Raw genomic sequence first — 71834 nt, 5'->3', positions numbered from 1 at the left:
AAAGGACGCATGCAATCTAGTGTTAAAACTCGATTAGCTTTTAGGACCAAACCCCTAAAAACTAGTTTTCGAAAATTTGCCTTGAAGAGTTGTTTACTCAAACAACAATATAGCATGTCAAACTCCATATGATTAACTCCATATCTTTCTTGAGAAGCTCTTCATGGCGACTTTAGGAAAAAAGTTTTCACTATTCAGTGTATGCCTACATACATTGATGGAATCGTGTGTGTGAATGCACACACACAAACCAATATATAGTTATAAGCGTATGTTTCCCTAGCATTATAATGTAGCCATATATATACTACCTACATCCTTAAGATGCCAGAGTAAGAGACCTGATTGGCGAATGTGTTCAAACACAGTGCCTTTTTCCATCTCCTTGTGTTGTACTTTTCTGGTTGGCTTTTCTACAAATTTGGGGATGAAGCCAGAGCACTGAACTTGTCAGTCATTAAACACAAGAACCAAGTATGTAGGAAAAAGTTCCTTGTTGATGAAGCTAAGGATGAAAGGTGTGAGAGGCAGCCACCCAGATATTTTCAAGGACCCCCGTTTGAGTGCCTTGTTTGGGTTAAATAACTCCAAACTGGTATGACCTACCCGTTTGGCCTATGCGTCTGAATGGACTTCCTTATTCATTGATTCCCAAGTAAATGTGCTTGGGATCTCAGCCTAGAAATGATATGGCTCTGTTATAATTGGGGTGGGTGGGTGCGGGACAACAATAATTACTTCCTAAGGAAAAATAAAATACGCGGATGCATTTAAATCAAGCCAACGGGTACTAGGGACCTAGGCCAGTAAAGAAGATTATCCTCGGCTGCCTGTGTGTTCAGGAAATCCGGGGCCAGAGACAATAGCTACAAGTAGGAAGCCCTTGGAAATATTATTGTCCCCCAATGGCAAAGATAAATTTAATTGGATAAAAGCCAGCCTACTAAAGACGACTTCATAAGCTGCGAACGATTCAAAGCGGGGAAAGGGGGTTTCGGATCTTCCCCAGACCGAGGTTGCAAGTTCAAAATCATGTGGACCTAATAAAGATAGAAGCTGATAGGCTTTATGCTTCCCAGCCACACACAAAGTAAACGCAGGGCGTCCTCTCTGCTCCGAGGGCTACCTGACTCGAGGTCCCACACCGAATTTTCCTCTGGCCATTACTGATGTAATATAAACCGCCATAATTGTGCCAATTGCAAATGACCCTTGGCATATTGCAAGGAATAGTCAATAGTCAATTCTGCCTGGCTCTGTTCCAGGGCGCCTCTGCTTGGACTCGGGTAAGCGAGAATGGCCGCCTGAGCCTGGGCAGGTTTACTTGGAAGTAAATCCCACGGAAATCCCTCGTGCTTGCTGCCATGGAGGCATACACAGCATTGCAGTTTGTCTTCCACAACAGAGAATTCAGGGCTCCTCCGGTTGGGTTCCATTATAGTTTCTATGAACTGTCAAGCTCAAGAGAGGGACAGTCAGTAAAGAATAAGGAAACGTATTACTTATCGATACCTCCCACTATGTATATATATAAGTGTATACTCTGTATCTGTGATTATAGCTCTCCTTGATGATCAAAACAGACAGACAGAAAGGACAGGCCAACCTTAGCATTGTCCACTAGAGTTGTCCAAGTTCACTGGAGTTTACCAATGGACCTATGGCTTATTTTGCTCTGCAAAGGAAAGGCAGCTTCACGATTGGTTTAAGAAGTCAATTTTCAAAGCCCACATCGGAGGTTTTTTTTGTTTAAAAAAATTATAAGCGCTTTGTGTTCTATAAAAAACAAAAAGGGCCGTTCATAATACAATACAACACGCAATACAAGCCTTTGGGGGAAACCCTTTAAAAGCAGAAAACATCCTAAATCATATTTTTTATATATATAAAACACACACTAGACTTGCATATATTCAAAACGCTTTATTTTCCGCTGATGAAGCCTGACGAATACAAGAGAGCATATACAGCCCCGTCTTTCCTCTAGGAAAATGTTGTTTCCCACCCGAGCCTTTATTAGCAAATATCTCGTCATGCACAATATAAACTTTCATGGGAAGGTAGATTGCATGAAGTCGGTTGCCAGTGATCGGCGTTTCTCCGAAAGGTTTATAGAAGACCATTTTCATCTTGGTGGTGTGAGTTGAAGATTCAATTTTTTCCCCCAAGAACAAAACCTCGATACCTGCATATCTTCTATTTCAGTCAGCAGGGAGCTTTACTCCCATCAGGCACACCATGATCAAAGTAAAATCTCGGCGTTTTTACAGGGGGGAGAAAAAAAATCTTCAACAGCTTTCTTCCCCCTTCCCCAATGTAGGCCAGTAATAGTGGATACAGCTCCAGCAGCACCCACGTTTATCAGCCTAAAATGAAAAAAAAAATGCCTGGGATAGTTATATGGCGACATTCTGCAAACACAGAGCCCCCACCCCCCCCATAAAGATTGCACATTACTTTGCTTTAGAGCCCGTTGGGGCGACGCTATGAAATATCAGTCCCTTTGTTTGAATGGGAGAGTGTGCGCCTGCGCACGAGGACGGGGTCTCTGTTTCTTTACCACTGGATGAGTTCCTCAATTATATGCAAACACAGAACTCTGGAAATAATTTAATATGCCTTGCCCCCTGGACGGCATCTTTAGAAATTAAGATTATTGAGATTATTATTATAATATTATTAAGATTATTATTATAGAAATTAAGAAATTCAGAATATGAATAAGATTGAATAAGATTGAATAAGATTCATATTCAGCGATGTCTAATTAAAAAGATACCTAAAGCGCCTTCCTTGTTGGTAATCGCTTATATCAGGGCTACCCCTCATTTTCGTTTCTTTTTTAAAGGTTAGCGGTACATGATTTCAGGTGTTCCCTTCCTCAGGGCACAAACTCTGAGAGATCCAGGACAGTACCGGATCCTGTTTCCCAGCACACACGTGGGTGTGGGTCTCTGCATTTAGCCGCCTTTCGCTTTGTGCCTTAAACTGGCGCCTTGACAACTTAGATTAAAATCTTCAAATGGACTGGATGCGTTGGAAATGGCTGAGAACAAAAGGCGCAGAAGGGAAATTACTTATTGCGAGCCCTGATCCGACCGAAGTTAAGCGCTTTTATGTCCAATTGACGGCCATGGGAAAAATTAAGAACACCCTTAACCCCCTTCCCCCAAATCAACCGGCCTCCAAAGTGGTTATTTTTGACCTCATCAGGCTATTAGCTATTCATTTGTCTTCCAACTGAATATTTTAACTTCTGCTCCCTGTTTTATTAGACGACTAATAACTTTTTCTTTCTTTCTTTCTTTCTTTCTTTCTTTCTTTCTTTCTTTCTTTCTTTCTTTCTTTCTTTCTTTCTTTCTTTCTTTCTTTTTCTCCTCTCCTCTTTCCTCTTCTCTGTCTCTCTTTCTCTCTGTCTATATCCCCCTCCCCAATGTTAAATTTAGTCCCGGAATATTCCCACAGCTCTTGAAATCAGTTTATAAGCATATAGGATTCTAAATGTTTGGAGTAGTTAATTTAGCAAGATGAAAAATGGGAGGGGGAAGATCCGGCTTTGAACTTATTTCAGCGTGAGAAGGCAAGAGCCAGCTTTTAGCAACTACAGCGCAATGGTGTCCCCACCCTCCATCTTTCAGTACTAAACAGTTCGATCTTAAACCTGTTTACTGAGAAGCAACTTCCAGTGTGTCCAAATAAGTGTGCATAGAATAGCGCTCTGTTGACATTTGTATTATTACCTAGTTAACATGACTCGCAGGTGACATCCGAAGGGAAATAAGGCTAAAATTAACAGCAGAGGTAAGACTGAGAAGACGGGAACTCTCGGGGTGTTCTGTGTTGATTTCTTTTTAAAGTGGACCTCTTTCTGCTATGCATGCTGTCCGGCCGGGCAAAGGAGTGGGGACGTCTCCCCTGTTTCCAGCCCCCAATAAACAAAGCTCAAGTTGGAAATTTCCAAAACGAGAAGGGGCCAAGCTAAAAAGGCACATCTGGCATTAGTCTGAGAGGACACACACATAGTCTAGATTAAGTGGCTTTAGAAACTGTCGTGTTGGAAAATCTGTTCATTTATCTAATGGACTAGAGTCTAGATAGATCTCCACCTCCCCCCTCTCCTGCCCACAAAAGCATCATTACCAAAAAAAAAAAAAACAACAACATTCAGTCTCTGGCGCTTTGCAGGCAGCAGAAAAATCGACGTTGCCGTCTTAGAGGCATACTTCGCAGTCAGTCGAGCCCAAAGACCCAGTCATTTCGATCTAGCCCCAGTGATATCTGCTGGGGAACTGCATGTTTTATTTATGTATTAGTAATGGCGTGACTTGGAAAGAAAGTCCGATTCATTTCCATGTAAATTGCTCTCAAGTAAGCGATTGGGGTTTCCCCCCTCCCCTTTGTTTTGTTTTCTGCAGCTTGCGTTTTTCTTCTTTTTTAGAGGATCGCAGCCGCAATTGAGGATGTATACAAAGTTATGGAGGCGACCACGGGTACGACTGAATTGTCATAAATTATATATATATATATATATATATAGAGAGAGAGAGAGAGAGAGAGATTTAAATGTCTCTCTCTGTCCAAACCAGCCATTTTTCTGTTACTGGTTTGCAAGCAAGCGAAACTCAGGTTCTTTTGCGCCCTACAGAAAACAGCTTCTCCACTGGAAAGAAGGGGGGCGCTCTCTTTGGTGCAAGGACCGAGCCTCTCTCTATCCCTCCAGCCAGCCCAGCCTTTACCCCAGTCGCGATATTCCCTTATCGGCTATGCATGGAAACGGCCACCCACCCTCCCCGGCTGTCTCCTTACCCAAATACCAGAAGGAAGGGCAGAGTATGATCAGGCCGCCTTGCCTCCCGCGATTTCCACGTGGTGACGATGTACGTTCGTATGTGCGTGCCTGTGTATGTGAGTGCGCGCATAAGGATTGTGCATGCACACACTATCTTTACACAAGAGCAAGATTCGAATAGAGTAGCACCTTAAGGACCAACACACACACACACACACACACGAGCATAAAGACATCCATTAATTTCTCGTGTCTATTTTTTACTTATAATTTTCCCTCTCTCTCTCTCCTCTTCCACCCGCCTCCCCTGTACTTAAGAACCACGCGTTTAAGACTCTTTTAGGACAAGGAAATCTAAAACCGCCCTCCCCATACCCATCCTCTCCCCCCCGCTCCTTACCGAGAGAACTTCATTGTTTTCTGGAGGAAACAGCAACGTTGAGACATTAAACCCTAATTGGGCTTTTCTTTATGATGTTTAATTTCCTCCACGGCAGACGCGCTTGCATCTCTGAAAGAGGGCTTGTTTGAAGTCTGCAATCCAAAGGGGGGGGGGGGAGAGAAAAGTTTCCAAGGAGCAGTCGTCAAGAGCAGATCTGGTCTCATTCCCACACAGTTGCCCCTTTCTCCCCCACCCCTTTTCCTCTTTATCTCGGTGGCTGCATTCAGATAACCCCCGGCCCCCCAAATAAGAACGGTGTTCTTGGAGGGGGGGGGGAGAAAAGAAAAAGAGAGCGGTATGTTTACGTGAATCAGACAAGCGACGGTCATTTAGCCCCCTTGCGACAAACCCATTGCAAATGGAGGACCTCCGAATACCATATAAGGTAGGATGCTAACTTGACCTTCACTTTGCAATGGCGGCTCCCGCCCACCCAGACAGACAGTTGTAAACAGAAGTCATCCGACCAAAAAAAAAAAAGATTAGCACCGGCCAGGCAAGGTCTCGCAGAAAGCTAAGATCTTGGCTGATTTTTAAGCGGCAGCGAACGAGGTACAATATTCTCGAAACTCCAGCAGAGGACGGGGAATTGGGGGGGGGGGGGAGAAAAGGGGGGATTCATCTCTGGAAATCAACATAGCGCCCCCCCCCCATTTTCCCGCTTACTATATTAAAGGGCTATTGGATGTTGCTGTTGTTGAATGTGGGGGCGGGTGGGGGAGGCTGTGATGGGCGCTTCCTTTAATGAAATTATCTCTCTGGATCTTCTTTTACGTCGTTTGGTGATGGCGACGGTAAACATCTCACCGTCGTTTAAACCCAATAGGTCATTTTTAAAAAATTTTTTAAAAGATCCTTTCTTTTCCTCGGCTGTGTGATCCGTAGGAGGTTTTCGGAGGAGTCAAGCGACCCTCGAAAGTATTCAAAGAAATTTCGGTAGACTTCGGGGTTTTTTTTTCCAAAGGAAAGCGAAGGGATGTCCAAATTCACTTGCCATGTATGCCACAGCCAAACATTTCTGTTTGTTTTCCAAGATATCCGCATCGCGTACGTTTAAAATTCTTCGGAGTTTATTTGGGAACTGATTGTATCGGGGCCTGTCTTCGATAAGGAAACGGTGGAGGGGGGAACTTATTGCTAAAGTGGGGAGTTTAAGCCGCGTGTGTGTGCGTGAGAGGGAGGGGGTGGGGTCGCTGAGGGAGAAAAGGGAAAAAACAGATTGTCTTTTAGCAGTGTATTAGACAATTTAGCATGTATTTTTCTGCTAAGTTTCGGAGGTTTTGGAATAGGGCCTTTGTTAACGGGACCCAATGAACGGGTGAATTAAGCCGAATTACTCGCATGTAAGCCATTCCACTCCCTTGAAACCAAAACATGCAGGGAAATCCTAAATCCAGAACTAAATCTCGCGGGCATCAATGGGAATATTTCTCCCGGTAAGCTAGCTTTGGCTGGCGCTGTTGGGAAACTCCAAGTTTTTACATCTTGCTCAGTGGGTCCAGGAACCCTTAAAAACAATAGTTTCAGAAACGGGGTTTGCGCCATATAGTTTAAATAGAAGCATAACTATGAAAGGCACAATCCGGTCCAAGACAGTAATTTTTTAAAGTCCAATTAATTCCAGCGGGAGAGAATCAAGGACGTGCGTAATTCACCTCTTGGCATGAAGGGGACTTAAAAATGATTCCTGACCTCGGTGTTTCGGGAACATAAAAGCGGAGGTTGGCATACAGATATGGTTGGAATTATATCATTATTTATCTATGTTCTTGGGGGGAGGGTGTGCAGCGAATTGTGTGAGTCTGTGTATGCATGGACAGACAGACATTCAGACAGCACACGTTTATGTGCCTAGACATAAACAGGAAAACTAAGAGCTCCACTTGATGAGACCAAGATAACAATACTAAACAGGTCTACTCAGGGTCTATTCAGTGGAGCTTACTCCCAGGAAAACGTTCTTAGGGTTGCAATGCAAGTCTCCACCTAGAGAAATAGAGATGTGTGCAGGTATACACAGGGGAAGGTATATTTGTGCAGCCAAGTACTGTATGCGTGGGAAGGAAGCGCGACTGTTTAAATCTCGGCTCCCACATCTTGGCAGCCCAAGGGCGACTTTCTTTCCTTTCCCCCACACTCAATGGGAGCGGAGAGAGATATGTAAAAACACACTTAATTGTGTGGTCGGCTATTTGTGTTAGTGTAAGGCTTTGAAATTTGCTTCTCTGTGTCTTTCTACTGCTCTTACTTCGCATGCTAGAGAGCGGCTCGCTGTACCAGGCAACAGATAATATAGGTGTGAAATTCACGGCTTTTTGTTTCTGGTCGGGAATTCTGCCCTGCGGAAGCTTCGAGGCACCCTCCCTGTCGACAGCTTTGTTCATTTTGCCAGCTGTTAAGACGCTTGGATGCGACGCACTGCAAAGCTCACATCGATTTTGATGATAACGTCTGAATGGCACCCAATGCATGTTAGGTGGAACCTGTCACCCCCCCATCCCATGTAATGATACTAATAATACTGATAATAATTGCTTTCCAAAAACCTTTCCTAACCTCATTACAGATTAACAATTCTTCACAATGAAATGAATTTGCACATGCCCTGTAATTATCATATTATCTCCATTAAACATGTGTTTTGGAGAGAGAAGAATCCTGGAAGCAAAAAATGAGCCCCCCCCTCCAGTTTTTCAGGAGATAAATGTTGGCTAAGCTTCTAAAAGATTCCCAGGTGTAGCCTAAGCTGGTTTTATAACAACAACAGAATATCACCATATTTGTGTGCGGGCTGGAGGCTTTGAATAGTATGCATACCAGAGCCCTGTATTATTTTTTCAGGCAAACCGAACGAGCCTGCAATGAAAAACTGGAGGTTTTATTTCGGGCCTAGGAGAAGGATTGTTTTCTGACTTTTGGCCTTGCCATAAAAGGAGAGATTTTGAAGCTGCGCTTTAATTATGAAATGGAACTCTCAAAAATGGAAAGGCTCTTTGGTTTCTAAATATAGGACACAATCCAACCCCGGTTAAGCATCGCCTTGCTCACTTATCTGAGCAAGGGTGGATATGCTGAGTAGCAAATACCACGTATTTGGGGGGGAGAGAGATGTAAACACCTGTTGGAGGCTACAACCCCTATGTATACTTACTTCAAAATAAAGGTCACTGCAATCTTTGTGGAGTAAACTCGCCTAGAAATCGACAAAGCACCTTTACTAGGGCTGCGTGGTGCCCAGAGAGCACACCTTTTCTTCCCGTTTGAGAGGTGTGTATTCATACATAAATAACTTTAGTGGGATAGCGGTTCTTTTAAAAATTGAGCATAATTTTGATTAATAAACTCAGCCAGTTAACATAATCACTCAGAACCAAGAGCTGCGCGCCCTTAGGAAAGTCCAAGTCCTTACTGCTCCTTGAAGGAATACAAACGCACCTATCTTTTAAAAAAAATCTTTCTGATCTTTTTCATCTTTATTATCACTCTTGTTAACAATACCAGCGAGGCTTGATACATATATCTCATTTAGATGCAGTCATCCATGGAGCCGCTGCAGTCGGATGCTAGAGAGAGATTAATTAATTTATTCTCTCCACAGTAAAATATTGCTGTGTCTCCTTGCTGCCTACCAAGTCATATAAAATCAGATTTTTTTTACCGCTTCTGCAGTTCATTAGGCTTTACCTATAAGTTTCCATTTGAAATGATTTGCTTTAAAACTAATTACTCGTATTCTCTTTCAGTCCCCAATTCTAGGGCATGATTCAAAGGTGGTGAGGTAGCATATGTTGGTAAACATTACTAATTATACCCACTCTGTTTGGGTTGTATATTTATGAACCCACCCTTATAAGAGGGGGGCAAGTACTCAAGAAAAATGGGACGCTGGCCTATTGATGCGCAAGGCGCACTTAACTTGAATTCCATCACAAGGGACAGTGGGAGACGATCGTGTATCAATAGACAGGGGATGTTTTGTAGTTACTTCAGTAGGAGATTCGAGAATCAAAGAATGAATTACACTCAGAGAAGGTAAAGACGAGTCTTTTTGCCTTTTTCCTAATGAGGTAGCAACTGAGAGACCCCAAACCTCCCTCCCTGTGCTTAGCTTTTATTCACAAGAATTGTTTTCGGATCAGGGCCAACATACTAAAGAGTTTCAAAGATATACTAATGGCCTTCGCCTAAGCAAACGCACTTGGCTCCAGTTTATGGAATCCTCGTTTCCCAAACAAGAGTGCTTGGAATTAAGGGGCGAGGAGGAAATTTGCCAGGATATGAGAAAGAAGAGCCGGAGAGCACGTTTTCTTGGCTGAGTCAATATATGTGGCGGCAACGCCTTGGCTCTTATATATCCACCTTTTTGTGAGTTTGTTCTCTGGGTGATCTTCAGAAAACATAAGCCTTGTCTCCCAAAACCTAACCCAGTCATTAAAGTCCTAATGATTTTGATAAGCATATTCCGCGGGCAAGTGCGCGCCTTTCTCCGGCAGCAGTCAATGAGACTGACAACAGCTTCATATACATACATATATTTTCCTGCTGCACGTTTTTAATCGATAACCCTCATTCTCCTTCAGGACCCCATCAAAGTTAAGCACTTTTAAATTCCATTGGCTGCAGTTGCAGAGTTTTAAACACCTGCTTAACTCTTCTTTGGGAATCCAGGAGAACCTCACAGAGCTTAATTTGGGAAGCGAGATTGAGCCTGTTTCTACCCAGACGGCTATTCTTCATAATCATTATCACCATTATTGCCGTGTCCTTAAACATCTGTACCTACCGATGCCCACATGACATAGAGCCGCCTATTGATCGCTCCTAGGAATTTGCTGTCCCTGCCGAAGATACATCGGAAACGGGCTGCCTCCCCCCAAAAGAGGCGCAATTTGTGTACAGCGAACGGCCCTTCCTCACAAACGCCTGACCGAACGACCCTGACAGACTGGGATTTCATTTGGACTGCTTTACACGCTGCCATTTATTTTCTCTGATTTTATTTCTGGTTTTCTTTACAGCCTTGCGGGAATTTCCAGAATACCAGAGGAAAAGCATGGGGACGTCTGCGTTGGAGGGAGGGGGGGAATGGGCTACAGGCGCTGAAAGGATGAAGGCCAAGGCAGCCCGAGAGACAGACAGACAGCTATGCCACAGACCCTCCGTGAAGTCCAAGACCAAGGCTCCCTGACCCCCAAGCGAGGCACCATTTGTCACAAAGGAAGACATCCCGTCCGCCCGGGAAGTACCAGCCACAATATTTCAATTGTTTTATCTGCTTTCAAATAGCCCTGATCACGAATTCGCAGGGAGTAGCTATGTGGAATTTATTTCAGAGGCTAAGTTTACCGAAATGTAAGAGGGATACAGGGCTGGGGGGAATCAAAGAGAGACAGATGAGTGACATAGACAGAGCCGCCTAACAGACATAGATAGGTCGAGCAGTGCAACTTCTGTATTTCTCTTTGTTCTTTGCTTTATGTATTCCCCCCTAGCATAGCTTTTTAAAAACACCTGCGATAGCTCTTCACTTTTAGGAGTTACTTCAGCTAATGGTTTCTTCTCCTTCTTTCTGGATCAGGGAAGCGAAGATCCTACTTGAGAGTAAGTGCCACTGGAATCCTTGTAAATCGGTCAAAAGAAAGCTTTTGAAAGCGGAGGTCCTGCGCACACTTACTCGCGAGGCATCCCTGCTGAGTTCAGTGAGATTTACTTTCCAATAAAGTTGCTCGGGACCGGCCTGGAAACCAGTCTCTTTTTTTAAAAAAAAAAACTTTACCTTTGCGATGACAATTGTTCATTCTACCTTGTATTGGTGGGCACACCAAATCTCACTTTAAATATTCAAGGGTGTGGCGGGAAAGCTGCAGTTTCCCTACTGTTCTATGGGCCTTGCAGTATTCTTCGGCGCTGAACAACGGGCATTGAATACACTTGTTCAACTTCCAGGAGAGAATTCCCATTTCCCCCCTACCCCAACAAACGCATAAAACATTTTCTCGCCGTTCTTGCGGTACATGGCATGTCTATACTGAAAACGGTAAGATATGAATTAGCTGTGGTGCGAATGAATAAGCGTTTGCACAGAGGCATATTTCCCGTTAGTTTTGCAATAATTTGCACCGCTGAAATACATCTTAGCAGGGTGGTCTTCGAGAGAGGTTGGGGTGGGCCATATACTTTTCACTTCTTAATGAATTCATTTTAAAGCCATAGCTATGAAATACACCCCAAGAACAATACGCACTTTTACAGCGAGCAACAATTTGTTCGAGCCACTCACTGGCAATAAATAAGTTTTATCTGTTTGGGTGAGTGTGAAGCCTGCTCGGAAGTGCGCATTCCCTCTTCAAGGTGAACCGGTGCACAATTTTCTACACAATTTGTGCCGCTATATACAATTCGGACCGCTTGGCCGAGGTCCAGTGTCCCTCTCATGTCTATGAACCCTTTCGCACCGCTTAACTTACAATCATTTTTCCATGCAACAAGCCCCACGGAAACAAAATAACGTTTGTACGGCTGGCTCTTGTAAATAAACCAAGGCCCTGCACCCACGAATGAAAACCCACAGTCTGTTGAAGTTAAGAGCGATTCTCCAGTTGAGTTTTAAGGGTTGTGGATAACCCCTTTGGCCAGCTCCGAGCCTAACCCAGAGAGCATTCTCCAGTCCTTGATAAATTCAGAGCGCAGCTGATGTATAACTGGGTTGGACACGTGTTTGCTTGGGAAACCCACGATGCTGAGCAAAACCTGTTCCCGAAGAAGTGTACACAGAATGTAGTTTGCCACCATAATACCTGTAACTTTTAGGTGTCCAAAGCATTGAGTGATTCCGCACATGTTGGATAATGCACTTCCAATCCTCTTTATAGATCATTTGGAATGGGTTTTTTTGTGTGCAGAACAAAAAATCCACTTCAAACGATTGATAAAGTGCATTGAAAGTGCATTATCCATCCTGTGCGGAATTAACCATTATCTCAGATACATGCATTAAGTTATCTTTACAACAACCCTGTACAGTAGGCCTCTGGTATCATCCACATTGGGGAGGGAGCTGAGACTGAAGCATCTTAATGCACAGTGCAGTCCCCCCCCACTTTAAAGATCTTTGCACAGGCTGTTTCCACACACGTTGAATAATGCACTTTCAATGTACTTTAGTTATCCTTTAGAAGTGGATTTTGTGTTTCACACACGAAAACCCAGTTCCAAATGATCACTAAAGAGCATTGAAAGTGCATTATCCAACGTGTGTGGAAACAGCAGAATGGCTGAAGTGCATCCAACGCAGATTATCCAAAGGGTGCCGAAGCAGCTCCAGTGGCTTATCTAAGGCGACGGAAGAAGTTAGTGGCAGATGCCAGGGCACTGAACTCTGAGTCCAACTTCCTCTTCTGCAGGGGTCCTAAACACCAGGGAGTAAGACCCCATTCAGCCTTTAACTTAATTCCTAACAGTGCAACTCCAAGCACACCTACTCAGAAGTAAAGGCACTCAGCATTGTACTGTGAGTATCTAAGCCCGAAGGACTGAGAGAAAGTCAGGAAGACCCCTAACTGGGGGGGGGACAGTGCAGTTCTAAGCATAGTCACACCCTTCTATTGACTCCAATGGACTAGTTTAGGATGACACTGAAACCGACCAGCTCTATGTGCCAACATAAAGTCAGACCCTTAGCTTTGGAATCCATAGAAGTTGTTTTCCTTTAACATTTACAGGATCTTGGCCTCCTTATCTGGGCAAGTCAACTGATGCTCATCTTAGACTCCTACACTTAGGAATGAGCCGCAGGATTAAACTATTTTACATGGAAGTAAATTCCCTTGCAATTGATTCCTCCCGCTCCGGATGCTGTTAGGTTTACATTCAATACCGAAGTGGAACCGTATTAAGGCTCAAATACCCCAAAACAGATGTAAGAAATGTAAAGGCGCCTGAACCAAGAGGAGGGGGGAAGTTTGACTTCAAGAACTGACCGAATTCTATTATTGCTCCTTCGCTTCCCCATCGCTGGAGAATTTCCTATGGGTTTCGGTTCTTCTAATTCCTCTTTTTCTTTAGGGCACTTAGAAAGGTGGCGAGTGTAGAATAAATATCTCGGTTTTAAACATGGGTTGTGGGCGGCGAATTCAACGGAGCGCTTCTTGCTGACAAGCACAAGAAAGGATAATGCCTGGAGAATTCTTTTTAATTAATATTCTATACCTGTATTTAAAACACCTTTTTCTTTTTTTAAGCCAGGCAGGGCCTCCATAAGGAGGAGGCTTCGGGCTGTTCGAAATGGTCCGGGAGCTCCATCAAGTTGCTAATGCTGGCAAGATTTGAAGCCACTATGCAAAACATAGCGAAGGGAAACTCTGCGCGTCTTCTACGCGTCAATATGATATTTGTTCAGAAGAGGGCGTTGCGCGGGAGGGGCGGGGGCGGACGAGGGAGAAAAAAAACCTGTGTTAAATCAGCTATAAGGCTTGTACGATGCCTTTCCCCCTGTCCTGTCCGGGTTCAGGGTTTCCATTCAAGGAGGCACCTTTTTCTCACATCCAGGTGAAGAGAAAACGAGGAGGAACAGATATCCAGAGGTAGCTTTCCTTCCCCAATCCAGGCACAGGAATCTATGAAGAATTCTATACCCGGATCTGTCCTTTCTTGGTTTGCCTTTAGGAGGAGTCCCTCCGCCCCTCAGTTATCGATCTTTTAAAAGGTTCTTGGTTGCGGGGGGGGGGGGGGCGGTATTAATGTATTGCTTCAGCCTCCACTAAACTTTATGGTTGATCCGACGACCTGGACGGTGAACAAAGGCCCTGGATCTTCCTTTCGAGAGAGATCTCCAGAAAGATAGAAAGCGGTAGGAAGGGAAAGAAAAGGACGAATCTAATTTATTTACATTCACCCAGGGGGATCTCTTAGAAATTACCTGGCTGAGACTCCGTACGGAATAAGGGGGGTCAAATGCAAGCTATTTAAAGCATTTGTAAGCTTCCTGTGCGCGAGTGTGTTCATCGAAAAAAGAGAGTCCATTACAAGTTATTTCTAAAATAAACACTATAATAATTCTCCTTTTTCGAAGGACGACGAAAAAAAAAATTAGGAGTCAGTTTACAAGCAACTCCACTCCCCCTTTTTGAGTCTCAATTAATGCTACAGTCGCGTCTATTCTCATTAAAAAACTACAATCAGAGATTAATTTACTCTTCTTATTTCCTCGGGATTTTTAAATTATAGGTACCCTGTTTCTCTGGCGATATCGCTCCCCTTTTACAACGTATTTGATACATCCATTTAATTTTTTAAAAAACAGGAAAACGTGATCTATATGCCTCCGAAGGTTTCAATGGCTCATTTTATTTTGTTTCTTTTTCTTTTATTAACCTTGCCGGTTCCTCAACATTCGACATCTTAAGCAGTAAATCACCAACTAGAGGTCTGAACCATTTTATTTATTATCAGAAATCACATAATAGTACATTCAATTTATTATTATTATCATCATCATCATTAGCGTGAAACAACTTTTTACATGACTATATAAAGCCAGGGAAACGTGCTATGACAGACATTTGCATAGGATCTACATATAATAGCTTGAGGTAAGAAACATTACATGTGGACTATACTGAGAACGATGCTTATTTAACAACGGCAGAAAACTAGACTAGGGAATAACAAGCCACAGACATTGAGCGACCTAACACAAGACGAACGGAATTCACACGGAATAATACTTTAAAGCAATTTGAAAGAGAATATTGCATATATTTCATTAAAAAAGGTATCTTTTTTTTCCTCCATGTCCGATCATTGAAGTGGCAGATAAGTACCGTCTCCGTCGCACCCAGGTACGCATACAAGGAGACGATTCTCGAATATGATATAGATTCTTGCTGGTGGTTTGTGTTTGTTTGTTTTTTTATTTCAAAGGGCAGCAATCTCTTTTCCTTCACTGTAGACAGAAATTGCTCTCGGCAGGTAAAATATTAAGAAGGCAATCTCTCTTTTCTCTCCCACCCACCCCTTCCCACTTGACAGGATTTAAATCCGACATTGCGTTATGGCATTGTCCCATAAACGCCCGATAAACCAACCACCACATACTTCAAACTGCAACCTTTTACAAAAAAAGAACAGCCAGTGAGTAACACATCACAGGTTCTTAAGAGGAGGCGACGGAAGAGGGGGTCTGGGGACCGTGACACTAAGTCAGGTACAATACTGATAAGTCTGGTCTGGTGCATTGAACGTTCCCTGCACATCTCCACAATCCTCAAACCCAAGGCTCACACACACACACACACACATTCACAAAAGCGCACACATACTTCAGCGGCTCACGGTCGTAATTTTGTTTGGGGAAAGCCCCTCTCTCTTTTTGCCTATTTACAGTACAAAACTGGGTTATAACAGATGACGACCAAGTGTTGTTCAGGCGATTTCAACCGAAATTCTGTTCCTATGTCACTCTTGAAGAAAGACACTTTTGGGGAATTAAGGGGATTCTCTCCAAGCCCCGCCCACCCTACACCTCTTCGCATCATTGCACATAACTGAAATACACAGGTATACATTTGTATTTATTGCACAGCGTTGTGACTGGCTACCTTTAAAAAAAAAACAGAAAGGAACAGATTGGAGTTGTGATGAACCTATACGGGGTGACGTTTATAGGAAGATCTTTATTTTGAAAGGGGTGGTGGGTTTTCCTTTGGAAGGATGATGTTGGAGAGGGGGCCCCCGAGTTTGGGGAGGGAGAGACGGTGAAGGAATGCTGAGAGTCGCCGGGGAACCAAAGAGGAGGCTGCGGGGAGGGAGGGAAGGCGAGGTTGAGGCAGCTCAGGGGCTAGACCGCATCCTCTGCAGCTCGTAAAGGCGATGCATTCCAGCCACCGGTCATGACCATGAACGCCGGGACTGGGAGCACGTGGTGACGGTCGAGTCCTGCCCAGCAAACGTTGCCTTTGTCATAAAATTAATCCCCTCCGATATAAAACGAATGAAGCAGAGCGTGTAGCAGCGAGAGCTCAGCGCTACACATCTCGACCTCTTTTACCCCACCGAGTCGGTTCTCCTTTCGCAAGACAATCGCTACCACTTTTTCTTTAAAGAGCTGCAATCGTGCGGAAATGGACCAGGATGGGTTCTGGCCCCGATCCCCCCTGCAAAGGCTCTTGAACGTGCAGTGGAGCTGAATCTCCGCTAAAGCATTTACAGCTCCCCCCCCCGCCCAGAAAAAAGTCCCGTGTGCCTTTCACCCCGCCGGCGCCATCATCTTTCTCCCCTGCCCTCCAGGAGCAAGAGGGCGCACCGAAGAGTTCGGGGAGTGCTGGAGGATGACAGCTATTAGGAAACCTAAGGGCTATTTTCTCCTGGAAACAGAACCATGTGTGCAAACAAAACAGATGATCGACGAGGCTACCTTCTCCCCGGCTCCCCCCCACCCTACCCCCGGGCTGTTCTGGCAGAGGAAGTGCCAACAGGGTCTCTGCAAGCAGGGTGGAAATTACCGTATATCCCCAGACGCAGAATGTGGTGCGTATGGGGGAAAATAAGGCGACACACCCCATAAACGTTCACAGCCGGCAGCTGCTGCCGAAGAAGAATCAAGAATGAAAATAAAGTGTGCGTGTGTGAGAGAGAGAGACGCACACAAATACCCACACACATATGGATAATTCTTGATTCTCGTGGCCTATCAGCTGCTGTTTTTAAATTCTTCTGTAATTCAATGTCTAACTAAACAGGAGAAGAGTTAAAAGGGATGCGGGGAGGGGGGGGGAAGCCCTGTTCCTTCATTTCGAAAATAGCTATCATTAAAAAAAAAGGCATTAATGGTAGAAGATCTCTCTCTTCGAAGGGGGAGAGCTATTAATAGCTTAATGGGCTCCAGGGGGCTGCCGCTATAGTTAATGTATAAAAGGGGCATCCCCCTCCCCTTCTCGCCACCATTTAGATCATCAATAAACACAACAGTATAATAAGCAGCACAAATATTCCTTCTGTGGAGCTATTATCAAAACCCAAATTGAAATGGTTGGTAAGCGTTGGAGGGGAGGTTGCAGAGGAAAAGAGCTGTGCAGGCGACCTGCCCGGCTGGGGTTTTGGAATTAATCTTTGACAAGGCTCAGGTTTATCGCACAGGTACGTTTCTTCCTTTCCCCGTGGGGTTTTTTTTTTTTGGTGTCTATCTGGCTCAGTGGCATTATGCAGCCCCATCGCAAGCGTGTTTCCATGAAAGCAAGTCCCTCTGTGTCCAAGAGAGCTTGGCTCGCAAGGAAGGGCACACCGAGATTGCAACCTCGGAGGAGTGCAAGCCATCCTGCGTGCGCGTGTGTGAATGGGGATGCGTGAGAGGAGACATCCCGCCCTCCCATTGACTTTCTGCAAAACACCCCCTCGGTGGCACCATTATCTAAACACAATCATTTCGTAAGCACAACCAGCTCCCTCATTTCACAGTTGATGGATACACTCACCCGCACACACACACACACACATCTATACATACCCAGCGCCACCCTGTTTTGGACCTTCTCTGATATTTATCACCTCGTTTCTATTGGAGTTCGCCTTGGAAAATAAACTCTGGCCAACATAAAACACCGGCTAGCCGTTCTCCGTAAAAATGGCTGCAGCTGATTTAAGAGAAATGCCACATCTACTTAAGCTTCTAGGCCGCAGAAGGAAAAATCCCAACACACTAAGCCCGTCAGGTATTATAGGAGAGTGATTTTCCTTCCAGGGAGCCTGTTTCGCCGGTGTCTCAGGGCTACCTAGCGAAGAACAAAACCAAAACCAGGAGCCCTGACACTTGGAGGGGCTACCGTACCTGTGAATGCTTGCCCACGCGAACACACACACACACACACACAGAGGGAATGGAATTGTCGCCGGACTCAACTTTACGCTCAGAAGATTGATGACAAATCCTTAACAATAGAAACTCAAGCTGATTGATTGGGGGGGGGAGGGTCCTTTTCTGCTATTCACATTGAGTTTTTCCCAACAGGTCCAGGAGTGGAAGAGAAGTATTTTCTCATGCACCCCCCCTCTCTCTCACACACACAAAATGCACACTCACATATATGTCTGCTCTTGGATGTTTTGTAAAGGATACTGATTCTTTTAAAAAGAGAGAGAGAGAAAAAAATCTAAACTGGCTCCTCAGACCAGACCAGGTAAAAGTCCCGGGACCATCAACTGCGACCAAGGCTAGACAGTTCTCTATGGTGGTTGCCCAAGGCGGCCTCATCTGAACTTTAAAAGAAAGAAAGGGCTTGTTCTCTCAGAAGGAGTCTTTTCTTTTTCATTCGCCGGTTCTGGAACCAGATTTTCACCTGCTGGTCGCTCAGGTTTAACCGATCTGAGAGCTCCCTTCTTCTTTGGCGTGTAATGAATTCATTGACCATAAACTCCCCTTCCAGCTCCGCGAGCTGTAGTTTGGAATAGGGTTTTCGCTTTTTCCGGGATCTCGTGTGCATCGGGTACCAGGGAGCACCTAAGAACAACGTGGTTGAAAGGAGATTTTAACAGATGGGGAGAAAGAGAGAGAAAGAGAGAGAAAGAGAGAGAGAGCGCCTGTTTCAAAAATGGGGGTTTCTTTCCCTCCTCCCTCTCCACTGCTAATTCTCCAATAACACCCCGCATATGCAACGGAATGGCAACCTTCATCCCCAAGAGAAAGAAGGGGGGAGAATCCCTACATCTGCATTTTAGATTCCCGGATCAGGAGCTCCTATGTCAAGCACTCCACATAAGACATGCATTGTACAAGTCAGGGGATGGTCCCCCAGCGAAAGTGCTGGAGAGATCCGAGTCACCCGCAAGGATGACTCGGACTGAGGATCGCAGTCCTGGAAAGGAGGGACCAGGTAGCCTCAGGCACGGAGTCCCAGAGTCAGGCTCTCCACACGGAAAGGCAATATCTACTACAGGCGTTGCACAAAAACCGGCTGCTCTTTCATGGAGGTGTTACTCTACAGAAGAGGAGCAGGCACATAGCCGGAGGCTTATCCTGGGGATTTTCTTTTTTGTTTGCATGGCGTCTCCGTATTTTTTCAAATAGAGCTTTCCCGATTTTGTACGGGAAGATCGGGTTTTTTTCCCGGAAGAAAATCGCCACAATGGAAGTTATCTGTGGCACTGGGCATTCTCTTTAGAGAGACATTCTTCCAGATTCCCCCACCCCTCCAGACGGCTATGCTGTTGGGGTCTCTCAAGAACCATCTCTTGAAGTTTCCACCCCCCACCCCAGACTCCTCCAGCCACGCCGCTGCAAATTCTCCAAATCCCACTTGGACAAACCTGGCCTCAGTCATGCAGCCGGAGGTGGGGGGAACAGCCTGGAAGCGCTTGCTAGTTAGAACAGGGGAAAGCCGGGTGGGGAAGGGAGGGGAGAGAGAGAGAAGAACGGGAATCTGTCTATCTGGGCCATGGCGATCTCCTTTTTATGGGATATTTACATGTTTATAGGCTTTTCTTTTAAAAGAAGCGCCACCTAATAAAGCGCGAGGCATTTGAGTGCTACCCCTAGCGGCCTCGGCACAAATAGGCAGGCTTTAGCCCGGGCTGCTAATTTCATGGAATTTATAACAGCAAGAGTCGCGAGCGGGTTTTGCAAGCTGGGGAGAGACACAAGACACAGGGAGAGAAGTCAAGAAGAGGCCGTGCACACGCTGGCTTTTCTTTGCACACACACACGCACACACGCACACACACGTTTCCTGGCCGCGCAGTTCTTACCCCCAGTGGAAAGATTGCTTCCTTGGTTGAGAGGGGAAACCAGTGTGGACGGCTCGCTGGCGGCGCCCTTGTTCCCTTCATTGAGTAAGGAGGAACTGGAGTCTGACTCTAAGGACTGGCAAGAAGGGGGGTCGTGGGACACCGCCTCGGCCGCCGGATAGTCAAATTTGCCGAAATTGCCGCTCATTCCATTGGTGATGCCCGCCTCCAGGGGCATCAAGGCGGCGTCCCTAACCCTCTCTTCCCTTTTGAGGGGCGCGTTCTCGGAGCACGCCTCCCTATAATAGCACTTGCTTTCTTCCACCCTAGCTAGGTCGCAGGCTCTGCCGAAGGAAGGGTTAATGGACACGGGGCTGCTGAGGTAGGGCTGGGGGTATCCGTTGCACGGCTCCGAGGATGCCCAGGGCAAAGAACAGACATTGTCCCTTCTTGGGTAGGAGAGAGACGGTAAGCCGGGCAGCTGTCCTCCGGAGGCTCGGAAATTGGGGAAATAGAAGGTGTCTCCCGTGTGGATGTTCACCAACGGTCCCACAAACCCAGGATTAAGGAGATTATGTTCGCCCATTTCCGCGGGCCTGACCGAGAGCTTCTAGTTTATTGCTATCTGACATTAAACATAGTTAAACCTAAAGGTCCGCCCGATTGGTCCGGAGGGGTCACGTGGGCGCCCACTTGCGTTGGAGAAAAGGGAGCCACCCACCCTCCGCAATTTGAGACAAAACAAAACATTAAGTTCTGCCTTTCGCTTTTTTTTATATGCTTTTTTAAAAAAATCATAAAACATTTTATAAAATAAAACAAGGGGGTTAAGCACTGGCTTGAGCAACCCCAAGTATTGTAAATTCCAACCCCCCCTGCAAGAAATGACACCCTTCTCCCACAGCTGCATTCAGGGTCCCTCCAACAGCTGGCAAAATTAAGCAATTTTCTCATTAATTAGCTCCTTTATTAACTAAAACCGTTGAAAATTTACAATATCTCCCAATAAATTACTATTAGATATTGTGTCATATAAAGTTTACGGGCTCTTTAAGGAGACGAATGAGTCTAACCGCAACAGGCTCATATTTACAGAAGGCTGGGTGGAAGAGTTTTAAAATATCTCTCGCCCTTCCACCTTTAACAAGAGGTTTATTCGCTTTTCCCGACCTCTGATTATTTTTTTTTTTGAAAAAGCAAACAAACAAACAGCCTTCGAGCTCAGGAGATTCAGTGGCTTTTTTTTTCCTCGAGGAAAATTTAAAGGCAATCTTTGCCATATCTTCTGGATGAAAAAGAAAAAGGAGGATTCGCCATCCGAAATGTTTAAACAAAGAAAAATGGGAGGGAGTTTCTCCCTTTTCCTCACCTGTTAGATAACGTTACTGGACATTCAATTAATACTGGTTTCAAGCTATATTAAATTGGTTGTTCATAAGGGTTTGGTCGGCAGGGAAGGGGAAGATAACCCCGAAAGAGTTGGTTCTGTGGGAGAGATAACTGGTGGGGGCGTCCCTCCACTGAAAGTCGATTTTCTTATAGACCAAACACTAGGAAAAGAGCCTTAAAAGGGAATCCGGGTTTAGGGAGAGTTAAAGCTTTGGAGAACAAAGGAAGATGAGGATACAGCCGGGGAAAGAAAACACGGGGCGTAATATATAGTCAGAGAGAGGGAGAGAAATGACATTTGACGATTTTGCTCCGCTATCCACCTCTGACACTGGAGAACTTGGCGGCAGATTACCGTAAATACTCATATATAGGTAAAAACTGATTTGCGGAAAGACTTGGTTTTTTTTTTTAAAAAAAACCCATCAACCCAAACATCCCAGCTCAAATTTTAAAAAGGGAATGACAATTTCTCCCCCTTCTTCTCTTTTTAAAAGCCGCTTTAGCTGCAAAAATTCCGATCCCTCGAAAGTCCCCGAAATATATTAAGCCGGGCTTCCTTTACATTAGTGGCTACCCCCTCAGCTGCCGACGCGCTGGCTAGTTTGGTCCCCCCACCCCAGCCCTGCAGGAAGGGGAAAAAATCACGTGTTAATAAAATAAACACTTTTCTTGCCTACGTCTATTAAAGAGACAGCTCCTTAATATTCCAAAGTCGCTTCCCACGTGCCTTTCCTATACCTATATGTAATTCGGCATCTTTCCTACCTCTGCGTCAAGCTAAACACAGATTAATCCGTGATTATTTAAGGTCCGTAGGTTTTATTAAGGAGACCCTTTCCCAGGTGCGACAGAATAGTTCCTTGGGCTTCACGATTTAAAAGGAGAATAATTTCGGTCTATTTTTTTTAAAAAAAAAGCTTTTCCGCCCAGAAAGACTAAAGAGCATGTGATTGCTGTAGACAGCATGTAAATTGGCATTTTTTTTAAAAAAAAGAAGAAGATTCTAGGTAATATTCTCTAGAAGGTGGTGCTTTGGAGGCATCCAGGCTTTGTTCTGTTTGTAGGTCCTGGAGGAGTAATTGATGCTCAAGGTATTTTACTCCTGGTTATACAGGCTCTACAGTCACAGCAGTAACAAACAGTAGGAAGAAAAATAGCGGTAAACATACTGGACTTACTATGCCAGAACATCTCATAATCCTATGCAGACATACCCCAGTCTAAACTCAGTCCTAGACACCACAACGTTCATTGTCCTCAATGAGATTCAGGCTGCAATTCTAAAGACCCTTTCCTGGGAGTAAGCGCCATTGAAAGACACAGGACTTCTTTCCGAGTAGGCTTGCTCCTTTCAACAGCCGCGTTACATACAGGATCGCAGCTGAAATCAGCTTCATAAATATGCACTGTGAGCCATAAATATATTTCTAGGCATCTTGATAATACCACCAATGTCTATTTGCAAGGGAAGAAAGAACATACATACTGCAAAAATTCCACGAGGAGGAAGGGTGGTGGTGGGGGGGGAACCTTATTGATGTTTAAATATTCCATGTTTCTAGGGGATGTGTTACCAGCACAGATGCCGAGTTTGGTGAAATATCCAATGATTAAGTCTTTTTTTTAAAAAAAATCTATCCCGCTTACTGTTGCAAAGAGAATGTAATTACTTTACTGTAGACCTTAAAATAAAACATTCTAAAGACTGGGCTAAGTCGTCTTCATGAATATTTCATATTCCTCATTAAAAAGAGAGAGAGAGAGAAAAGTGGCTTTGGAGGGTATGTCTGTAGACCAGATTCACAAAAGATTTGGTGAGAATTTTTTCTGAAGGACCCCAGCCGCACATTTGAGTGTACAGACTGAGTGTGTGTGTTTTAATTCTACTAAAGAATCCAACAAAACTGGCACCGTTTGAGACTTTTATGGGGGATGGTTGGGAATCGGGCTGGATTCTCTAACAGCAGGTAGAATGCGGTTTATTAACCAAAAAAAAAAATCTCTGCCGTTCATCACGTGTAATCTTTGGAGGCGTCTGTCTTAGGTTAAAGAAAAGGTTCCTTTTCATATTTCAGCGGAAAGCATCCGAGTCGCACATTCATAAAAGCTGCTCTGAAAAGGGGCAGTCTCATAGGAGCCGAGATGGCGCTACAGCCAGTTCAAGGTCACAGTCTAGTGTATTAAACGGGTTCTACATTTTATGCAAATGACTGTCTTGAAAGAACACCAGCTACTGCCAGAAAAGAAGAAAAAGCCCCTCACTAGGCGACACTTCGCCCTTCCTCTTGTGTTGCGCAAATGTGATCTTCAACACCACGAACTTCCATAAAGTCAGTTTATTTCTCAGGATTCTAGCCTTTTCCCTCTCCAGTATTCATCGAAGGCTTCTGGGTTTAGCAAGAATTACAGCCCTTTACAATTCTTCAACCTTTTCTTCTGTTTTTTTTTTAAAGCAATCCCACAGACTACCAACAACATATTTTAAACAGCGCCACCGTGTAGAATCCCCGCCAAGTTATTAAATTAAAATATCACATTAAAAAATCACTTAGAAAAAACATGTCAGCGAGTCGCAAAAATACAATTGAACTTCAACTTCTGGTGGAAAATTCCTTTCCGCAACATAAAAAGTGTAGTTTTTTTTAAAACACACACACACACACACACCCCGTTGAGGAGGTTTGAAACTGGCTTTTGCAAGTACGCTACTCAGGCAAAACTTTTCCTCCTAATTTAACACAATAAGTTAGTTTTCTTTAAAAGCTGCCACTAACTGTCTTAAAAAGGCACATTTTGTTTCAGTCCTCAGAAATTTCTCTTCGGAGAATAAAAGGAGTGTGTGTGTGTGTGTGTGTGTGTGTGTGTGTGTGTGTGTGTGTGTGTGTGTGTGTGTGTGTGTGTGTGTGTGTGTGTGTGTGTTAAAAGAGGGACTTGAAGCTATAAAAATGGGATATGATTACTAAAAGCCACAAAGGCGATCTTTCCTTTAACTGCTTGGGATGAGAAAATCGAATAACTCTAATTGGATCGTTCTTACGAAGGAGCGATGGAAGGGAGAAGATGGAACGCGTAAAGAAAAAGAAATTGCAGAGACCATCAGCCCTTGGAAGGAGGGAAAGACTATCTAGAATTCATTTTCACTGTTTAGTTTGAAACCGGCGACGTCCTGCCCAGGCTGGGACAAAAGGACCGGACTGGGAGCATCTGCCTAAGTTTCTCCGTGCATCGAAGAGTTAAATGCTCCTGATGTAGCTACATTTTCCCCAACGCTGCCAGCAGAGGTTGTCATTCTCCTGTCGGATTTATGTAAACTGATGCCTGCATCTTCCGTAAAGCAAAGGTATATAGCTAAGAAGGGGAGAAACAATAGCCGCCGAGGAGGTTTGTGAGGCTGTGCTTTCATAGGGGAAGAAATCAGCTAAACATCCTTCAAGGAAAGCGAGGCCATTGAATTCAATGGGGGTTACTTTCTAGTAAGGCGCTTTCGAGCCCATTCTCCTAAAGTTTCCCCCAAATGCGTCTTTGTCCTCACAAAATAAACCCAAGTCAGAAAATAAGGAACTTCGCCTTCGAGCCCCCTAGGGAGTTTGCAGGACAGACCCCCCCACCCAATATCTTCCTCGAACAATTTTTCTTACATGATCAAAACCTTTGTGCCTGTACAGGGGGATATACACATTTGCATGTATGCATGAGGAATACAGTGTAAATCTTCCCCCTTTGATTGTAAAAAAAATCCCCAGTTATTTGGGGGGAATATGGAAGGATGAAGTATGGGGGGGGGGGGAATCAATTTAGCAACTTACCTCTGCATATAACTCTGTGGTGTGAAGTCAGCTCTTCCCCCTCCTCATATAAATAGAAACTTCTTTTTTTAAAAAAAAATCTTCAAGTGCAAGTGATACATAATAACTCGGAAAAAGAAGATGGCGGAAAGAGGAGGCGCCTTTTCCTATAAAAGAGCCTAGTTAAGACCTTATTCAAAGCCCTCGATACAAAAGAAAAGAAAAAAAACTCAACCTGGGAAGCTTCCTTTTCATGCCTTTATTGTTGGCCATTAGGCCGCCTGTCTAGACTGGAAATGACACCTTGTTTATCTGTAAACAGAGGCAAGGGGCACTTGAGGAAGGCTCACTCCAGACTGGTTCCTAGAAGATCAAGGCCTTGTGGGTTTTTATGCAGGAAACTGGTGATGTCAAGGTCAAATAGGCCGCATAGTCATGGTCAAGGCTAGCCCCAGAAGTGACGTCAGGGCGGTCGTTCTGCCCAACTCCAGCATTCCTCAAGCCAAAGGTGGGAGATCCATTGAAAGAAAAGAGGACTTCTGGGCGAATCAGTTTACAAGCTGGGTTGAAAGGGAAGGAAAATCAAGGCCAGGTTGGAAATCAAGGCCAGGTTGGAGATTCCTGCAACTCTAATTGCAAATGGGTTTCAAGACCCACCCACCCCCGCCCCCAGTTTCTGCCATATCCAACTTTTTCACGAGTATGGGGAGTGTGTGTGTGTTCATACAGACTTCGATCTCTCTCTCTCTCTCTGCCTTCTTCCACATCAAGTCCGAGCCCCCCAAAGCTGTAGACACACCAGCGCTTCTTTTAAGATCACAGTTGTTTGTTAAAGTATAAAGTAGAAAGGAGATAGCCGGAGCATGTGCGCTTGATACAGGCGTGAGAAATGTACGGTGGTAGTGAGAAGTGGCCTAAGAAGGTACCCCAAAGTGATAAAGAAATGCTAACGTTTCACTCAGCCGTTGTGTTTTTTAATGAAGGGAAATGGCTAGGTAGCTAGCTAGATATGATACTATTTCCCCATCCATCCAGTTTCTTCTAACTCACTCATTGGACGGCTAGATTCCATTGAAGACAATGGCCAATCTACCATTCATATACATAATTCTAAAATAGCTAGATTTGAGTTCAGTGCATCTTAAAGACCATTTCCATGGTACAAGCTTTCCTGGTTGAAGTATCTGACGAAGTGAGCTTGACTCTCAAATGCTCATACCCTGAATATTTTGTTAGTCTTTAAGGCGCTGCTGGACTCGGAATCTTGCTCTTCTACTCCAGACCAAAAAGGCTATCCACCTGAAACTATAATTCTAAAAAAACCCAAAAAACAACCCACTCTTCTTTCAACAAATGGAGCTCTTTCTGGCTCCATTTCTTAGAGTTGCTTCCTTTAACAAGTGTTCCTTGAAAATTAAGTTCCAGTGAAACCGAAAAGTCCTGCGGCACCTTTAAAATTTACTTTGTGGTGCAAGTTTTCTGTGTGCCAGAGAACAACCAGATAATATCTAGTGATCAATTTTGGTGGGTAAATAACTGTATAGTGGTTATAAAGGGCAAAACGTTTTTACAAAATGGGACCAAAAAGCCAAGAAAAGTTTTTTTTTTAAATGACGCTAGACGTGTTACATATCTATACAAAGTACATAAAAGTGTCATGGAGTAGGCTTACTTCAAAGAAGTATATATATATATATATTGGCAAAGCCTGGTGAAAGTTCAATCAATATTAACGACAGTGACATATTAAGATTTGCAGGCGAATTTCCAGATAGGTGACTCAGTTTACCAAATGCTCTGGAAGATTATCTCGGTAAAGATCTAGGAGCATTAGGAATTCCAGTGGATCAGTGTAAATTGGATCCAACGAATTACAGCCCAGTCTGAGCGGAGAGGAAAGAGCAGAATTCTCACATCTCCACTTGCACCGCTCTGGACCTAGAAATCTGCGTGGCTTTCTGAAGTTCGCCCAAAGCTTAAGACCAGTAAGAAAAGCCCATTCGTGCGCTGAAAGCCTGAGTTTCGGATAAATAGTTCCCGCTGAAACTCATGAGGCGAGCACGGGTGGCAGAAATGCTTTGAAAACTGCAATATAGATCCCCCACAATCCTAAATTGGACGGGGAAAACTGCCCCCCCCACCCCCGATTTTCAACAATAAGTTGGAAGTAAGATGCAATGGGGTGGGCCTTTCTCCCAGCACAACAGAGCCTGACGCTACAAACCTATGCAGGGTGACTTGGGAGTAAGTCCCATTGCATTGACCGGCCTCCAAAATTAACCTGGGTTGCAATTGCTCCTAAAGGCACAGTTGGCCATTCATCGCGATTTGCCAAGTCTACCTCAATAGAATTTTATGCACTGCTTGGAATTGCATGCATAGTTTTGTCGGATTGGGTGCAAAATGTTTCTGGCTTCACCTGACCCAGGGAAGCAACTTAAGTTTTGCTCCTCTGGGGACAGGACAATTACTCAACATTAGGCGGCCTGTGCCCTAGAAGGATCTATTGAACACTGAACAGGGCTCCCCTTTTTAAAACATCCAACATCTTTTAAAAATAATACTGTCCTTTCTCTCTATTTATGATAAGAATCGATTGTCTCCTCCCAGAAGGGAGAAAACTTGGAGAGAATCTAAAACTTTCCGCTGGGAAAAACAGGACTTGCACACTTCTTGCATTTAGGAGGATTTACAGCCAGTTCCAAGACCAAAAGCTTGGATTTAAAGCTGTATTAATCGGCCTGAAGCCAAAATGGCGTAATGTCTCAGTATCCTAGTTTATGTGAATCCGGCTAATATACCTTCTGCGCCGCACACACTTCGCAGATCATAACCGAGCTACGTCCCAAAGCAGCGGGTTTTGGATTGCTGCCTAACATCTGGATCCTAAACGTGGTAGGTGGAAAGATGCTTTAGGGAAATCAACCGGTGTTCTTGCGAGTAAGGATCGGGCGATTAGTCCCACTGGATTGTACAGGCCCGTTCCAAACCAGTATTTTTTGAATTAAGTCTGGAGCCATTCCGATTGTCCCCAACAACATGCTTTTAGTTCCTTTAACCTTGTATTAGTGGAGTCAATATATGTGATTTGGAAGCAAGTCCCGTTAAAAAAATTAATGTGACTTGCTTGTAAATCATGGACCCGATTCAGCCTATATTAATGACAGAGTTTCAACGGCATATCCTCAGCTCTCTCTTACTGAAAAAATATGGGGCTTTTGGATCAATGTGTTCCGGACTCAGCCCTGTTGGAGGGGAGATGGGAGTGCAAATACCTGTCCTCCTTTGCAAGAAGAGACTTTTCTATAAGTAGGCTTCTCCCAGGAAAAAGTTGCTACATTACATCTGGCCAGGATCACCTTTCCTATCTTCAGGGCACTGATTTGGATAGGGCAATATCTTTAGATCTCTCGATGGTTGCCTGGACATATACTCGATATTTCGGCAGAAATTAAGAAATGTGTACTAACATATTTTCGCCTGCGACCTGAATTTCTAAAACTCTCCCGGAGACCTGTTTTCTTCCTACATTGGAGAACAGTGTCTCCTGAATTTTTCTCCCAAGCCATAATTTTAGACCAGGGAACTTGGGGGAGGGGGGCAGCCGGAGGGGAGGAGATGTTTCTCCAGCTGGTCAGCTATATATACCTAGAAAACGAAAAAGCTGGACTTGTTTCACAGTCTAGAAAAAAAAAACCCAGAACAGCAAATTTAATAACACTGAACTCAAGCTCGATCTTGGGAAGGGAGCCCAAGAATTCAACCAAATCTTTGTTTTCTCTTGGCCCGTAGGAAATAATCCATAAAATGGTCGATGGTTTAAGTAATAATCCATACCTTGACTGAGTATTTGAAATGATTTTGTTATAAAATTCTGGTCCTTGCTCGACATCAGCGGCGCTGTGCGTATGCAAGCGCCTCCTTAGGCAAGCCAGCTTAATGCCTTTGTTTTGTAAGCACTTCCATGGAAGTAAACCTCATTGATATCCGCCCGACTTTCTTGCTAGTAAACATGTTTCCTCTGGAGCGCAACAAGTCCAGTTAAGAAGTTCAGTCCCCTTTATTTGATTAGGGCTACAACAACAGACTACTTGCAAGAGAATCCCATTTAAGCCGATAGAGTCACCTTTCCAAGTAAATACCCTTAGGATTGGGGCGAGAGGCGGCAAATTAATCGACTGCGCACAATCAAGGTGCTTGACTGGTATTCTAGACAAGAGGCCACGATCCGGCAGAGAGAGTGCGCTTAACGCCCTATCTGCTGGTCTGCCTAGTGCTGAAGGAACTCAGGGCCAGTTGTGAGGGACCTTAGTGACTTCTTACTCTCACGGTCAAAACCAACATTGCTTTCAGAGCGTTCACCGTTGACAATTTTACGATGCAATTAATTGGAGCAAATATTAAGGAAGATAGGACTTGCCTAAGGAAACGCAACTGGCTACAACGAAGTTTAAGGGCTCTCCCGGTTTTAAAGGAGGCGCCCTTAAACCGGGAACAAACCATGCCTTGCTTATCTTGAGTTTAATGTAATGTAATGTAATGATAATCGGAAGGAGACGCGGTGTGGAAGGAGACATGGTGTGGAAGGAGACACGGTGTGGGGCTTTGCAATCCCATCTATGCGTGTTTACTACAGAAGGAAATCTTACTTAAGTCCAAGGGAGTTTTTTCTAAGAGCGCTGCTGATGCGCCCCAACCGCAGAATGTGGTTTACTGAGGAGTAAGTTTCAGCAAGTTCAACTGGGTTTACTTTGGAGTAAGAGCGCACGGGATTGCAGCACTGGACTAAACAGAGGCGAGTCGAACTTGTTGAGTAAAAAACAGGGCTTTAGAGAAAAAAAAACAAAGATAGGAAAAAGGCCAGGGGCTTACAGGTTTGAGTCAGTAATTTCCCATGAAGAGAGGAAGCCATGCACTGCCTCTTCATTTTCCAGCACGAACAACGCTTCCAAGCATGCTCTACGGTATACCTCTTGCGAACATTGCTCTAGTAGGCACATAGCTTCCACGCTTTCTCTCGTCCTTTCATTGCATTCCATGCCTCCCGCCCCCCATCACATCGGTAGCTCTCCCTTCCCTATAAATGGGAGCACAACCCGACCAGCTCTATCCACAAGCAAAAGCGAGCTGGGTTGAAACCGATCAGTACTGCAACCTTTTACTATTCATTTTGTTCTCCAGTGGTGGAGGGAAAGGCCTTCCAAAGGAAACAGTGCTGCGAACACTTCCTTGGGAGTAAACCCCATAGAATAACACGGGGCTTACTTCTGAGTAGACCTGTTTAGTCTTCCCTCCCCTTAGCACCTATCAAGTGCCAGCAAATTGCGGATCGAAGCTGCTTAAGCTCGATCATTTGCTAACATGGTATTGAAGAGGCCAAAGCAAGCTTTCACTTTCCCTAGGCGCGATCCAGGCCTCCAAGGCGAAAGCAGAACCCAACAAAAGCAAACACCCAGATTTATTTTTAAGAAATGTATTCTGCATTCAGTACATATCATTCGAACACCACATTATATACATATACAAGACATTTTTCCCTTTTTTAAAAAAATGGATCGCATTAACATGGCGAAAGAACAGTCACTGCTCTTAATGAGATAGAAAAAAAAATAAACTGAACAAATATTGCGCGCTTTCCATACTGTCGATGGAGAATAAACATTCCAGTTCTATGGTGGAAAAAAACCCCACAGTAACAACAACAAATCATCTCAAGTGAGAACATATTCCAGAAAACAAAAACAAACAAACAAATAACCTCCAAGACCAATAAAACAAAATACAGGGGCAAGACCCATCCAGAGTTTAGCGTGGTTAAATCCCATTTCTATCAATGGAAGTGTTAAGCACATAGCTTGATTCTCTCCCATCGAAATCCAGTGGTCACGGAAGTGGTTGTCTTTGGTTGGATCCCTGCCTTTGGAATTATATCGCCAGTCAACTGCTTTCAACGGAGGACTGACAACATTTATTGGCCTGTGTGCTTTCAGCGATTAAAATCAAGAAAATGACGACAACGACGACAAACAGTCCACAATAGCAGCCTGATTTCATTTCTTATTCTTTTTGTTCTGTTTTGTTTGTTTAGGTCCACCGTAAAGAAACAAAGGAACTCTAGGGAATCTTTATTGGAACAGCTGTGAATACGTTCTTCATATATATATATATTTATATATATATTTATATATAATTTTTTTTTACAATAGAAACAACCAAAGAAAGGGGGAATCTTTGATCAGTGGCACGGGAAAGGGTGGGGCAGCTCTATAAAATCACCTTCGGAGTCCCAAAGTAACAAATCTACATACTCGTCTCTCTCTCGCTCTTTTCCTCCTCCTTAAATGTGCACAGTAAGTCATATCAAAATGGAAATTTCAGAAGGGCGACCGGGCTCACAGTTAAAGACGGCAGTACATGGACAGAAAGAGTAAACCAAAGATGGCGGTTAATCTTTTTTTTGCTCCCCTCGGTTTATTTTTTTTTAAATAATCAAATTCTCAAAGAGTTCGAATGCACGTTCTTATTTAAACAATTTTCTGAGATAAATATTTGCGTTTCTTTCTTTGCTTTTCCCACCTCTCCCCTTTGTGTGTGTGTGTGTGTGTGGGTTTTTTTTTCCCTTCCCGAGAGATCTCTTTGTCAAGTAGCATGAAGGTGAGGTGTCTTGGATTTGCTAACCACTTTTTTCTCTTTCACCCTGCGGTTCTGAAACCAAATGGTAACCTGGCGCTCGGAAAGGTTAGTGGTCGCTGAAATCCTCCTCCGCTTCTCTTTGGTAATGAACTTGCTGGCGGCGTATTCCTTTTCTAATTCTTTCAGCTGGATTTTCGTGTAGGGGACTCTTTTCTTTCTGCCCCTACGGTAGCTGCTCACTTCTGGCTGAAGAGGTACCACATCTGTAAAGGTGAGGAGAACAGGAAAGGCAAAACAAAACAAAAAAAGAGGAGAAGAGAGAGAAACAAAAAGAACAAAGAAGAACAGAGAAAGAGAGAGAAAAAGAGAGGGTGTCTGTTACATTGTATAGACTCTTGTGAATAACTGGACAAAGTCTCTTCCAGATATTATGGAAAGGAGATCGGGGGGGGGGACAAACAAGAAGGTGGGGAGGCGGGTTAGAAGAAGATGAAAACGCTCAAGAAGGGGCAGGGGAAGGGGAAAGGAAGAAAAACAGCAAGAGACAGAAAAAGGGACAGAAAAGGCGCGGCCTGGCTGGAGGTTGGCTGAGCAGAGCATTAATATGTTAGCATGGGGGAAGTGCTGCTATTCCAGGCGAGATTTGTCCAGGACGGATATAAAGAAGGAGCACCGAGTCATGTCCCAGGCATCTGGCAAGCACAGCCCTCACTATGTCCGCTCCAAAATTAGTCAAAATGGGAGGCCGAATCCAGTCCAGTTTTTCACCCCTTCTAAGCATCCAGATATATTTTCATCTGTCCGCTTTGGCTAAGGAGTCTCGCCTGGTTTGGGAGAGCGGGTGGGCTAGGCTCACCCGAGGGGAATCAGCCCGGGAGATGATTCCCAGCTCCTCGGGAAAGCAACTCTGCGTGCACGCGCCTCTGCGCGCGCGCGCGCGCGCCTGCGCGCGTTCCAGACGCTTAACACCGGGGGATCTCTGCTACATAAAGCCCATCCAGCTTCAGGGATCTTGGACGGCTCTGGCCTCGTCTTGTTGCCAATGATGCTAGGTGCATGCCTAGCTATTTGGGGATTGCTGCTTCGTGAAAGCGCCCATGCTGTTAAGAAATGTGACCCGCCCACCCCCAGTCCAGAAAGGACTCGAGAATCAATTTCTCATCCTCCTTTAATGCATTTTCTCCTTAATAGCCCCTCATGCTAAAGCTGCCCAGGGCTACTCTTTCATGATTTACTGTAACCTCGAACATCACCCCCCCACACACACACACCGTCTCCCGCCTACCACCATTCTGAGCTAAAGATGCCTGCCCACTTCCCCCTCCATAAGAAAGGATATTTTTTTTAAAAAATCATAATACAAACAGGGTGATGGTGGTAGTTATGAAGATGGGGATTACTCCTACAGAAATAAAGAGAACTTATCTTCCAATAGTCTGACTGCCCAAAGCTCATGCCCTAGACATCTACTAAGGTGCTACTGGACCCGAATCTTGCATATCCTCAAATAGTCATTCTAGTCACTCTATTCCCTAAGAGACAAGAAAACAACTTTTCGTGGCTTTTGAAGGCACCCTTCACCAATATTTGGAGCTGGGATATTTCTCCTCCTTGGGATTTTAGAAAGTATCTACAAATCTTTCCTAGGGATTCTATTAAGGCCCAACCCAGGTGTGCAAAGGAAGATTTCCCTGTTGTTTCTGCACAAACACACACACAGTCAAAGTCTTAGAACAGGGAGCAAAAAAACCCCCCTCCATACTGTATCAGGGCTTTACGGAAAGGGAAGCAGAATCGAGGATGGAGTTAAGAGGGTCAGGGAGATGTCGGGGTCGCGGACATCCTCAGGTGCTTCCACCTTTCTTTAGAACAATAGCATCTCGCCTCGTCCTGCTTTCAATCTCGGCTGCCTTTAATCCAAGCGAGTGAAGGCTGTCTAGATGGGAGAAAATTGATCCTCCCGGCCCTAGATCTCAGGGCAGCAAACCCGAGAAGCCGGCTAGGTGCGTCCCCCCACCTTCTTAGAACAGCATTTTCCAAAGAGCTTTCGAATATACCCCCGATTCTAACCACGGGCTGAGCAACAAAACCTAGACAGGCCTCCACCCCCTTTCTCTCTTGGCTAAATCTCTCTTCCTATAGGAAAGGGAAACCCATCATGCAACACTCAGGCATAGTTGGCAAGCGCTGTCCTAGCTAATACGGCATCCCACTCTGGTACTCCCCGGACAAATTTATTATCCCCCCCCCCATCATCCTTGCTGCTTTATCTTAACGTTTCCACTCCGATCATTAAGAAGGCCTTAATAGTACTGGCAAGGTGGGGACCCCAAGAGCAAAGGAGACGTGCCTTGGTCTTCCATCTCAACGCCCCCCCCACCCAAACCTCTAAGACAAGCCCGAAGCGCTCCTGTTCTCTAGGTTACCGGCAGCCTGTCAGTCATTCGAGATTTCTAACCAAAGGCAAAAGCATCACCTTATTTCTCTCTTTCTCCCGCTCCCTTCTTACAAGATCCATTTGTAAGATTCATGTCACTTGACAGCTACTTCTGTAATTGCAATATGATTTACTGTGCCTTCCCGAAACACGCCGCCTTTCTAGCAAAGAGAAGGGGAAGGGAGTCGCTGACTCTCGCTGTGTGCAGAAATGTGAGGGTTTTTTAAAAAAAAAAAATTAAAAAGCAGAAGCGAAGATAGTGATCAAGCGAAGTGAGCCAACACGGGGAGGGAGGAGGGGAAAAAAAAAACAGGTACACACACAGGCATAGCTACTGGCAAACTGGCTGTGAAAGCGCCCTGGATTTCCAAGGTATGTTGCTGGATCCGAAACCTGGTGGCGGCACCTTCTTCCCCATACGTGCCCATGCAAGCGTCCCAAAAGCCAATTTGACTGAGGCGGTTAGGTTGCAGCCTATGCACGCGATCATGCCGGATTTGAGAGGAGAAGCCGACCTCGGAGCAGCCTACCTGGGAAAGGTGATTTCCAGAGATGGGTCGACTGCGACTGCTCTTTCGAGCAGTAGACCTGCCCGTCCCAGCCGTTGGAAAGAGCCCAGTGCTGGTAGCCTTCCATGGGAAGCAGCGCGTCGTGCCTTGGCTCCGGGTGCCCACTGATCCCTGGCACCACGGATACGTCCAAATAACCAGGGACCGCCTGGTAGGAGCTGGCAAAGCTCGGGTAAAAAGCAAACTCTTTGGCCCTTGAGGATAGTTCTTCGCTGGGGAGGGAGCCGCTGGGCTCGGGGTATTTCTCGGCGGGGTGGTAAGAACAAGGCTTCTGTTGTAAGTTCACGTTGTGGGAATGGGACAGCCGGCATCCGTAGTAGCTGCCTCCAAAGGGGTAGCCGTAGCCCAGGGCGGCGTTGGACGAGGCTGGCGGAGCCGGGCACTGCCTGGCGGCGTCTGGAGCAGGTATATCCGTGTAGACAGACCCCTGGTGAGTCCCAATGGAGCTGGAGTGGCGACCCAAGACCGGGTGAGAGATTAGATCCCTGCAGTGGCTCGCTGGGCAGTTGCCACCGAGTCCTTCCATGGCTGGGATTTTATTCTGGTTATTTTCATTCGGGTTCTCCTCATACACGTACATGAAGGTATCCGCCCAGCGTGGATGCAAGATCAGTGAAGTCGTCATAGCATGGTCTGCCCGAGCTTTTTAAAACTCGACTTCCCAAAGAGAGACACCTAATTTCCCCAACATATTGTTTACGCGGGAGCATGCGCAGAGCCGGCGGGATGGGTCCGGTTCATTAAGAAATCCGCCGGGCCACGTGACCCGTAAATAGCGCTCGCTGTAGCGAGCCCGGGCACGTGACCCTCCGGAGGGCCAATCGGCGTGTCCCTGTTGGCTTTGGGAAGGGAAGGGTGAGCTCCCATTGGCTGCCTCCCTGCAACAGAAACAAAAATCCTTAAAGGCAAAGGGAGACACCCATTGATTGTAAAGAACGTGGGGAAATAAATAAAGGGGGGGGGTGTAGGTGCTCGATATTTGGCCGACACAAAGAGCTTGGGATTTGCCAAGGCAGGATTCTTGCTGCTTTGAAAAAAAAATCTCATTGTTAAATATTTGGAATATTTTTAATTGATGTTACATTTTTTAAAAAAATGGGGGGGGGGCTAGTTGATGAGTCTAGTTGCCTCTTCATTTCCTCATTAAAATGGCCAAGAGGCGACGTATTTGATTTATGAAAATGGGCTGAAGCAGGAGAAAAATCTAGTCATTGTAGTAATATGGAGAATGGTCTCAAAGAGGGTGGTACATAGCAGCCCGCTGATGTGACAGAGATGGGGGGGGGGAGATCAGAGGACGAGAAGCACCGAGATGGGTGGACATCCAGTGTTCTAGAATCGGAATGTCTGACTTCAACAGGGGGGGGGGGTGGAGATGCTTTTTGTTTTAATTCTTAAGCTCTGCTCTTGGCTTGCTCCCCCCACCTTCTGTTTCTGGGAATCAAGTGTTGGATCTTACTGGAAGCAAGGAATACGGACAGTTATCGCCCAGGAAATTGATTTTCTCTCAGTCTCTTTCGGTCTCATAATCTCAAGAGTGAATGGAGAGATTAATATCAGTTTGCTTAAAATATATGCGTTTGTTTGTGTCAGCGGGGTACCTTGGTTCAATACAATTATATATATATATATATATTTATATATTTAAAGCATCTGATTTTTCTACAATAGGAAGCGTTTGAAATGTTTAACCCCTTGTATGTTTCCTGGAGACGAATTTCAATCTCTTTATCATGTTTGGTTTTCAGCCATCCAGTTATAGGGGGGGGGGGGGAGACGACGGAGGAAGGAAAATTACCATCACATCTCAAGAATGTAATAGATACATCCAAAAACGTTCCAACGTTTTTATGGGGTCTGTTCCTTGTGTGAGTCCAGCCCAATAATGCTTAATCTTTCGTGCTCAACCAACTGGGAATGTTTTAAAGGGACTGGTTGTGATTATATTATGATATTATGTTATTAATGTTTAATACTTCAGTAGTAAATATCGCAGCAACAATGCCGGCTGCTGAATGGTAGGGGTAGATATAACGGTCTCCCTGTTGATTTGTGTGCGTGTAAAAGACAATAAATGCAACTCACTTGATACAACGTAAAAGAGGCTTCAAGACGGATGGGTTATAATTAAAGAGATGAAATAGAAGAATCGCAAACTCCTCTGCCCGAGATTGATGGCCACGCTCTATGGACATGCACACGTTTATACAGACACGCGTGCGGTGATGGGAGTAGTGATTTGCGATTGTTTACTTTCCAGGAGGTTTGTCCCCTCCCACCTCCCCCCCCCAAAAAAACTCTTACTCCTAGTTTCGGTCTTGATGCAGAGGGGTGCATTCGAAAGAAGATGAAATTAATATGGGAGTATCGATAGAGCATCTTTGATTCTTCACCTCTCCTCCCCTTATCCCCCACCGAATTAGGAAGGATGTTTTTTTTAAATAAAGACATGCACCCGAGTATGAGGTCAGCAATATGTGGGGTGGGAGCCGTCATTGACATCCTTCTGGCTGCTGCAGCCTAATCTTATGCATATATATTCATAAGTATGTCGCGCTAAATTCAATAGAGCTTGTCATCAAATGGCCATTTTAGACTCCTTGAACCTCTTTGAAGTCCAGGAAATCCCAGCGCAGCCAGAGTCGCCTCAATAAATGGTTGCCGATCAATTCTATTTGTCCTGCATTCAAAAATAAAGGGTTGCAATCCATCGCGACCCGCAATAGATTGGGAGCCACGAAACCGGAAAGACAGGTGAAAGTCCAAGGTTTTGTCGAAAGCCATACAACAGGCAGAAGGAACTCAGATAACGTTGGTGCGATAGTGAGATTTATGCACCAAATTGGGGGAAAAAACAGCTACCCACCACGCTGGGACTTGGCTACGGTATTGAAATCTTCACTGCGAAGAAAATCCTCCCAAATGGTAACTTTCTTATTTTCCGTAGCCTTTAGCACCTCTATCCTCCCAGCACCCAAATGCCATAGCGCCAGCAAACCTGGAAATTCTTTCTTCAACCAACAAAGAGCCATCTAGAAAACGGCCATCAGCCCTGCAGTCTTTAGCCAACCTTGTGTTTGCTCTGAGAAACGTTCAGTCTTCAAAATGGATCGACAAGTTTAAAGCAATCTTGGCTGGGCAAGTTTTCGGCCACAGCCACCAAATCAGCCGAAGTCCAAGGTCAAGGCAAGATAGACAAACTGGCTCCCAGTTACTGTCTAGACAGAAAAGAATGAACTTCACATGCAGCGTCGAAGTGGCTGGGAAGCCCTCGAATCTCCATCCATAGCTTTGGAGAAAAAGAAGGAGAGTCCCCTGTTGTGTATTTTCTTCTTTTTTAAAAAAAAAAATCAGTAAAATTCTTTAAAACAAATGGGCTAGGGAATCCTTATGGAGCGACATCGAGTTTTAAAACAATAACCCAACCCACGGTGCTTAAGTAGACTACACATCCTATCGATGCTTTCCCCCTTTACCAGACATACTTCATTTAAAAAATACTTGGGATCCATGGGTAATTAACTATACCAAGCCGGGATATGGGGCGGGGGGAGACAACTCATCAAAATCCCGACTTGTGGTTTTGATGAAGGCAGTGGAGGGGCGACTTTGAACATCTCCGGTGGTTCCTAACAAAGGATTCTGTCTTCCTTCTCACCTCTTTCTTTCTGAAGAGCATTTGGGGGGTTGCTTTTCTGAGACCCAATCTGGAAATGCAGACTTATGGTAAGCAAAAAAAGAAGGAAAAAAAGAGGCACCATAGGTTACCTAAAACTAGAGGAACAGCTTTGATCTGAATTTGTGCAAATAGAGGAATTTCTAAACACTGGCGATTATATATATATTTTTTCTTTTAAAGGTGTGCTCCATGAGTAAAACGAGCAAGAGTAGTAAATAAAAGGAGCAGCCAAGATCTTCCCCAGGTTTATGTAAGACCATTTACAATTCCTATTTCAGTGAAATATAGATTTAATTAAAATTGGGATTTTACAATTCCATTTACTATGGCACATTGCGAGAGGAAAATTAGGAAAACAGCAACGGAAAGAAAATCTTCGCATTTCATGTTCAGGGAAATTAACGTTCCCTTTAAATTCTGATTTGTGAAACTGCAAAATAAATAAAGGCAAGAGAAAGAATCTGGTTCTTTGTTAAGAAATGCAATATTTTAAAAGCTCGGGGGGGGCGGGGGGGGGGCTGCATTTCTTTACCAGCAGCAGGCTTGTTTCGAGGCCTGGCCTCCTCTTCATTTATCTGTCTTGACTGAAACAGCTTTTCATTTCATAAATTGCTTCGCAGTATCTCATTTAAACGGGCTGATCCTGCTCCGATACGGAGCTGTGGATTGATAGCACGAGTCAATTCTAGTGGGTTAATTAACTTAAAAATGCATAAGGAAAGAACAGGCTGCAGAGTCATACTACAAAGCAAGCAATGTGGTGCATTATTTTTACATGGGGAGGGCGGTTAGAAATAATAACAGGTACTAGTTTCTTGGACTGTATTAGAATCGGGGAATATAAGGAATTATAAGGAATAAATCTCCTTCCTCTTCCTCGGGGTATATTGCAGTTACATTGACACCCGGTTTAATAAACACAGCCTTCTCGGAGGACAATAGGGAGAAAATGTAAGGACGCTTGGAAAAGGGGTGGGGTGGGTCCTATAGCTCAGTCCTGTGTAGGTCGACCCGAAAATAATTCTCACTGTTCCAAACAAGTGTGGTGAGGACCTGGCTGTTGACTAGTGGAGACGACTAGTTCTGTTTTAGTGGGAAATATGTTCAACATGGACAGGCGTGATGCTTAATTTGATGGTTTTTTGGTTTTTTTTTAACAAAGCACAATTTACAGATTGGGAAAGAGAGGGGAGGAGAAGAAGGAGAAAGAAGAGATGAAGAATCATCTCTCTGGATCTCAGCCCAAGCGACCCGATCCATTCTCCACCTTCATCTTTGTCAATAATAGCAAGAAATGATAGACTGCTGCCACTGGTTCTAAGTTGATTAGCTCCTGGATACTTTAATTTAAAGTCTATGCTCTGAATAGGCAGAGATTTCAAAAAGAAAAGAAAGAAGAAGCAAATTAGTTTTTTTCTTTTAAAAAAACCTCTCTGAAGAAATGTGAAAGCTTAATCCTATAGTCCCTTCTTTGGGGGTTGCAGTTGCAGGAGACAGAAACCAAAGGCTACAGGGTTTATTTTTCCAATACATTATAAGAGAACTTGTGATAACTGGAGGGGCTTCACAACCTGTGGGAAAATAAATAACAATTTTCCAGGGAGTACAGTATTACTATATAAACTAAAGGGAAACCAGCCTCAAGTGAACCCACATCAAGGCATGAATCTCTTTCCTTCAAGTTCAACATTCCTTTCCCGCTAGGAGCCGATTTTGGAATTTTATCTACTCCCCTACCCAAATAAGAAATATGCTTAAAATAAATAGATGGAGTTGCCCCTAAGTTTAGTTCAATCCGGACTGTTCCATGACCTGCTGTTTATAAACTGTGAAGGTTTAAATGTATGAACCGGGAGTAAAACTTTTTAATGGGCTTTTTAAAGGGGTAGATTTTAATTCATGGCTGTGGTGATGCCAAAGAATTATTTCATGTGAATTCGGTTGCACAAACAGTCACCCCTCCAAACCTAGGCAGAGATACAGTTAACACGGTTCAGAGCTAACCAAGGGAGTACCAAGTTGGGGAAGTTCACATTTTATATGCAATAGAATAACTGCAGTAGCTTTTTGTGTATCCAAATATATTTATAACTTCCTAAACATACCCATCTGGTGTAATGAAACATCAAAAAAGATGATTTATATAAAGTGTGTGTTGCTATTTCAGAGCTAAGGAAATACTGCTTTAAAAAAGGAAGAAAAATACACAGAAATGCTTCCCACCATCTTGCTGTTTAATTTACAATTCTTTCTGTCTTCCAGTCCATTGGTGGGTCCACATTTGAAAATATGGTCCACAAATATTGTGTTTTTCCCTTTGAAAACTGTTCCTGCCTAGCCACTATACAAACTCCATACAGGATTCTACCCTACATTAAACTCCCCCCCCCCACCCTCAACAAGAAAACTGTTGGGCTGTACATGTCCCTATAATACATAAACATGTGGAGGTTGGAAGGGGACACTAATTCCATCAACATACTGGACAGGAAAGAAAGAATTTAAGCCACCCAAGGAAAAGAGAATGCCTAGTATGAAACGATTTTAGAATTAACAGCATATAACTTTACCCACTGGAGTATAAAGTCTGCCAAGAAACTGTAACTTTGCAGCTCATGTTGTACCACTGGGTACTCCCTTTCCTTCTCTTTCTTATGTGTGTGTGTTATTATTATTTTTTAAAAAATAGACTCTTTCTATGTTTTGTTCGAACATGTTTTGATAAAAGCTAAACTTTTGCAAACTTCTCCGCTTCAGTTCTGGAGAAAATTACTGGTCACGGCTCCTTCACTGCAGAACTAGTTGAAAGAGTGTAATTGTCCCAGGACGTTTGGACTCCTGCCAAGGTATAAAAGACTCGTATACTAACTTGATATGTTCATTCTTGCAAGCCATTGAAAGGACCGGGCATGCAAAAAACTCTCTCGCCCTCTCTCTCTGTATGCACACATTGCTATTGACAGCAGTTGGCTAAGTGTCCACAATTCTATGCTATTAAGGTCTTTCCCTAATTCACCAAAATGCACCTTCCTTGAACGTCGATCTTTGATACGTCATAAGAGGACCTCAGTGGATATCAGCTTCGAACCCAACGTGGCCTCAAGTGAGAAGTCTCCTTCCTCCACGTGTTGGACTTCAACTATCCACGGACACAACCACTGGATTTGTTCCCCAGTTGCAGCAACCTAGACTTTCCTAGGGGCCGAGTCCTCTGGCTCAGGCATTCCCTATTTCCCTTTCCACTGCAATGGGAGGGTCATTCAGGAATACAAGAAGAACCGTGCCTGGAGATGACAAACCCACTGTAATTATTGAGCCAAGTCATAACACTGCGGTATGTTCGCTTCAGCTTTGTGGGTCAACGTTTCCTATTGTTATTATTTGGTTTGCATACCAGGATGCGGCCAATGGCTCCTTCCCGTCCCCCTCGCTTTGTCCCCGGACCCCCTACACTGTTTGGAATTTTGTGCAATGGAGGCAATGCGCCGCTTAGCTCTGGCGGACTCTCCCCCACCTCAGAAATCCTGGAAACGAGCCACCTCTCCTATTAAAAAGGCCACCTCTCCAAGGCCACCAGCTCCTTTTACCTCTTCCTTTCGTGTGGCTTTCTTCTGTGGTCCCCACAGCCAAACTGTTTCTCTCCACCTTCCCTTCCTCCCCACGCCAAGTTAAAAATAAATGGGGGAAAAATACCTCTTTTGTCATAGGCTCTGACACATCATAACATAATCTGACGCTCCTTACAGCTGGGCCCCTTATGCACTTCTTTGCAGCGGCTGAATGGAGGTCCTCAGCGCGCAGAACCCAGGAGGTCAACTTACCCCTTCGTTAGAGCGCGCCCCCCTCTTCTCCTAATGCAGTATTCGCATCTTTCCACTCTATTCTAACACACCCACACCCACATACACCATACACTCTTTCTCTCTGTGGGCCTGGGCCTAAAGAACAAAAGACTATGCGAAAGAGAGGGGGCTTGTTCCAGAAAGTAGGGGGAAGGGTCTCTCGGTGGGCCTGTGTGTCCCTTTTAAACATTCTCAGTTGGACAACTGCTTGCTGGTGATTTTACACTCTTTGTTTAAAATACTTCACTCGGCCCGTTTAGGAAATGGATCAGAGGCAGGCAAATAATAATAATAAAAATCTCCTCCAGTTTAGTGCCCTGTCTGGTCGGAAGTCCAAGTTCATTTCCAAGTTAAAAGAGGCAGGAGCAGGCTTCGTTCTGGAGTCACAATGAGAAGAAGGGGCCCCGTTTGGCCTTGTTGTTTATGTCAACAAGGCGATCTCTCCAAAGGTATTTATCGCTTGGCATCCGTTGGGCCACAATGGTCTTCAGAGGCGACTGAAGGAAGGGAGAAGGCTTTTATGTCCCCTTCCTCTCTCTAGGAGTTCTCACTCTATTCTGAGGGTTTTTAAAAAACATTTATTTTGTAAAGTTGTTTGCTAAATAATAACAGTGATAATAGTAACAACAGCTACCCCACTCTGACATCAACACAGTGGAGCACACGGACATCTCTAAGGAAAGGAATTCTGGGATGTTAATCCACAAGCCTCTGCCCGAAAACCAGTTTCTTTCTGCACAGAAAGTTGTGTTCGAATCGCATTCAGACAGGAAGTGTGTTCCAGGTATGTAACAATTCTTTCTTTGTTTCTCTCTCTTTTCCTCTGCCTTATCTGTGGCGTTATAAAGTTCGATGCCCCAGTCTGTGACTCTAAACACATTGACTGAAGTTCCTCTGAAGAGCCCTGGCGCCTGGTTCCGAGCAGTGGATTTATGTATTTGAGGAGGGGGGGGGGTCTATTTTTAATAAGCGGGGCGTCAAAATACAGGCAGAAAAGTTCATTTTCTATTTAATGACAAAAACGGGTGTCATGTTAGTGTCGAGCGTAAAAATTCGTGGAGATATACAACCGCCTTGAGGCACAAGAGAATGTACAATATATGAACAACTGTACCTCGTAAATTTCTTTTTTTTAAAAAAAAAAAGTAACACCAGATCAAACTGGGAGTTTTGTTTGGATTAGAGGAAGTGTTACTCTTCACTCCCCCCCCCCCCATCCTGAGATGTTTGGATGGGCTTGGGTAAGAAAGAACTTTCTGAGACTCAGCAGGTCTACTCAGAAGACAGTCTCATTTTATTCAATGGGCTTACTTGCAGGGAAGCATTATTTGGGTGCAAAGCTAGGCGAAGTTGCACCCTTCCAAGTCTATTGAACTTCAACGTTTGTTGCAGGGTGCAATCCTGCCTAAGATTGCACTGTAAAGGATACCGGAAATTGTTGCTTTAAACACTCACAGTGAACCACCCCCCCCACTTGCAAATTCTCAGACTGAGCAACAATTTATCTTGAAACTGATACCCAATCCCCTACTTGAGGTTACATCAGAGGCAAAATAATGACCTTGCTGTTATTTGCTCGTCTTTGTTTTGCTTTCTTCCGGACAGTCTCACTCCGATGACAAATACGATTTTGGCTTTTAATTATAGGGTTGCATCACATCCGGGTACATTTTAGGGGGATGGGAGGAAGGGAGGTGAAAGAAAGCACACACCTCTCCCCCCCCCCCCTTGAATGCTGGAAAGGTTCAGGGTCATAAACGCAGCGAGTCTGTAGCGCGCTGCGTGTATCCCTGGCGCATATCGTGTCCACACGCTCCTGGGTGTCTTTATTTGCCTGCCCGCCTTCCTTACGTGTACTTAAGGGCGCCGTTCTGGAGTCGCGTCTTGTTCCTCTCTCAAGAGCCGTTATTTAATGGATATATACACGTCCAGCTCTTTCCCCAAGTTCGAGTCAAAACTCTGCCAAAGTCTTCTCAAGTGAATTCTGCCCACAGTTGTTACTTTTAAGACGAGCTTGCATTTCCCTCCCAACGCCTCTGGGCTCCTCATGAAGGCACAGGGCTTGCATAACTCCATTTCGTCACAGATAGGGACCCCGACACGCGGGAACGGTCCGTGGCCTCCAGGCACACGTGCAAGGTTGGACGAACCTGCCACTTTCTACTGCAACCGGTGGCCCTCCAGACTTCGTTACGCTGCGCCTAAAACCCGTCCTTTTCTGTCCTCTGTAAGCTACAGAAACTCGTGCCATGTTGCCAGTGACTAAGCCGCCGCTTTGCTTCCTCGAGGTGCAATCCTGCCTCTGCCCAAAGCAATGGCAAATCGTCTGATTTTTGTAATGGAGCAGAACTGCAAGCTCAGAGAAAAGGAAGAATGGAAACGGCTCTTGGGTTGTGTGTGTGAAATCGAGAGCTCCCAGTGGCTTTTGCTTCAGAGTAACTTGCTTAGGGGTCGCTGGTTAGATTTCTCTCTGTCCATACCATGGACTAAGTACATTGACCAGCCTTTCCTCTAGAGTTTAATTAATTCAGAAAACTACAGGGCAGACAGAAACCTCAGCGTTTAGAGACTGGTGCATTGGTATATCTGAAGAAGTGAGCTGAGACTCGCGAAAGCTCCTACCCTACCACCAATTTTGTTAGTCTTAGAGGTGCTACTGGACTCTTGCTCTTTTCTGCTGCTACAGACAGACAAGCAGGCGACCCATCTTGATGTATTGGTAGGCAGAGATTGGACAGGCAGATTCGGAGAGGCGTCACATAAATTGGAACAACGTGTCAGAATTGTGTGTGTGTGTGTGTGGTGCGTGTGTGTGGGGGTGAAGTTTAAACACACACCAGGCTGTTCATGGATATCACCTTCTTTCCCCCATCTCTCCTCTCTCTCTCTGTCTCTCTCTACCTCTGTTTCCAGCTCTGTGTCGTTTGTTGTCAGCTACTGAGCTATGCTACAGGAATTCACGCTGTAATGCACACCAGCAGAGGTATGAATTATTTACAGTTCTCCTTTCCAACAGCAATGCCCACATGTGTTATATGTTAAGAGGATGAAATGTTCTTAATACCTGGCTCGCAGAAAAGCAAGTTCGCCAAACAGCTGGTGATTTTTTTTAAAATGGTGCTTTCTTGGTCCGGGCTTCAACCCTGTCCCCCCCCGCCCACCACGAAACAGTTCAAATATCCATACGAAGTCTTTTAAGTTAAGGGGATCTGAATTATTCTTTTATTCTGTGTAGTATACATGCTGAAATTAATACAGAATTTTGGATGGCGAAATAAATATGCTGTGGTAAATATGCGATGGTGTTTTCGATTGTGTGTGTGTGTGTGTGTGTGTGTAGGGGTCAAGAGGCCAAACGATGGCCACTCTCCTCTTTCCTTCCAAACTCTTAAGACTTATTTCTGTATATTACCTCACGCCTAATACTTATGCTGCGCTTCAGGTTTTTGCAATCCTAATCTTATTACTTTGCTTATCAGATGTCTTATCCTATTGATTGCACTGATTTACATTGCGTGATCCACCTTGAGTCTCAATGAGAAAGGTGGACAGCAAATAAGGTAAATACATAAATAATACCTACGGACCTGTACACATGATAAGTCAGATTGTGTTTATCTATTATATCCTGTTATCTGCTAATGGACCACCCACCTCAAGAATTGTACGTTAGTTGTAGGGATTTTAATTTCTTTTATGAGGTTGGAAATGCTCCGGAATCCACCCCCTCTTCCTCAGTCTTCACTCATCCTTTTGATTTGATTTTAATGTATAGTATTTATAGACAGCTTTTCTGGCATAACTGATCCAAGGATGCCTACCGAGTATAAAGCCTACCTACCAACATATCAGTCCATCAATCTACCCAGCCAGCCCCACCTTCTTGTCCTGTCTCCTACCCCACTTTGTCAAATTGTTTTGAAAACTCAACTCAACTTCAAAGAAGCAGGGACATTGAAATCGAATTAATTCCAAAGTACTTGAATCAGCAGCGGGTTATACAGTTGTTAGGGCCATTTGCAATATTTTATATACCGCTTTTGCTAAGTGCTCTAAGGGTGTGCAGACTACAGATCCAAACACGCACATGCAATGGGAAAGCAAGGAAAAAACCGAGCTCAACGCGCGTGTGTTGGATAGGAATGTGTCGAACCAGTAAACACACCCAAAATTAAGTAGATATGTCGAGGTTCTTTACGAACCAGGCACGGCGGTGAAGCTTCCAGGATCATAAGCTCATGGAACCAAACCCAGAAAAAGAGTTAAACATTTTTCAGGCGCCTTGAAAATATTCGGGTCCAGTAGCACCTTAAAGACCCACTCGATTTCCAGGACATGAGCTTTCGAGAGTCAGAGCTCCCTTCTCGAAAGCTCACCCCCCTGGAAATCGAGTGGATCTTTAAGGTGCTACCGGACCGAATCTTGTTCTTCTACTACAGACCAACATGCCCCCCCCCCAACCCTAGGAACTGTTTGCTTGTAAGTCCTATTAGAGCAGGCTGAACGTCCTCTGAGCTGAGCCTATTCAGCTAATATTCACAGAAATGCGTAAGGATTCGTTCCCCATTATAATCGTGGGTGTAAGAGACCTCGCCTTAGAGGTTTGATCTCACATGAGCTGAGCAGCTGATGACGGTCTGCCTCCTGTGCTAAAGTCAACGAATGTCTAGGAAATTCATCTTTCATTCAGACCTGGAGGCCACGACTAGATCTGTGCTTCGAAAGAAATCCCCTCCGTTTCAGGGGAACTTCCAAGCCAACACGTTTAGCGGAGTAGACACTGAGGGCTCTCTTAGGGCTGGAATGAGCCCCACTGAAATCATAGGGGCTCATTCTGGAAACAGGGCGAATAGGACTGAAATGTTGGGATCCTCCAATAATGTCTTCCGTTGGATCCTCCAAAGCGCTCGCCTGGCTCTGTCTCGCATGTTTTCCGGCTTGTGGTACTGTTGCAGTTCCATTCGATTCATGCCTAGTCCAATCTAGAATTTGCACCAGGAGTCTGGAATTCAGGTGAAAAATTTTTTGAAGAAAGAGACGATCATGTCTCTCCCCCATTGGGGGGAGAAGCATTTCATGTACCGGTTCTTTGGTATGCTGTTCTGTTCTGGGCGTCCATCTTTATCATTCCAGAGCGGATCCCATTTATCCTCAAGGAAAATTTGAACGCTAGCTATTCCGTTTATAACAGAGAATATCGCACGGGAGAAAGAATACCTCTATATTCATATGCCCCACTGGAACTCCTATTTACTCTTGCGAATTTTTGTTGTTTCAATTATTTATTCTCCCATTTAACTTCCGGTGAAAGGATAAGGAATTCCTTTCATCCTTTTACTTTATTAATTAAGCACAGTGGCTAGCTCAAGTTCTTGGCATTCATTTTGCCTTTATGCTGTTGGCCTCCGCGGATTTGCTCAGCTTTTACACCCAAAAGGTAAAGTCTACCCGTTAGAGTGTTTAATTAGGTTGTGTTTCGCTGTAAACAAATAAATTAAAATGTACTTAACCTTATCCATCTGCACTACTCTCTGCTTCCCCAACCAATGTTTCCCCCCCTCCTTTCTTCACTTAGGTTGTTAGAATTCTTTCCTTTTTAAATAGTTCCCACCGGAGCAGCAAGCAAAGATATTAGAGAGTGTCTTTAAAAAAAAGAAGAAGAGCTTATTATGGAAAAGAAGCATCCAGTCTATGTAACTCTATTAAAGTAATAATAATAATAACACTACTAATAAAACCCAGGCAATGAAATCGTGGGCCTTCAGGAATTTGCATACAGAGAGCAGGGAACAAGCTATCAACGCAATGCTACAGTGTAATGAGTTAAAAGGGAATGCTTACCTCTATTAGATTCATAAGTTTGGATTGCCTTGTTAAGAGAAGCTCAAGCCCCTTGGAAAGTATTATAAAGTTTCGTCTCTGATAGAGCTATATTAGAAACCAGGTTCTCATTGGGGAACATTCGAAGCACAGGCGCTTGTCAAGGAACCATTCTCGCCCTGCTAATTCGGGTGCACACCCCACAGATCTCTTTGGGACTTGCTTCCAAAGCAGTATGTTTCTCAGGGCAGCCATAGGCCCGTAGATCTCTGGGAGGTGCGGCCCTCAGTCTTCTTCAGTCCTTGAGTGACAATTTGGAAAGGTTTAGGAAACCCACCGTCCAAGACTAGCGGGGACTGAAAAGAAGAGCTTGCTGGTAGGGTTAACAGTGCAATCCATAGCACAGTGGGCTGGGAATGGTTAGGATTCTATCGAAAGCCCCCTAAACCGCGGATGCCTAAACCTAGCATGAGAGATTCAAAGAGCCATTCAAAATGCACAACCTCTCCTCCCACCCCCACCCCCCCAAAATGAGCTGTAATTTTTTTTCAGACAAAATCAGTTGTTCCACTTTTTTTAATGTTCTAGTTTTTTGGTGAGTTAGGTTAAATCCAGACAAATCAAGAGATTAAGGGTGTGTGTGTGTGGGGGGGATCTATTAGTGTTTTCAGATCAGTTGAGCTTTCCATAAGGTTGGTTCCTGCTTTAGCCTTCCTCTTGTCTAGTTTGGTAAGGAGGGAAGGAAGCAAGCGTTGCGTCAGCTTTGGTGACAGACACTTTGACCCGACTCCTTTGCAAAGCCGAAATGTGTACGCGCGAAGAAGATCGCTCCCGCGGTTGACTGAGAGTTGCAAAACAAAGCAGCTTTGAGCCTTCGAAGGAAGTAGAGATTTTATGGCAGAACCCAGCCTCATCCCAAAGATATTAAGTGGTCTACAAAAACGGCCGGTCCCAGGGAGTGGGAATAAAATCGACTGAGATCCACGTGCAAGTGTGCCGCGGACCGGTTTGCCCATCTTGCGACAGCACCACATCTGGAACATGGCCCCTTTGAGTAGACTTCCCTTGCACATCAGGTTTACGGTTTGCTTGGCTTTGGCCGGTCCTGTTCAACTGAACTTTTGCACTTGCTTGCCTTGGAAAAAAAATGGAGGGGGTGGCTGACAAGTCCCCTCGGAGAATCTCCCTCTCGCTTTCAATAATTCATCAGCGCGCAGCTGTGTCGCTCTTCACAGGGCTGCAAACTTGGTCTCAAGCAATGCTTAGGCAACCCGGGCTGGGGTGGAGTCTGGCTGCTTTTCCTAAGGTCATGCGCGACGGTTTGCTCACTGCGAAGTTGTTCCCGTCTCCAGGAGTCCAAACGGAGCAATCGCCACTTTGGAAAGCGATGGGACCCACCTCCTGGAAAACAACAATCAAAATGGAAACAATTCAGGCGAATGAAGACCCTGGCTGCAGTCGTAGGCACGCATATTTAAGCAAATCCCATAGAATTCGGATGTAATTACATCAACATGCACAGAATAGACCTGGTCAACAGGCTTTTAAAAAAAGTACCCCCCTTTTTTTGTAAATTCATGATACTTTTTGCCAGGTCTCAAATTTAATTTTATGATCATTTGCCCTCTTTCTTTCTTTCTTTCTTTCTTTCTTTCTTTCTTTCTTTCTTTCTTTCTTTCTTTCTTTCTTTCTTTCTTTCTTTCTTTCTTTCTTTCTTTCTTTCTTTCTTTCTTTCTTTCTTTCTTTCTTTCTTTCTTTCAAAAAAATCTCTTTCCTGTGCTAAAATGTTACTATAGCAGAAAACTCGACTTTTTTTTAAAACAAAAGAAGCCTGGATCGAGCCAAAATACATACCCGCAGGCCCCGAAGAACGGACATCCAAGAATTTTGGGAGTGTTTCCAACCCAAACAGTCCTGTGGGCTAAAAGGCTCGTGAGTTTTGTCCTGGATTTCATTCTGGATGTTTAGCCCTCCACCGCAGAACTTTGAAATTCCACTTGCTAATAGTTAATTCACAGACCAAGTGGGAAAACACAGCAGACACCAGCACCTTTTCTTGGGAGTAAGCCCTGTCAATTGTAACGTTTCCTAGGAAGTGTGTTTCTTTTGGATCTGGAGTTTCCCCCGCATCCATATAGATGATATGGTCCCAGAACGTCTGACACACCTCTACAGCCGGCTTGCTAGGACTTCCATCCGCTCCTGCTTTATAACCAACCAGGAATCGTCCGGCATCGGACAGATGAAGCCCTCTTCCTCACTTCCCATTTTCAAGATTCTGTAGCTGGTCGGGAGAAGTTCGCTGGGGCGTATAACGTTGTCATTTATTTCGACAAGGCAAAAAAAACAACAAAAGGATTAAGCTAAATTAGCATCAATTTACTCCAGTCATTAAATTGCAATTTCCAAATGTAATCAAGACGCTGTCATGGATCTAGCCGAACTGATGTTGGAAATACTTGTAGCACATTCCGGGCAAAGTTGTCTATAGACTTCGGTGAGCTTGGAGGCTGGAGAGACCCTGTCCCAAATTTCCACTCAGCTGTGAAGCTCACCAGAAATGCTCTCCTAACCAGAATCGAGCCCTTCTAAATGAGAACGGGCTGAGTAATGCTGCACAAGCTTGCCCAGCAAATGGTTTTGGATTCTCAGCCTAACCTACCTGGCCAGGTTGTTGTGCAGTGCTGGAGGAGGAGTGGGTTACAATGTCACACAGAGAAAGAGAGATTTCCCCACGAGAATCAATAGGGTGCCCAAATGCTTATCTGAAGTAAGGGAGGTGGGAGTAGACTGGGATATTTCTACTAGCCTAAATGTTTGAGAAAATCTATAGTTTTACATCTCGCCAGGATTTCTTCCATTTTGGCTTGGATCTTGTTCAAGATGAAGAGAGGAGGGAGACAGAAATGAAATCCTAAGGACATTTACTTGGAAGTAAATTCCATTGGAGGCAAGGACTCCCATCTCTAGCTAGCCCCGTCCCCTCCAAATGTGTTTAGGATTAGAATGTAAAAATCTAGTAAATCCATTCCCTATATCTGTATTTCCCCCCTCTTCTCTCAGATTCACATACAAAACTTAACAGAACAACTTGTGTTCTTCCAAGAAGATACGTAGGGCCAAGATACAAGTGACAAATGACACAGGTTGGACACTTGTCATCTTCCCTCAAGTTTTGATGGGAAATGTAGGCATCCTGGTCTTGCAGCTTGGCTATCTGACTGCTGTCCAACAGCCTTTTCAACAGTCACTTGTCCAACATTCTGCCAAGCTGCCTACATTTCCCATCAAAACTTGAGGGAAGCTGACAAGTGTCCAACGTGTGTCATTTGTCACTTGTACTTTGGCCCTCAGAGCCAAGCTACAAGTGATGCCTGACACAGGTTGGACACTTGTCAGCTTCCCTCAAGTTTTGATGGGAAATGTAGGCATCCTGGTCTTGCAGCTTGGCTCTCCGACTGCTGTCCAACGGACTTTTTAACTGTCACTTGTCCAACATTCCGCCAAGCTGCCTACATTTCCCATCAACACTTGAGGGAAGCGGACAAGTGTCCAACCTGTGTCATTCATCACTTGTAGTTTGGCCCGTAGTCATCCTTGGCAGCTTATAGGACTGATACCATTCATCCAAGTGACTTTGGTGGAGTCCTTTAAGTTAAATAATGGTGGGTAAAACACCAGAACCCTTAATACAGAGGGAGGTTGCCTGGATTTACTTATTTAACAGAAAGCCTATTTGAAAATTAAACTTTGCTACATAAATGAAATGAATAAGAAATCCTGACACACCATCCGAGAAAGTGACACTGCAGCCCTGTGGACACCGAAGCCAAATTTAGGAAGGCCTTTTTGAAGAGAAAGGAGGAGAGAATTTAATAAAATAAAGTACTGTTAATTGCTTTACAATCCTGATCCTTAACGAATGATGTTAAAATAATAATTTGATGGTGTAGGGAAGAGGAGAGCCTTTAACCTGAATTAGGCCCATTCAATTAAAAGTAACCAGCAAAATTTAACCCAAAGGAACTCATAAATACTAATTATCTGATCCTAAAGATTTACCTGGAAGGAAGAAAATCTTATTAACATAAGAAAGGCTGAGATTCTAATAACACAATGATAAATATTTTTCCAGTTTTGCTTTCAACAAATGGATGCATTAAAGATCAGGTTTGTGAAGGGTGGTTCACATGTGTGGGAAGAGTAGCATCCAATGACAACTTGCGTGTTTGAATGAGCCATAATGGATCAAACACAAGACAGACATTTCCTCGTATCACCTACAAACACAGTGCTTTTCAATGTACACACTGGTTCTCTGGTTCAGACATGCGTACATAGCACTGTATTTCCCCATGAAGACAAAAGCGTGACTGAACAATCTGACATCAATGAAAAGACTGGCATGAGAGATGAAGTGAGAGTAAATTCATGTCTGTGTTGTTTGATCTGTGGTGACCCATTCAGAGGTGCAAGTCAGCTCTTGATGCTGTCTTCATCAAATGATGGGTATGCATGTGTGAACCAGCCCTCCGCTGCAAATTATCAAGTGTCTGAGCCCAGTAGAACCTTAAACACCAACAAGATTTCCAGGAAACACGTTTTTGAGTATCAAAGCTTCTTTGTCCAATAATCGTTGACTCTCAAAAGCGTATGTGCTGGAAATCCTGTTGGGTTATAAGGCGCTACTAGACTCCAATCTTCTATTCTTCTACTGCAGACCCATCTGAATCCACACATTCACAAAGTGGCCCTGTTTCCAAGTAACTGATTACGTTCAAATTGGGCAAGTGACTAAATTTCACTTGTGTATGTGTTCTATCCATAATCTTCATAAAAGGGCAGTTGTTTCAGAAAACAATTTATTCAGTACTAGCACTACAATCCTATGTTTTTAGTTGCTTTTCTAGTTTTTAAATGACAGTTTTGAATGGTAGATTGATTGTCTCCTATTAGTCCGCTGCCGCCATTTTTCTGAATTTTTGAAATATTACAATATTTGAATATTTATATTATACTGTTTTTACTGTCTTGTCTTAAATTGTTTTAAAGTATATATTCCATTATAAATGTTTTTAATGGTTGTAATCCGCCCTGAGCCTGTGTAGGGGGGGTGGAATAAAAATCAAAAACAAGCAAGCAATCCATCAATCAATTAAAAGTCACTTTGGTCTGTGCCCACTGGAATCAAAGGACTGATGAAACAGGCAATTGTATAGGAAAACTCATGATACAGGGCCAAGCTACAAGTGACGAATGACACTTGAACGGCAAGTGTATTTCTCCCTGTTCACTTGCACTCCACTCAGTCCACTTGCCGTTCAAGTGTCATTTGTCACTTGTAGCTTGGCCCACAGTTCAATCATGCCTGCTATTATCTCTCACTGGCTTTTGTCATTTACCTGCTATTGTCATTCGGCATCTGCAGTCATCTCCACTCTATAAGATATAAGGGACAGATGAACTCACATTCTAGCTGTATCTGAAGAAGTGAGCTGTGGTTCATGAAAGCTCCTACCCTACCACAAATTTTGTTAGTCTTAGAGGTGCTACTGGACTCTTGCTCTTTTCTCATGCTACAGTAACAGTGGAATCCTAGCGTTTTAGGCTTCTAAACCCATTGAAGTCAATAGATGTAGGAGGGTGTGACTCCGCGTAGGAATGCACTGCAAATGAATTAGTCTTGGAGGGCTCTGTGATGTCTGCTGCGAGCGTGTGTCACAATTACTCTTCTATATTTTATCTCCATAGAGTTGTCCTGGGGTTATGATGTCCTTGGGTCACCTTCTTTTACAAGACCATTTTTGGATAAAGGATTTCCATAGGGTTGGATCCAAACAGTTCTTCATTGATGGAAAAGAGAGGAAGGGTCCTCTCTGTCCACCAAAAATGTTCATGTTGTGTATCATGGAACCTGCATGTACAAAAGTATTTTGAGAAGAGGCCAGTGATAGGCAGGGTTAATTAAGTGAGACTGAATGAAAATGATGGGTGGATCCAATCCACAGCATTTATTGCTATATATCTTCAGTATAACAGTCATACACCTTTCCAGAGATGGAAAGTCATGTCAAGGAAACTGAGGGCCAAGCTACACATGACAAATGACACTTGAATGGCAAGTGTATTTCTCCCTGTTCACTTGCCCTCCACTCAATCCACTTGCCATTCAAGTGTCATTCGTCATGTGTAGCTTGGCCCTCAGTTCTTAAAAAAAAACAAAACTGAAAATCCTATGAAAGAATTTCACTCCCTGTCTGATACAAGAGACCAGGACATACTGGTACCCTCAAAGGAATGGAGAACAGGGCAATAAAGGATATCTGGGCGGTGTCTCATTGCTGTGTCCAATGAGGTGGAAGGTTGCAGCCAAGTATTTCACATGCACCCACCTATCACAACCAGGCTTTTATTCAACATACTGCCTCCCACCCTCATTTTTGGGAACACGGGACCAGCTAATTGCCTTCCAGGGCACAGCAGGAATTTGACGAGGTTCTGCTTGTCAAAACTACTTGGAGGCTCCCCCTCCCCGCTTTCGCCATGCTGGCAATGGCTGAATAGGTGTAGCTATAGGACTGGTTAGGCCCTAACTAGTTGGCAAAATTATACAAGCTATGATCATGTAAGAAGGAAGATTTGATGATCACCCCGAAGCTGGTAAGGATGATGGGAATCTACCCAAGCCGACAGTTTATTGGTTGTTACGACCAGAGGGGTGACTCTAGCTTCTGTACGGCATGGAGGGAAGGGGATGAGGTTTAGAACCTCTGGGCGCTGGATTTGGCACAGGCAATGCAAGGTGAAGTATTGCAGGGTCAGCTGCATTGAGTTGGAAGCCAGGGCGGGGTTGCCAATAAACAGGCAGCCTTTTGGATTTTCTGCACCATGTGCGTCTCAGGGAGAGCTGACTCACAAAAGCTCATGCTGGAAAGAACTCAGTTAGCCTTACATGTACCACTTGGTTTCTGTTTTACTTTAGGGATGCCTGTTAGGTTAAGCCCACACAGGGCGGGTAAGGAAGCTCACTGAAATTATTAAACGTTTAATTAGTTCCAACCTTTAATAAATCTGGTTTAACTTATGCAAATTCTCTGGTCTCTTCATTTTTTTTTCCAGACCATCCAAAATCTTAAGTCCCTGAGATTTTGGATGAAAAACTGAAATCATGCATTTACTTTGGAAAATAAGAAGCTGTCATTGATAAGTTCTGCTGTAAAATTCCCTTTGGCGCAAAAGAGTGGAGCAGGAGGAAAGACATGCAAATTTACACAATGGAAGACATTTAATATAATGAAGTCATTGTCTTAAAGGGCAATACATCTGATCAATTGTTCAGTCAATAATATACCAACTGATGTAAGAGTCATACAAATATATTCAAAAATAATAGCTGCCAATAATAAGCCAACACAATTTGTGTACAATAAGTATTCAATAGCTGCTCTATTCCGAACATTCAAACATTTGATATATTATTGATTGAATAATTGATCAGGTGTATTGCCCTTTAAGACAACGACTTCACTATATTCAATGCCTTTCATTGTGTAAATTTGCATGTCTTTCCTCCTGCGTCTTTCCACTCTTTTGCACCAGTTCTTTTGAGGAGGATAGCCTCTTCTTTTTCTTTTTCAGTAAAATCCCCTCTGGCCCACAGTTATGGCTTAATTCACTGAAGCACAATATTGCATTACTTTCCATTGCTTCTGGGACCATTGGCTACTATGTTCCACCATTGCTGCGGGGGCCATGACTAGTTGGCTACCAAGCTCTAGACAGGGAGAATAATAAAAAAAAATAGACAGGGAGAAAGTCCCATAGATCTCAGTGTTTTCAGCTATTTGTTCAACAGCATCCCACTTAGTTTTAACAAGGTCATCACTCACTTTGAATGGCATTGCAACTGACATATCTCACTGCTAGAGGAATATGCAAATCTATCTCGTGACTGGCCCAAGAGGAGACTGGACAGCTTTTTTCAAAATGTGTGCATTCCAATTCTGTTCTGATGGTCAGAAAAAGGGAATGCCCCAAATATGCATCTTTATATGAAAAAAAGTCTGTGTGATCTTTTGATATTATTCTGTAGATATCAGTGGCATCAGGAACAGACATAGAGCAGTATTCTAAAAGAATATCCATATTGGCCTGTTGTTGGAAAAAGCAACAAGAGTCCTGTGGTACCTTGGAGAATACTTAATTTATTGTGACATGAGCTTTCATTGGTAAGGGTCTATTTCATCTGATGACGTGGACAGTGAAGGTGTTGTATATATTGTACTATATAGGAGCTGGAGGAACTCATCAGCATAACTCATTAGCATATGCCACGCCCTTTGACATCACCAGAAGTGTGTCGTTAGCATAACTGATTTGCATATGCCACACCCCCTGACATCACCTATCCTGGCTGTTTTGGACTCGATCAATTCAGGGCTGAAATTGGGCCCAAAATGGCAAAAGGGGCCCTAAATGACCGAAAGCGGCCATTTTGGGCCCTTTTGAGCCTGGTTTGCGGCCAAAACGGCCCAGATTGGGTCAGTGCTGGGCAGGCGAGGGTTGCTCCGCCCAGCACCGATCTGATCCAGGCTGTTTCGGCCCCAATCCAGGCCGAAACCGGCCCAAAATGGCCGAAAGTCAGGTGGGCAGGGCCACCTGACATATGACCTTTTTGGAGAACTGCTGGAACTGCATTCCTGCACATTCCCCCTTGAAATAAGCCAAATACATCTAATACATTACATGATCAGGGGAGGGAGGGGGGAGGATGCATTCAGATGTCTTGACCAACCTCTGTTCATTTTTGCTAAGCGTGAGCTGTGTTTGTTTGCCTTGCTTCTACTCTTCCTCCCTTCTTCTCTTTCCTGGCACGCAGAGCTTGACTGAATGCTTTCTGAATTCTGAAATCTTGAATTGGAATTGGGTGCCAGTTCGATCCCTGAAGGGTCAGATAGCAGGTGATGTGGAAGACCTCCACCTAGGATCCCAGAGGGCCATTGCCAGTCAGAATAAGCAATACTGACCTTGATGGATAAGGCGTCTTCATGTGTTAGTGACACCTGAAAGCAGGTGTCTGGTTTAATTAAAGTTTGCATCCTCCAATAATGAATGGGATTCTTAATCAGGACGAAGCTGTGATTGAGAGCCAAGCTACAATTGACGCCTGACACAGGTTGGACACTTGTCAGCTTCCCTCAAGTTTTGATGGGAAATGTAGGCATCCTGGTCTTGCAGCTGTAATGGAGAGCCAAGCTGTAAAAGTAGGATGCCTACGGACCAAGCTACACATGACGAACGACACTTGAACGGCAAGTGGATTGAGTGGAGGGCAAGTGAACAGGGAGAAATACACTTGCTGTTCAAGTGTCATTCGTCACTTGTAGCTTGGCCCTACATTTCCCATCAAAACTTGAGGGAAGCTGACAAGTGTCCATCCTGGGTAAGGCGTCACTTGTAGCTTGACTCTTAGTATCCCAGTTTGTCAGAAGGAAACAAACTTGTTTATGTATATTCTTGTTCATGTATAGAGGCATTGGGAGCCAGTGGGTCTGGTTTAAACCAGAGTGCACAGGTCAGACGGGTCAGGGGAATTAATCCTTGCTCTGTCCCATTTCTTATGTCACTACTTACAGCATCTCCCCCTGCCCCCCATCCTCCAAAGCTCTGATATGGCAAATCAACTGGATTGGGACAAAATGCTTTGGGGAGGGCACAGCAAAATAAAGTACGAAGAGTAACATGATTTGCAGCAGCGGCGCCAGGGTTTTTGTTGGTTGCAGCCGGCTGGCAGGTCGAGCGCCCTCCCACGCATGTGCGCGCACACGCACGGGCCTGCGTGATGATGTCACGTGTGATGTTGTCACAGGTGCACGCGTGCCACTGGCCTGATCACTGCGGCGGGCGGCATGTGGGACCTCCGAGCTCTCCTGCTCGGTTGCCCTTCGCCACCACAGATGCCTGCCTGCAGCTGTTGCGCCCGGCCGGGGTGTGTGTGTGCTGGCAGCAGTGGCAGCATGGGGCGGGAGGGCTAGGAGGTTGCAGCTCCGTAGCGTGTGCTCCCGCCCCCGCACCTCCTCCAGCGCCCCCTCCAGCACCCCGCACCCTGAGGCCACTGCCTACGTGGCCTCAATGGGAACGCCGGCCCTGATGATTTGAGGGCCAAGCCACAAGTGACGAATGATACTTGAATGGCAAGTGGATTGAGTGGAGGGCAAGTGAACAGGGAGGAATACACTTGCTGTTCAAGTGTCATTCGTCACTTGTAGTTTGGCCCTCAGGGCCAAGCTACACATGACGAATGACACTTGAACGGCAAGTGGATTGAGTGGAGGGCAAGTGAACAGGGAGAAATACACTTGCTGTTCAAGTGTCATTCGTCATGTGTAGCTTGGCCCCGAGTCTCCTTATCAGTTACCAATTTTTCTAAAAAAAAATAAAAGACACTCTCCAACTCCATCTGAAGATATCAGGAGCAAAATGTAATAATGCTACGACAGACTAACAGGGCTAACTCCTCTGGATCTATAACAATGTATATGTGTCTGTGCCCACTTTGCATATGTCAGAACTTTAATTGCCTGTTAAATGCTGAAATGCGGAATGATGTTGTCGTCTGTCTCCCTAAAATTTGGAACGGGGGAGCGCTTGGCTGAGGGGTGCAGTCCCTAAGAATTTCATGCCAATTAGTGGGCATGTTCATGTTGCACCTGGGGAGTGCAATCCTAAACAGAGTTCCTCCAGTCTAAACCCAATTTCAATGGGCTTAAACGGGAGGAACTCTGTTTAGGATTGCAGTGTTCGAAAAGTGTTTCCCGTTGGGAAAAAAATGAACATGAATCTAGGACTGATGTCTTAACGCAACTAGCTTTGCTTTTGAGAACAGCGTATCAAACATAGGACAAACCAACCAGCCTCTGCGCAGAAGAATAAATGGGCACAAATCTGACATTAAAAATGGCAATATCCTGAAACCAGTAGGAGAACACTTCAATCTACTCCATCAAGGACTTAAAGGTCACCGTAGTTCAACAAAAACATTTCAAAAACAGAATCCAATGGGAAGCTGCTGAATTGGACTTCATATGTAAATTTGACTCAGTCAGACTTGGATTGAATAGAGACTCTGGATGGTAATCTCATTGCCAGAAGTAACTGCCTTCAGGTATTCCATTCAGATTCAGCAATGGAGGGAAGGGGTCACACCAAGCCTGGATTGTGGACTCCACCTCTTTCATGACTTTTTGTAACTGATTTGCATTTACATGGTCCGCTTTCCCTGCACCCTGTCTCCCCCCCCTCACCACTTATATATCTCTGGCCAGTTTCTTCATACCCTCCATGCATCTGATGAAGAGAGCTGTGGTTCTCAAAAGCTTATGCTACAAATAAGTTGGTTAGTCTTAAAGAAGCTACTGGACTCTTTACTGTTTTGCAACTACAGACTAACACGGCTAACTCCTCTCGATCTATGAATCAGACTGTGGCTTTTAAAATGGCATATGGTCCAATTCTGAATCCATCTTTCCCCCCATTTTGCACATGTCTGGTATTTGATTTTATTCCCTTTTCTGTTATGAGAGTAGTGGTTAGAATGTCAAGCTCGATCTGGAAGACCCAGGTTTGAATCTTCCGTGGAAACCCCGTGGTGCTTGCTGGATGACCTTGGGCTGGTCACACACCCTTAGAGCAACCTGTCTCACAGGGTAATTCTTCTGAAGTTAAAACAAAGGAGATGAGAATGATGTAAACAGCTTTGGGTTCCCAGTAGGGAGAAAGATGGACTTTAGATGAAGTAAATAAATACGGTGTCAGAGTTGGGGAATGTCCTTGCCTAACTGCTTAGGTTTGCTGCAGCATTTGATGTTTCCGTAGCTGACCATCTAATTAGTGATCTCATGGTGGAAGTAGTGCATTAGACTAATTGTGAGCTGGAAGGACCATGATTCAAGTGTCACCTCAACCTGGTGGAATGCTCTACCTAATGAGACCAGGGCCTGGCAGGATCTGTTATCTTTCCGCTGGGCCTGTAAGATGGAGCTATTCCACCAGGCATACGGTCGGGGCTGCGCTGGGCCCTGCAGGCCAATTTGGAGAAGAACGTGGCCCTCCCTATCAGGAGTATCCATTACCAGACTGCGTTTTTATCTGCTTATCTGTTTATCTGTTTAAGTACTTTAGTGACGGTTGGGTGAGAGACTGATGGACTTTTGTGCTTTTTAAATATTTATATCATATCTATTGGTGGTTTTAAATCTTTCTGAAATGTAAGTTTTATTGGAATGTTTATGAAGTGTAATCTGCCCTGAGCCTGCTGGTGTGGGGAGGGCGGAATATAAATGGAAGCAAATAAATAAAATAAATAAATAAACCATGAGCTCGCCAACAGGCCTTAGACAAAGCACCTTCTATCTGTTTCTCTGACCTCGGTCAGCAATGTAGAGATGACCGTCCTGACCTATTTCGCAGGTTTGTTTCGAGATGACCGATACTTTTTGTGTGTGAAGGATTTGGAATGCCAAAGTGCTATATAAATTCTAAGCATACTTAGACTGCTGGTGTATGATTCTTGGCCACAGCATTACACCCATTCTCTTTTATTCTCTCAAGAAGGCCATTCTTATCCCCTTCGCAGGACCTGTATTGGCTGGACATTGAGAAAACTGTTTCCTACTGTCCTGGTCTGATGGCCAGCTTCTGTCTTGGAATGTTTCTGGCTTAACATTCTCCTTCTACAGGAACGTTTTAGAATAACTGCTGTGGAATAATAGGCAAAGGGAAACTGTATATCTGCATGGCTGATAATTAAATATCTGCCTTCCCGTACTCACAGGTTTTTCAGGAAAATCCGCACACATTTTCAATTCTATCTCAACCTTTTCCACATGCCTTTCACAGTGGGAATAATCCCAGAGGCATTCCTGTGGAGGAAAATTTTACATCAGAAGACACACTTGTAAACCAGAGTGATATTTCAGCTCGTGAAGGATCAGGGAGAAAGCCGGTGGAGAATTTTAGCATTACTGCTGAGACAGGATTAGCCAAAGGCTTGACGAATTTATACTTCTCTCGACTGTATCAAGGCAGGGCATCAGGGAGTTCTAGAATGCATTGTAGACTGACATCCACTTGTTTTCTCAGTGCCTCAAGACACAGAGAAACATGTGTCTCGGGTTTATGATTTTTTTCATCTCGTCTCTTACAAAAATGAATGTGCACCTGAGAGATGTGGAGAATTATTTGGCCGGCACCTGTCCAGCAAGCTATTCTCCGCTGCAGCTTTCACAACTTCCATATCTATGCTGCTGGATTTCCCCCTGCTTTGAGTATCATACCATTCTTGTTATGGAGCATGAAACTGATAGAGCTGTAGTTATACATACCAGCTATGCTAGCAGGAGAACAGGTATTCAACAGCTATTGAGAGGGTTTTTTTAACATCTACCTAGGGTTATCAATAAATCCATGCAGAAAAATCACAAAGGTAGATACAGTGATAGGTACCTTAGGAGAAATCCACCTCCCCCTGAAAATTGCAATCTGGGGACTCTTGGAATGAAAACAGGCTCGAGAGAGTCCAAATTTACAATAATGTCCATTGGTATGGCATGATGTAATCTTTCCATACAGCGTCCCTGAAACTGATAGATGTTTTCCAGGTGGGGAAATGGCAGAATACGTTCCACTATTCATTGCCATAAGACTTAATCCAAAAATGCTGTTAAAGAAATGGAGATTCCCCTCTATTTTAATAACCTTCAAGAGTGTTTTTGCCTAAACTGAGCTGGGGTGAACAAATGGAACTGAGTTCTTCATGTAAATCAAATTGCTAACTCAGAGATGCCTTAAAGTTTGTGTTGAATGCATCTGATAGTTTAACTTAGCAGTGAAAAAGAGCAAGAGTCCAGTAGCACCTATAAGACTAACAAAATTAGTGGTAGGGTATGAGCTTTTATGAGCCACAGCTCACTTCTTCAGATACAGCTAGAATGTGAGTTCATCTGTCCCTTATATCTTGTAGAGTGGAGTGATTGCAGATGCCGAATGACAATAGCAGGTAAATGACAATGGCAGGCGTGATTGAATACGGTGGGATATGCAGAAGGGGTAGTAGGTGCGGAGAAATTAGTATTGGTAGTGAGACAGGAAGCCAAAGTCTCAATTCAATCCATGTGGATGCATTGTCTTGAGCTTCGTTATCAGTTGCAGTTCAGCTGTATCTGAAGAAATGAGCTGTGGCTAGCAAAAGCTCATAACATACCACTAATTTTGTTAGTCTTAGAGGTGCTACTTGACTCTTGATCTTTTCCACTGCAACAAGCAGACTAAAACAGCTACCCATCTTGATCTGCACTCAACTGTGACAATCAGATGTAAGTAATTACCAGGGCTCTTCTGTTTGGCACTGAACAGCTTGACCGCCTGCTGCACAGGTTTTCAAAACTGTGCATGTGCAAAAACAATACCAGTTAAGACAGGTTAGAGGTCTTTAAAATTGCTAGGGATTACTTAGATAAATGCCGAACAGCAGAGTTTTTAAAAAAAACACACACACACACATTTATTAATAACTCTAATATGTGATCCCAGACTGATTAATTTTTTGTTTTAATAAGCAGAGGAGTGGTACAGCAAGGACTGGGGGTAGGATACTCAACTAGATTGTGCAAGAACATGCATGCACAAAAAGCTGATTGCCCTATATTACACTGTTAGGATGGAATAGGCTGAAGTAACTTGCCAAATGCCACAAACTGCTTGATGGACAGTTGAACAGTCCATCTAAAAAACTGGTTTCCTGTTTGCAACTAGCAAACAAGACCTTCACCAAACCAGTGTGTGTTCAAACATCCCTCATTTGGCTTTAATTAGGATTACTAAGTTTAATTGATGGATCAGTGCAACACAACATGTCCCAGTAAGTACTGTCTATAACTCCTCAACGGAAATAAAAGCACAAATCAAAGAATTTACAGGTTGCCACTTCAGCAAACCGACAACACAGCAGACAAAACCACATCATAAAAGCACAGAGGACAAAGTTATTTTTTTGCATTGTTCTGTATCACTCATTTTGCATTTATTACTCAGAACAGTTTATTTCACTTTTGGAAGAAATCTTCTCCCTGTATAGTGCTTCTCTCTGCTTCAAAAGGTTTTAATTTTTTTAGTTCAGTGCATTATCAAAAATCTACCTTCACTTGTGGTTCATTGGTTCCTTCTCTTTTAATATTGGTTCCCTCGTCCCTACCACAAAATTAACTTTCTTGAAACTTTCCTTCTGCTAAGTTATTGACACTGCAATCCTCTAAAGTCTGGTGTTGTCTGTTTTCTGCCTCCTGACTTGTATTTATGTCCATGTTACATCACTTTGCTGTGTGATATACAGGCACACTCCTTGTTGGCTGTACATTTTGCCCCATGGGCTGTCCTCCATTCACCTTTACCTCATTTAGTCAGATCAAATGCAAGAGCAGGTTACTTCAAAATCTGTTGATGAATGCTCCTCCTCTTTGGTTTACCTTATTTTACCTTATGTTATCAGTTCATCGATTCCAGAGAGGTAGCTATTGTAGCCTGCTGCAGCAAAAATAAAGAGGAGCCCTTGGGCTCCTTGAAGACTAGCAAGATTTTATTCCATTTCCAGCTTTCATGGACTGGAGTTTAATAGTTTCATGGACTCTTTAATAGTTTATAACATTCCCAAATCTCTGACTTTGGCTATTATTTTGGTGAATGTCAGAGGGACAAAAGAGTTACTTAGAAGATATTTTGTTGACATGAAAACTTTCTAGTCAGCAGAGTTACACACTGACTGTGCCAATAAAGATTACTGAGCTAATATTTTACTTTTTTGAGGTGTTACAAAGCAAGCTTTTTGTCTTTGATTTGAATCTATGTAGGCTGTTGCTTCTGTTTGTGTGCTTTTCTGTTCTCTCTCATGCTGGGCATGGCAGTTGCAGGACAAATATTTTGCTTTCTGACATGTAGGCAAGGTGAGAATACAGTTAAGTTTGGTGTAGTGGTTAAAAGCGGCAGGACTCTAATTTGGAGAGCCAGGTTTGATTCCCCATTCCTCTGCTTGAAGCCAACTGGGTTAGTCACAGCTTTCTTAGAGCTCTCTCAGCCCCACCCACCTCACAGGTTGATTGCTGTGGGGATAATAACACTTTGTAAACTGCTCTGAATGTGGCATTAAGTTGTCCTGAAGGGCACTATAAATCGAATGTTGTTGTTGTCGTTGTTAATAATCATCATCATAATAGTGAAAGGTTTATTGTATTCAGCCATAGGCCATTACAAGTCACAAACAACAAACAAAAAAAGAAACACAAGCTTGAATAAAATTGATGTGACATGGTCAAAGCATTAAAATTTAAAACAACAACAACAATAACAATAACATACAACTCTTACCCACCCCAGTATAGGCAACGGTGTTGCTATAGTAGATGTCCAATGAAGCACCCCATGAAGTTGTTGGACAAAAAGATTCAGGAGAGTCAGAAGGAAATATTCCTTTACTCAATGAGCAATTACCTTGGAGAATTCACAACCAGTGTATGTAGTGATGGCCACAAGGACAGATAGCTTGAAAAGGGGATTAGCCAGATTAATTGGGGAGACGTCCATTAATGGCTACTAACCATGTCATCTAAAAGAATCCTCCATACAGAGAGACAGTAAACCTCTGAGTAACAGTGCAAGGAGTCCGCATTAGGGGAAGGCCTTGTTTGTGGCCCTCGATGGTGTCTTCTTGACCGCTTTGTGAATCAAGTTGCTGGATGAGATTGACAGTTGGTTTGAGCTAGCAGGGCTCTTTATGTTCTTAGGCAAAGACAGGCGACTCTTTAGGCGGTACAAGCTGGCATGCAGAACAGAGTGCTGCTGCCGACCAACCGGGGATTGGAGGCAAAGGCAAAATGGCATTCCTCCAGGGTTCCAGGCAGCATCTAAGGGTGAAGCTACAAGTGACGAATGACACTTGAACGGCAAGTGTATTTCTCCCTGTTCACTTGCGCTCCACTCAATCCACTTGCCGTTCAAGTGTCATTCATCACTTGTAGCTTGGCCCTAACATGCCACCTCCTATCCCTAAGGTGTGTGCACTGAAATCAAGGACAGTAGCCCGAGAGAGAGGGCGAGACCTAAGGCTAAATCAGACAAGCTACAAGAGATGGTGATGAGAATCTGAGATATCGTGACACATTTAATTTTTCTTAAAAACAGCCGTAGGGAAAATTGGGAGGGTGGTAACATTTCTTCCATGGCTGCTATTAGCCGATATAGGAGAAAATAGATACGAAAACTCTTTTTTTTTAGTTAATTAAATGAAGAACCAAACTATATCTTACGAGGTGTGTGTATCCTTGTGCATTAATGAGCATCCACACATTCATGTACAAAGAAAGCAAAGAGTGTGGGACCATTGTTAAATGTGTGGATGAGAAGGAACATTATCTCATTTTCCACCTTCTCTCACTGCACTCTGGTGCTGAAATCCACCCCCCCCTTTCAGCCTGGTTCTGGTACTGGAAACAGCCCCAACTTGGAACAAAATCTATTCAAAATTAAACTCAATGTTATACGATGGGGCTTGCCCTTAAATCGATTAACCTATTTTAATTCCTTTAAAAGCACATGATTATGCAGCTGAAAATGCTATTATTGATTTGATTTGATTTGATTTGATTTGATTTGATTTGATTTGATTTGATTTGATTTGATTTGATTTGATTTGATTTGATTTGATTTGATTTGATTTGATTTGATTTATACCCGCCCTCCCCACAGGTGGGCTCAGGGCGGCTAACAACATTCAAAAAATACATTAAAAGTCACAAAACCATAAAATCAATAGTAATTTTTTAAAAGTCATTAAAATATTCCAGGAGCAGGCTGTTTAAACAAATATTGGGAGTCCGTATATGGGCATAGCAGATGGCCGAGGGCAGCCCCAGAACCTATAGAGTCTGATTTCTTGGGTTTTTTTGTCCAGTATGTGCATTCATGACCTCTGCCTGCAAATGATCAGATTTGGCATCGATGTAAGCTTCAAGTCCAGTAACACCTTAGTGACCCCCAAGATTTCCAGAGCACAAGCTTTCGAGTACCATGGACTGGAAATCTTGTTGGTTTTAAGGTGTGGCTGGACTTAAATGTTGCTCTTTGGCTGCAGACCAAGATGGCTACTGACCTGAAATGATCGGCATAGATACACTTGACTACTTTAAATTGTTACACGGTGTCAGGTCTTGCCAGGTATTTCCCCCAAGCACTTCACTGCATCACTCAGGTGTATGAGTTAAAATTACTTTATTAAAGAATACCTGTATCAAGATGGTCAAACAGGAACATTGGCCGAAGTGACGCAAGGTAGCAAAGCAAGGTTAATTATAGGGCAGATTCCCCACCCCCAATGGGAAAGTCCGCTAGGATTTTGGCACACAGGGTCATGGAGCCAGGAGAGAGGAGAGAAGGGAAAGGATGAGCTCTGCTCAGTCTCTTAGGAGGTTGGTGCAGTCTCGGCTGGAACTTCAAGGCCACGTTCTCAGGCCGGCCAGGAAACGGTAACCAAAACACCTGCAAGATAAGCAGCTAGCAAACAGTCAGCAAAACAGGTTCCCTCTGCATGTTCTCAGAGGTACACTACACACTGCAGCATGAAATTCATGACACATGACAGATATAGGCTGGAGGCGTATCCGACACATGGTGGTAAAATTCTGTAAGGGCCTGTCTCAGAGTTAGGATCTACTCTGTTTCATGGTTACTTAAATAGTTTTATTGATTTACTTGCTTATCTGTTTCCAACTTTTTGAACTGGAGGGATAAATAACATCACTTACAATATGTCACAACCATAAAACAACAATGCCTTCCTAAAAGAAATCCCAGAAATCATTAAACTAGGGGAAAAAAATCAAACTACCAGCCAGCATAAAGGGGGTGGGTAGGAGAGGACAGAACCAAAACTCAAACACCAGCCTTAAGGATAAATTAAGACACCAGCCCTTTGGTACAAAAGAGTTTTTGCTAGTAGTCTAACAGCACAGTGGGAGAAAGCCAAATGGGTCTAGGAAGGGAATGTTGTGTGTAAAGTGCTGTTAAGTTGCAGCCCCAGAGAATTTTCAAGAAAAGAGATTAACAGAGGTGGTTTGCTGTTGTCTGCCTCTGAGCAGAGACCTTGAACTCCCATCTTCCATCCAAGTCCTAACTGGGGCTGATTCTACTTGGCTTTTGAGATCTGACAAGATCGGGCTAGCCTGGGTTATCCAGATCAAGATAGGAAATTTTACAGCCTTAAAAATGACCGGACCAGGTTGTCTCCCAGCAAACCTCCAGCTGTGAGCTCACGCAAAGCAGAGCCTTAATAGAAAATATAAGGGGGCAGGAAAATATATATAGGACAATGCAATTTGGGGAGTATCTTGCTAAAGCATGAGGGGATGTTCTATGGGGGTCTGGAGCTCTACAGATTTCCCCTTCTGTTCCCCTTGTGACAAACCATAAGGAGAAGCATATATTCTCCCATCTCAAAGAAATGGAGAGCCATGAATGTACTAAATGCCAGAGCACTCTACTCAAATCTGTCCACTGTCCACTTACAAACTCAATAAAGTATATAAATGTACACTGAGCCCTAAGGAAATGTAGTGGGAACAAAGTCAGACACCAGCAATCATTGTTCTTTGAAGTTGTTGATTTGCAAAAATCCATTCTCATTATATAATTAGCACACAGCCTAGGACAATATCGAAGATAACCGTCTGTTTTCTAAAGCTTATTTGTCACTTTAAAATGTGTACTGTTGCCGCAGTGTCTTTGTGCAGAGAGCATAATTTACAAACCTTATTCCCCAATGAGATTCAACAGAAAGAAAAGTTATCTTCCATACAGGCAAGTTAAGAACTGTACAAGGCAATTAACTCTAGCCTAGGAAGCTATGGCAAAATCCTATTGCACATAAGATAGAAAGACGAGTGAGAGTGAAAGTAACCAAAAACAAGCCAGACTTGGGGAAATTTTGTACTCCAAATAGTTTCTTTGGACTTTAATCATAAGAACATAGAAATAAAAAGCATATGTTGCATGGGACGAGAACTTGGGAGGGTAACTCTACCACATTTCTTAGTCTGACAGCTAAAGAGATCGGATGCATGGGGATCGGATATAAGATTGGATGCATGGGGCTAACACATTGTAGATAGTCATTGTGGTTACTGTTGGGAACAGAATGCAGATGGATCTTGATCTGATATAGCAAGGCCATTTGTATAATGTCCACCTGAGAAAGTGATCGTGAAATAAATCCAGGAGTGCCGCTGTGTCGCTCAGTTGCACCAAAAATAAAGTGGAATCTAGTGGCAGTATTTTGTTTTCCAGCATGAGCTTTCATGAAGTAGAGACAATTCATCAGACACAGATGTAGTGGATTCTCACAAAGTCCTTAGGCAGACTCCACAGCCATTTTGGCTTAGCAAATTGAGAGAAATTACCTGTTACAGCAGCTGTGAACATACTTTTCGTAATTGCATTTGAATTTTACATAACTACTTCTCGCCTTGTCCTTCCAGCATTTCATGGCCTTTTGACCCTTGCTATTTATTTTTCTCCACAGTATTTACAGGCATTATGTCTCCTATTAGCTTCTTGGAGAGTGTGCTATGTGCTATCTTCTTGATACACACAATCACCATTTGGTCTGAAACGGGTAACATGTTTTGCATCTTCACTATACATGAACCAATACCCTTGAAAACCCAGGCTTCGGGTAGCATGTACCATGGCTAAAAAACATGTGCTTTCCCTCTTTCAGACCAAATGGAGATCATTTGTATTGTTCATAGCACGCTCCCTGTACATGTGATAGGAGCAGGGCTTTTTTTCAGCAGGAACGCAGTGGAACGGAGTTCTGGAACCTCTTAAAAATGGTCACATGGCTGGTGGCCCCGCCCCCTGATCTCCAGACAGAGGGGAGTTTAGACGGCCCTCCGTGCCACTGAGGGCAATCTAAACTCCCCTTTGTCTGGAGATCAGGGGGAGAGGCCACCAGCCATGTGACCATTTTCTCTGTGGGCAACCCACTAAGTTCCACCACCTTTTTCCCCAGAAAAAAAGCCCTGGGAGTGTCATGACGAGCATAACTCCAGAAGGGATAACCCCAACCAAAATATCTTCCTAGCGAGAATGCACTTCATTGCATCTGACCAACTCTGTTCTAGTTCACGAAAGTTCATACTGGCATAAAAACTTACGAGTCTTTAAGACGCTACAAGACTTCTGGTTATTTTTGCTGCAAACTAAATGTCACCTCTCTGGAATCCTACATCAGTGATGGAAGCTGTCAACTGCGGTCTGTGGGCCTGCTGCCACATGACAGCTCTAATAACTTGGTAATCTTGTGTTACATAGTGATCTGAGCGCCACTATATTCTCGCAAAAAGTGGGGGAGGAGGTTGCGATTATGTAGCTCATGCTGGAAAACAAACTACATTCTGCAGAATCAAAGGGTAAAGTTCTTCCTAAACTGTGTCACTTTAGGGTCTGGGTAGCCCATCACTCCCATTCTACAGTCGCTCCATTGGCTACCCATCAGTTACTGTGCTCAGTTCAAGGTATTAGTTATTACATACAAAGTTCTTCACAGATTTGGCTCGGCATACCTACGGGACCACCTCCCTCCCTATGTTCTTCCACAGCAGCTTCACTCATCTGAACAGGGTCTCCTGCAGGTGTCAGGCTGCGCACGGGTGAAGTCAGCAGCAGCCCATACATGGGCTTTCTCTGTGGTGGCCCCTATCCTTGTGAACGACCTGCCTGAGAAAGTCAGAAGAGCCCCCACTCTCTTGGCTTTTCGTAAACGGTGCAAAACCAAACTGTTCAAAAAGGCTTTTTACTCAAATGGGAGGGCTGTATTGTAGGGATAGGGTCTCATTTGCTTTGATAATGAGTTAGGGACCATGGACTTCATCACTATACTGCTTTACATATTATCTGATGCTTTAAATATGTACTCCTATGTACGACATGTGCTCCATGTTGTCTAATATTAGTTCTAGAATTATGTTCTGCTTCAGTATTTTTCCTGCTCTGTATTGGATTCTTGCTAATACTATGTCTTTTAAACTTGTATCTATTTACCCTATGGCATTGTTTATGGAAATGTCCTTGATACTGTACTGAAATGTCCTTGATACGGATTGTACTAATCTCACACTGGGTAATCCGCCTTGAGTCTCAGTGAGAAAGGCAGACTATAAATGACATAAATAAAAATAAATTTCACATTTGATTGCTCTTCAATGGACAAAAAGTTGTGCACACTGAAAGATAACATTTCGGGGAGAAAGCCCTTCACCCTGACATGTCAAGCATTTTCCCCCAATATTTGGGGAGGTTGCTAATCTGTACGATCTCATATGTAGCCTGAACAGTTCATACAACATTGCTATCATTTGATTCTGAGGAATGCATCAACCCAGTTTTGTATCTGGTCCCTGTAAGGGCTGCATGCTTTGAGCCCTGCATTGAATATTTGAAGCAGTGATCATGTGTTCAGCAGCTGCTAATTTCCACCCCAAGCATCATTGCAAACTAGTTAGCATGCTTAATAGCATGATTGCGCAAGGCAAGACACTGATTCTTTATATTTGTGTCTACATGAGTTTGGGCTGAGAAATGAATATATTTTATTAAATACAGAGGGTGTCAGAGCTCCAGGGGGAGCAAGACGGCAACGGGGGGGGGGGGTACTGATCCCAAAATCTGAGGGCCTGAGTCACCTTGGAGGTTGGGAGGGCAAGCTAGGTTCCACTAAAGGACAATAGGCAAATACCAGTTCTAACCAATCATTTTTAAAATGTATTTTTCTGGATGTGAGGGGCTACTAGAAGGAAAATTTCAGCACCTGTGTGGTATAGGGGTTAGAGTGGCTATGACCGAGAGACTCAGGATCAAACCCTTGCATGCCATGAAACTTACTAGGTGACCTCAGGCCAGTCATTCTTGCTCAGCCTAACCTACCTGACAGGGCTGTTGTGAGGATAAAATGAAGGCAGAGTAACTATGAGTTCTTCTCTGAGTTCCTTGGAGGAAGGTTTTGGATTTTTTTTAAAGCAATAAACTAAATAAATTAATAAAACTTTGGGAGCCCAGGGTGGCTCTTGTGTTTCTTAGTCTACATAGTTCTCTTCTCAAGTCTTAATGACATTTAGGTCTTTTATGGATCTTGCCATGGACTGTTAGGGGAACATTTCTTAAAGGTACTCTGCGTTCAGATTACGTTTCCCAATAGCCATCACCACAAATAATCAAGATACCAAAAATTGTGATCTGTAAAGAATAATGAGTTTTATTGACATAAAACCCAGATGCAGCGCCATGTTCCGACACATACATAAAGATCAGCCATAGCAGAGAATCTTATATACTTTCCAAAGTTAATTGTTTACAGAAAAGAGATAAAATTGTTACATAAAACTAGATACAAACAATTCTTCAGAATCAAATTGTTCAGGAGACATGACACAAAACAAGTCTGATTGACAAGATAGTAAACTCTCTCTGTAATATAAACATGCTACATGACTGGTGCCACACAGGAATTTGGGGTGTCTTCCTGAGAGGGTGCTTATCCAAGGTAAATCCTTGAGTACAAAGTCAAAACAAAAGAGATACTGGCCTTTCAATAGGGCTCTCTAACCACAGTCTCAGTAAGAATCTGCTTAAA

At 44.0% G+C, this 71834-nt stretch overlaps 2 protein-coding genes and 1 long non-coding RNA gene across 3 annotated transcripts; all 3 read right to left on the bottom strand.

The window, feature by feature from the left end:
* Positions 1-2194: 2194 nt before the first annotated feature.
* On the bottom strand, positions 2195-5530 carry LOC129346291 (uncharacterized). The gene is made up of 2 exons (XR_008598746.1): positions 5190-5530; positions 2195-2366 (listed from the first exon to the last, which is right to left on the bottom strand). It is a non-coding gene; the product is annotated as an uncharacterized LOC129346291 (long non-coding RNA).
* A 12879-nt stretch (positions 5531-18409) lies between these two features.
* Positions 18410-20532, bottom strand: HOXC12 (homeobox C12). The gene is made up of 2 exons (XM_055003944.1): positions 19968-20532; positions 18410-18723 (listed from the first exon to the last, which is right to left on the bottom strand). The coding sequence occupies exons 1-2, from the start codon at positions 20530-20532 to the stop codon at positions 18485-18487; spliced, it is 804 nt and encodes a 267-aa protein (XP_054859919.1). The 3' UTR covers positions 18410-18484.
* Positions 20533-31762: 11230 nt separating this feature from the next.
* Positions 31763-35387, bottom strand: HOXC13 (homeobox C13). Its single transcript, XM_055003718.1, has 2 exons — positions 34724-35387; positions 31763-32019 (listed from the first exon to the last, which is right to left on the bottom strand). Exons 1-2 carry the CDS (start codon positions 35385-35387, stop codon positions 31763-31765), a joined length of 921 nt encoding a protein of 306 aa, XP_054859693.1.
* Positions 35388-71834: the final 36447 nt, after the last annotated feature.

This window comes from Eublepharis macularius, chromosome 19 (assembly GCF_028583425.1).
Source record: "Eublepharis macularius isolate TG4126 chromosome 19, MPM_Emac_v1.0, whole genome shotgun sequence".
Taxonomy (NCBI): Eukaryota; Metazoa; Chordata; class Lepidosauria; order Squamata; family Eublepharidae; genus Eublepharis; species Eublepharis macularius.
The sequence above is the reverse complement of the archived record's forward strand: the minus strand, read 5'-3'. Positions and strand labels throughout refer to the sequence as shown.

What these genes read in the sequence shown, in the direction of transcription:
- HOXC12 (XM_055003944.1), bottom strand. Translation starts at nt 20,532, where the DNA reads ATGGGCGAACATAATCTCCTTAATCCTGGGTTTGTGGGACCGTTGGTG. An exon ending in AAGCAATCTTTCCACTGGGG is followed by an intron (nt 18,724 to 19,967) that starts GTAAGAACTGCG and finishes CGTTGTTCTTAG; the next exon opens with GTGCTCCCTGGTACCCGATG.
- HOXC13 (XM_055003718.1), bottom strand. Translation starts at nt 35,387, where the DNA reads ATGACGACTTCACTGATCTTGCATCCACGCTGGGCGGATACCTTCATG. An exon ending in CTGGAAATCACCTTTCCCAG is followed by an intron (nt 32,020 to 34,723) that starts GTAGGCTGCTCC and finishes TCACCTTTACAG; the next exon opens with ATGTGGTACCTCTTCAGCCA.